Consider the following 72,089-nt stretch of genomic DNA (forward strand, 5'->3'; position numbering starts at 1 on the left):
TGGCTTCTCACCTGTGTGACTTCTGTGATGTATAACAAGTTGTGATTTCTGTGTAAAACATTTCCCGCACTGTGAGCAAGAAAAATAAGATTTTACTCACCGGTAAATCTATTTCTCGTAGTCCGTAGTGGATACTGGGGACTCCGTAAGGACCATGGGGAATAGACGGGCTCCGCAGGAGATCGGGCACTCTAGAAAAGAATTAGGACTACTGGTGTGCACTGGCTCCTCCCTCTATGTCCCTCCTCCAGACCTCAGTTAAGGAAACTGTGCCCGGACGAGCCAACATTACAAGGAAAGGATTTTGGAATCCAGGGCAAGACTCATACCAGCCACACCAATCATACCGTATAACTCGTGATACTCAAACCCAGTTAACAGTATGAACAATTACAACCATCAGACAACCTGATGCAACCATAACATAACCCTTTATTAAGCAATAACTATATACACGTATTGCAGAAGAAGTCCGCACTAGGGATGGGCGCCCAGCATCCACTGCGGACTAGGAGAAATAGATTTACCGGTGAGTAAAATCTTATTTTCTCTAACGTCCTAGTGGATGCTGGGGACTCCGTAAGGACCATGGTGATTATACCAAAGCACCCAAACGGGTGGGAGAGTGCGGATGACTCTGCAGCACCAAATGAGCAAACTCAAGGTCCCCTCAGCTAGGGTATCAAACTTGTAGAACTTTGCAAATGTGTTTGCCCCCGACCAAGTAGCTGCTCGGCAAAGTTGTAAAGCCGAGACCCCTCAGGCAGCCGCCCAAGAACAGCCCACCTTCCTCGTGGAGTGGGCCTTTACTGATTTTGGCAGCGGCAATCCAGCCGCAGAATGAGCCTGCTGAATCGTGTTACAGATCCAGCGAGCAATAGTTTGCTTTGAAGCAGGAGCACCCAGCTTGTTGGATGCATACAGGATAAACAGCGACTCCGTTTTCCTGACCTTAGCCGTTCTGGCCACATAAATCTTCAAAGCCCGCACTACATCTAGTAACTCGGAATCCTCCAAGTCCCTTGTAGCCGCCGGCACCACAATGGGTTGGTTCATATGAAAAGATGACACCACCTTGGGCAGAAATTGTGGACGCGTCCGCAATTCTGCCCTGTCCATATGAAAAACCAGATAGGGGCTTTTATGTGACAAAGCCGCCAATTCCGATACACGCCTGGCTGAAGCCAGAGCTAGCAGCATAACCACGTTCCACGTGAGATATTTTAACTCCACTGTTCTTAGTGGTTCAAACCAGTGTGATTTTAGGAAACTCAACACCACGTTAAGATCCCAAAGTGCCACTGGAGGCACAAACGGGGGCTGTATATGCAAGCACTCCCTTCACAAAGGTCTGAACTTCAGGAAGAGCTGCCAGTTCTTTTTGAAAGAAAATGGATAGGGCCGAAATCTGGACCTTAATGGATCCCAATTTTAGGCCCAAAGACACTCCCGATTGTAGGAAGTGAAGGAATCGGCCCAGCTGGAATTCCTCTGTAGGAGCCTTCCGGGCTTCACACCAAGCAACATATTTTCGCCATATACGGTGATAATGCTTAGATGTTACATCCTTCCTAGCCTTAATAAGCGTAGGAATAACCTCATCCGGAATCCCCTTTTCTGCTAGGATCCGGCGTTCAACCGCCATGCCGTCAAACGCAGCCTCGGTAAGTCTTGGAACAAACAGGGCCCCTGTTGTAACAGATCCTGTCTTAAGGGCAGAGGCCATGGGTCCTCTGTGAGCATTTCTTGCAGATCCGGATACCAAACCCTTCTTGGCCAATCCAGAACAATGAGTATTGTTCTCACTCCTCTTTTTCTTACTATTCTCAGTACTTTGGGTATGAGAGGAAGAGGGGGAAACACATAAACCGACTGGAACACCCACGGTGTTACTAGTGCGTCCACAGCAATCGCCTGAGGGTCTCTTGACCTGGCGCAGTACCGCTGTAGTTTTTTGTTCAGTCGGGATGCCATCATGTCCACTTGTGGCAGTTCCCACCGGTCTGTGACCTGTGTGAAGACTTCTGGATGAAGTCCCCATTCTCCCGGGTGGAGGTCGTGTCTGCTGAGGAAGTCTGCCTCCAAGTTGTCCACTCCCGGGATGAACACTGCTGATAGTGCTTTTACGCGATTCTCCGCCCAACGAAGAATCCTGGTGGCTTCTGTCATCGCCACCCTGCTCCTTGTGCCGCCTTGACGGTTTCCATGAGCCACTGCGGTGATGTTGTCTGATTGAATCAGCACCGATTTGTCTTGAAGCAGGTTTACTGCTTGACTTAGGGCGTTGTATATGGCCCTTATTTGTAGAATGTTTATGTGCAGACAAGTCTCCTGACTTGACCACAGGCCTTGGAAATTTCTTCCCTGTGTGACTGCTCCCTACCCCCGGAGGCTCGCATCCGTGGTCACCAGGAACCAGTCCTGAATGCCGAATCTTCGGCCCTCGAGAAGGTGAGCACTCTGCAGCCACCACAGCAGAGACACCCTTGCCCTGGGGGATAGGGTGATCAGCCGATGCATCTGTAGATGTGATCCGGACCACTTGTCCAACAGATCCCATTGAAAGGTCCTTGCATGGAACCTTCCAAAGGGAATGGCCTCGTATGATGCCACCATCTTTCCTAGGACTCGCGTGCACTGATGCACCGACACCTGTCTTGTCTTCAATAATTCTCTGACCAGGGTCATGAGTTCCTGTGCCTTCTCCGTTGGGAGATACACCCTCTTCTGGTCTGTGTCCAGAATCATGCCCAGGAAAGGCAGACAAGTCATAGGGATCAACTGCGACTTTGGGAGATTTAGAACCCAGCCGTGTTGCTGCAACACTTCCTGAGAGCGTGCTACACTGATCAGCAACTGTTCCCTGGACCTCGCCTTTATAAGGAGATCGTCCAAGTATGGGATAATTGTGATTCCCTGCTTCCGCAGGATCACCATCATTTTTGCCATTACCTTGGTAAATATCCTCGGTGCCGTCGAGAGACCAAACGGCAACGTCTGGAATTGGTAGTGACAATCTTGTACCACAAATCTGAGGTACTCTTGATGAGGTGGATAAATCGGGACATGCAGGTAAGCATCCTTTATGTCCAGCGACACCATAAAATCCCCTTCTTCCAGGCTCGCAATGACCGCTCTTAGCGATTCCATCTTGAACTTGAACCGTTTCAGGTAAACGTTCAGGGATTTTAAGTTCAGAATGGGCCTGACCGAACCGTCCGGTTTCGGTACCACAAATAACGTGGAATAATACCCTCTCCCCCGTTGCAGGGGGGGGGGGACCTCCACCACCACCTGCTGGATGTACAATTTCTGGATCGCCGCTAGTACCAACTCCCTTTCTATGGGGGATGTCGGCAGAGCCGATTTTAGGAAGCGGTGAGGAGGCGTCTCCTCGAATTCCAGCCTGTACCCCTGAGATACTATCTGCAAAACCCAGGGATCTGCTTGTGAGCGAACCCACTGGTGGCTGAAACTTCAGATATGCGCCCCAACTGACCCTGGCTCCACCTGTGGAGCCCCAGCGTCATGCGGTGGACTTAGTTGAAGCCGGGGAGGACTTCTGTTCCTGGGAACTAGCTGTGTTATGCAGCTTCCTTCCTCTACCCTTGCCTCTGGCAAGAAAGGACGCACCTCGGACTTTCTTACCCTCCTGTGAACGAAAGGACTGCATCTGAGAATACGGTGCTTTCTTAGGTTGTGATGGAATAAACGGTAAAAAATTTAACTTCCCAGCCGTAGCTGTGGCCACTAGGTCCGACAGACCTTCCCCAAATAATTCCACACCCTTGTAAGGTAAAACCTCCATGTGCCGCTTAGAGTCGGCATCACCTGTCCACTGTCGAGTCCATAGGCCCCTTCTCGCTGAAATCGACATAGCATTTATTCTAGAGCTCAGCATGGCAATATTCCTCTGAGCATCTCTCATATAGAGGACAGTGTCTTTTATATGCCCCAATGTCAGTACTATAGTATCCTTGTCCAGTGTATCAATCTCTTCAGATAACATATCAGCCCATGCTGCTACTGCACTACACATCCATGCCAACGCAATGGCCGGTCTAAGAATGGTACCAGAATGTGTGTATATGGACCTAAGGATAGCTTCCTGCTTTCTATCTGCAGGATCTTTTAAGGCTGCCGTATCCTGTGACGTTAGGGCCCCCTTTTTTGACAAGCATGTCAGCGCTTTGTCTACCCTTGGAGCGGATTCCCAGCGTAACCTGTCCGTTGGCGGGAAGGGGTACGCCATTAGCATCCTTTTAGGGATCAGCAGTTTCTTATCTGGTGATTCCCAGGCTTTCTCACATAACTCATTTAATTCATGAGACGGGGGAAAGGTCACCACTTGTCTCTTTTCCCCAAACATATTAACCCTCTTGTCAGGGACAGGGCTTTGCGCGGAGATGTGTAACACCTCCTTCATAGCTATAATCATATAACGTATAGCTTTGGCCATTTTAGGTTGTAACCTGGCCTCCTCATCATCGACGCTGGAGTCGGACTCCGTGTCGATATCTGTGTCAACAACCTGGGATAGTGGACGCTTTTGAGACCCTGACGGCCCCTGCGTAGCAGGATCAGGCATGGGCTGAGACCCAGACTGTCCCAAGGCTTCTGCTTTATCCAGCCTTTTATGTAAGGAATTAACATTCTCATTTAAAAACCTTCCACATATCCATCCAATCCGGTGTCGGCGACACCACAATTGTTTCCTCTCGCTCCGCCTCCACATAGCCTTCCTCGTCAAATATGTCGACACACGCGTACCGACACACCATACACACAGCTAAAGCTCTTTTGAAGACAATTCCCCCACCAGGCCTTTTGGGGAAACCGAGAGAGAGTTTGCCAGTACACACCCCAGCGCTATATAACCCAGGAACAAACACAGTACCTCAGTGTTTACCCAGTAGCTGCTGTAATATCTGTTTTGCGCCTAAATTTGTGTGCCCCCCCTCTTTTTTCACCCCCCTACCGTGATTCTGCAGGGGAGAGTCTGGGGAGCTTCCTTCCAGCGGAGCTTTGAAGAGAAAATGGCGCTGGTGAGTACTGAGGAAGAAGCCCCGCCACTTTCTGGCGGCTTTCTGTCCCGCGTTTTTGTGTGTAAAAAATGGCGGGGGCTCATGCAGACATACAGTGCCTACCTGTACGTCTGCAAAACTTTTGCCAAAGGTACCTTATTGCTGCCCAGGGCGCCCGCCCTGCACCCTACAGTGACAGGAGTGTGTAGTGTGCTGTGGGAGCAATGGCGCACAGCTGCAGTGCTGTGCGCTACCTTATCTGAAGACAGGAGTCTTCTGCCGCCAATTTCAACTCCACGCCGTGCTTCTTGCTTCTGGCTCTGCGAGGGGGACGGCGGCGCGGCTCCGGGATCGGACCGCCAATGGTCAGTACCTGTGTTCGATCCCTCTGGAGCTAATGGTGTCCAGTAGCCTAAGAAGCGCAATCTATCCAGCAGTTGGTAAGGTTTGTTTCTCTCCCCTCAGTCCCACGTAGCAGAGAGTCTGTTGCCAGCAGAATGCTCTCTGAAAATAATAAAACCTAACAAAATACTTTTCTTCTCAGCAAGCTCAGGAGAGCCCACTAAGTTGGACCCTTCTCGTTCGGGCACAGATTCTAACTGAGGTCTGGAGGAGGGACATAGGAGGGAGGAGCCAGTGCACACCAGTAGTCCTAATTCTTTTCTAGAGTGCCCTATCTCCTGCGGAGCCCGTCTATTCCCCATGGTCATTACGGAGTCCCCAGCATCCACTTAGGACGTTAGAGAAATGGCTTCTCACCTGTGTGACTTCTCTCATGGTTTCTAAGATCTGATTTGTGTGCAGAACATTTCCCACACTCAGAACATGGAAATATATTCTCACCTGTGTGACTTCTGTAATGAGTAACAAGTTGTGATTTCCATCTAACACATTTCCCACACTCAGAGCAAGAAAATGGCTTCTCACCTGTGTGACTTCTCTGATGTAGAACAAGATGTGATTTCTGGGGAAAACATTTCCCACACTCAGAGCAAGTAAACGGCCTCTCACCTGTGTGACTTCTCTGATGTAGAACAAGATGTGATTTCTGGGAAAAACATTTCCCACACTCAGAACATGGAAATATATTCTCACCTGTGTGACTTCTGTAATGAGTAACAAGTTGTGATTTCCATCTAACACATTTCCCACACTCAGAGCAAGAAAATGGCTTCTCACCTGTGTGACTTCGCTGATGTGTAACAAGTGGTGATTTCTGGGAAAAACATTTCCCGCACTCAGAGCAAGAAAATGGCTTCTCACCTGTGTGACTTCTCCGATGTAGAACAAGATGTGATTTCTGGGAAAAACATTTCCCACACTCAGAGCAAGAAAACGGCCTCTCACCTGTGTGACTTCTCTGATGTAGAACAAGATGTGATTTCTGGGAAAAACATTTCCCACACTCAGAGCAAGAATATGGCCTCTCACCTGTATGACTTCTCTGATGTATAACAAGATGCGATTTCCGTGCAAAACATTTCCCACACTCAGAACATGGAAATGGCCTCTCACCTGCCTTAGCTGCCTGATGGGTAATAAGCTTTGTTTTCTGTGTAAAACATTTGGTATCTATAGAACAGGGAAACACTGTATCTACTCTCTGAGCTGTAACAGATGCACCAATATCAGAGTTATCAGCAGAACATTTCCCAGGATCAGAGGGATCAGCTGATAGAGCTGGATGTATAATTGGGGTAATGGCGTTATCTCCTGGAGAATCCTGTCTACTGTCATTATCATTTATGTCACAATCCGGGGATAACATTAGATGTCCTTCTGAGATATTCCTGCTTGTGTGTCCATCTGCTGGAAATAAAATACATTATGGAAATGTGACATTTTCTGGAACAATATTAATCTTGTAAACAATAGGAGAAGACGACTCTCTGGGACACTTAATTGTAAATGTGTGTGTATAATAAAACATAACTTTTAATGAAGGCTTTATAATATTGTGTCTCAGACTATCATTGTATCCACCCTCCTGAGAACACTCACAATAACAAATGTAATATTATAATAAGACTTAGATATATCTCTCTCTTGTACTGGTAACTAACCATGAAGTATAAATGGAGATGTAGTCACTCGCCAAGTCCTACGTCAGCAGCAATGTAAAACAATGGATGGGGAACATATCGTATGAATTGGAGATTCTAGCTGAACAATAACATCAGTCATATGAGCTGATGGATCAGAGAAATGTCTTCTAACGTTACTCCTGGAAGCATTGGTAAGGTAGCATTCCTTTATGTGTGTGCCCATATGCTGGTAAGCCTGTACATTTGTTACTCACCCTTATATAAGGTATATTGCTACAGCAGAGTAGGTGTGGCACAAGGTACTTTACATGCAATACACCATATAATACCCTGTAATCATCATCTGCTAGGTTATAATCCAGTCTTACACCCCCATCATCAGTGTCTTACCTCTATTCTCTCAATAGTAATAAGGATGATGTGTGTATTTACCATACATATGATATAGAGAATTACATATCAGGATCTATACAGCTGCCGCCATACTTCTGCTTCTCATACGTGTGCTACTGGCAGCAGTGAACATCTGAGTGAGAGTGCAGGGAAGACAGCAGAGTCTGATGAGAAAGAGATTGGATCTGCCTTTGCAGGGATGTACCACACCTGTCACCCCTGTTAGTATATAAAATAATAAATAAGAGCGGCGTGGCCTGAGTCCATCCAGACGTGCTTTCTGGAGCTCTCCTCAGTAAGTGGCTTCTTATCTACCTGATAGCTCTCGGCCACCGCTGGGACCAAGACCCACTCTATTAAGTCCCCCACTCCTTCTGCCCTAAAGCCGCTCGCTCTGCTCACTCCGAGCACTGTTCACTGTCGCAGCCTAGCGACGCCGCTGAAGCCACTGGCTGAATTTTGGGGATAAGTGCGCCCAGTCTTTCCTGCACGCTCCAAACACCTGACTTGGGAGCAATTTTTCCTCAGGTGGGAGCAAATGCTCTCCCACTCACATGGGAGCGCAGCTCCCACTATTACTGGGGACAGAACGGTCTGCCCACAGTCACCGAGCCCGGCAATCATATTGGGAAGTGAGGTGGCTGCCATTTTGAATCCTGGCACCCGCCCATCGCATGCTTTGCCTTCAATAAGGTTTAAAATTGATATAAGCTGCTAAATAAGTGTCCTGATGGCTGGACCGGGGTCACTACACTAAATTGAAGCATTTGCCTGGAGGTGACACTACCTTCTATTTATATGGTTCCATTATAATCTACTTCCTCTCAGTCTACAAGCAGAGCCCAGTATCAAGTATCGTCTGAGTACAGCACATTACACTGATTACAACCTCACAGTATATTATTTTGTGGATTTATTCACTGAATATATTTTGCCATTTGTGTCTCTCTGTGCTGAGTACTGTACGTCTGTGATCACGCTGACCTCTAATGGAATATCTCGCTCATTACTGTGTTATTTGAGTTGCATTACATCATGTTTACTTGAAATTTTGGCTCAAAAACCCCCGTCTCCCCAAGAATGTCATTGTGAACAGAGTCATCTTGATGTAACCTCCTGACAGCGTACTACTGCTCCTTTTATTTATAGATTGTTTGTATTTTTCTATCTCCGAGAGGTCAGTCTCTTTGTAGCCGGCTTTCCATACCTCCAAGAAAGGTTAAAAGATACCCAATCGGCCCCACCTGTCCATCTCTTTGGGGGTGTAGTATGGCTGACCGGCGGTCTCCTGACCGCCGGTCAGCTTACCGACGCCGGGAACCCGGCAGCATACCGACACCAGAATCCCGGTGGGGAGGGGCGAGTGCAGCAAGCCCATTGCGGGCTCGGTGGCGACCTGCGATCGCCACGGGTTCTATTTCCACTCTATGGGTGTCGTGGACACCCACGAGTGGAAATAGTCCCTGTTGGAAGGTATGCCGACCATCGGGAAAGTGAGCCGTCGGGCTCGTGGAGGAGGTCATGTGACTGTCGGTCAGCTGACCGGCGGTCACATGAATACCACCCCTCTTTGGTATCTCGAATTCAGGTGGTCCATCTGAGACCGCTAAAACATCATCTGCTTCTTCTTGTCAGATGCACAGCCCAGCTGTAATGGCTGAAGACATCTTAAGACACACTAGATGGTCCTGTTACTCTACGCTCTATACATTCTGTGTTATCTACATTTAGGGACTGAAATATATTCAGAACTTAGCTCTAATATTCAAGCTTTAAGGTCCAGTATAAGTGAGATTGGCACTCGTACAGACTAAAATGAAAGAGATTGTTGTGTCTCATAAAGATCTGATTTCAGCACATGACACCCTTCAGGAAGACACGGTCTCTATTCGTGATAAAGTCATTGATTTAGAAGACAGGTCTCGGAGAAATAATATCAGAATAATGGGCATTCTGATTTTCTGTTACAAATGCTGAGCTTTATGATTATGCCACGGCTCTCTTTTCAGAAGCTTCCAAAGGTTTCTGCCACTGACCTTCTTACTGATATGATCCATAGGCTCCCAAAGTCCAAACAGGCCCCTATCCAGGAACCAAGGGACACTCTGCTCAGGGTCCATTTTTCATATTAAAGAATGCATTCTACAAGTCGCTTTGTCTTCCTCATCCACGGCTGAGTGCCTGGATAATGTGCAGCTATATCTGGATATTTCTCCTGTGACGATGGCCAAAAGACGTCTATTCCACCCAAGGAAATGTGCAATACATATGGGGCTTTCTTACTAAGATTATTGTGATGCGAAACAATGCCTTCACAGTGATACCTTCACCCGAGGATGGCCCTGCTATTCTGAAAAAGTGGGATATTCCTGTTGACAGTCCTTCATGACACTTTACCTAAACCAATCCCGGAGGAGTTGTCACCTAAACCAATCCCGGAGGAGTTGTCTTCCGTCTCAAAGTAATATGCTAAAGGAGTAAGACTGCTGCAGACACTCTGAGGGTTTGTTTCCCATTGTAACATGTGCCAACTGGGACTAAGTTACTGGGCATGGATCTATTTTTGGGCCAGATTTATTTGTTCTTGTTATGGGTATAAAGCACACAGTATATTTTTTGATTTATTTCCTTTGCTATTTAATTGCTATGTGGTATATGGCCTGACATTCTTTCCACTGTTACGTTTCATTATACCTTTCTAGAATGTTTGGGTGTTCAGGCAAAGCATGACTGATTTGTCTAAGATCCTGCTGCCCTTAGAGTGTGGAGTTGGGACTGGTCAGACGTCTGGGCTGGTAAAACACACAAAGACATGATGTAAGGAGAAGAGCAGGAGTATAATAGGGGCTGATGTCTCCTGACTCCCCAACGGGGAAAATACATATTCCTCATTAGTTTGTACTAACAGAGGCTGTAGTATAAGAGATTGCTGTAGTGACTGAGCAAGGAGAATATGTCACCATGTGACTCTGTTCTGTAATAAGTGTTTATTACTCACCTGTGCTGATATCTGTAGGGATCTCCTCCTCCTTACACTGCTGATCACCCCTCACATACGTCTCTTCTTCTCCCTCTGTATCTTCTGCCTTTATATCGGTCACATACGTCTCTTCTTCTCCCGCTGTATCTTCTGCCTTTATATCAGTCACATACGTCTCTTCTTCTCCTTCTATATCTTCTGTTTTAATATTAAACAGACGTTCTACCTAAAAAAAAAAAAAAAGATTTTACTCACCGGTAAATCTATTTCTCGTAGTCCGTAGTGGATGCTGGGGACTCCGTAAGGACCATGGGGAATAGACGGGCTCCGCAGGAGACTGGGCACTTTAAAAAAGATTTGATACTATATCTGGTGTGCACTGGCCCCTCCCTCTATGCCCCTCCTCCAGACCTCAGTTACGGAAACTGTGCCCGGAAGAGCTGACATTATAAGGAAAGGATTTGGAACCCAGGATAAGACTCATTCCAGCCACACTGTACAACTTGTGATAAACTTACCCAGTTAACAGTATGAACATAAACTGAGCCTAACTGAACAGATGGCTCATAACCAAAAACCCTGTATTACGCAATAACTATATACACGTATTGCAGAAAGTCCGCACTTGGGACGGGCGCCCAGCATCCACTACGGACTACGAGAAATAGAATTACCGGTGAGTAAAATCTTATTTTCTCTAACGTCCTAAGTGGATGCTGGGGACTCCGTAAGGACCATGGGGATTATACCAAAGCTCCCAAACGGGCGGGAGAGTGCGGATGACTCTGCAGCACCAAATGAGCAAACTCAAGGTCCTCCTCAGCCAGGGTATCAAACTTGTAAAACTTAGCAAAAGTGTTTGAACCCGACCAAGTAGCTGCTCGGCAAAGTTGTAATGCCGAGACCCCTCGGGCAGCCGCCCAAGAAGAGCCCACCTTCCTTGTGGAATGGGCCTTTACTGATCTTGGATGCGGCAATCCTGCCGCAGAATGAGCTTGCTGAATCGTGTTACAGATCCAGCGAGCAATAGTTTGCTTTGAAGCAGGTGCACCCAGTTTGTTGGGTGCATACAGAATGAACAGCGCATCAGTTTTTCTGACTCCAGCCGTTCTAGAAACATACATCTTCAAAGCCCGGACTACGTCGAGTAACTTGGAGTACTCCAGGTCACGAGTAGCCGCAGGTACCACAATAGGTTGGTTTAGGTGAAAAGAAACTGCGGGCGGGTACGCAATTCTGCCCTATCTTCATGGAAAATCAGGTAGGGGCTTTTACAGGACAAAGCCGCCAATTCTGACACACGCCTAGCCGAAGCCAAAGCCAACAGCATGACCACCTTCCAAGTGAGATACTTCAGCTCCACAGTCTTAAGAGGCTCAAACCAGTGGGATTTCAGAAAATCCAAAACTACATTGAGATCCCACGGTGCCACTGGTGGCACAAAAGGGGGCTGAATATGCAGCACTCCTTTAACAAATGTCTGATCCCCAGGCAGTGCAGTGAAGCAAGTTCTTTTTGAAAGAAAATGGATAGGGCCGAAATCTGGACCTTTATGGATCCCAGTTTAAGGCCCATAGTTACATCTGCCTGCAGAAAATGTAGGAATCTCCCAAGCTGGCATTCCTCTGTAGGGGCCTTCCTGCCCTACACCAAGCAACATATTTTCGCCATATCCGGTGATAATGCTTTGCTGTCACGTCCTTCCTAGCCTTTATTAGCGTAGGGATAACTTCCTCCGGAATTCCCTTTTCTGCTAGGATCCGGCATTCAACCGTCATGCCGTCAAACGCAGCCGCGGTAAGTCTTGGAACAGACAGGGCCCCTGTTGCAACAGGTCCTGTCTGAGAGGCAGAGGCCACGGGTCCTCTGAGAGCAACTCTTGCAGTTCTGGGTACCAAGTTCTTCTTGGCCAATCCGGAACAATGAGTATTGTTCTTACTCCTCTTTTCCTTATGATCCTCAACACCTTGGGTATGAGAGGAAGAGGAGGGAATACATAAACCAACTGGAGGAAACACAGACTAACTGGAACACCCACGGTGTTATCAGAGCGTCCACAGCTATTGCCTGAGGGTCCCTTGACCTGGCGCAATACCTTTTTAGCTTTTTGTTGAGACGGGACGCCATCATGTCCACCTGTGGCAGTTCCCATCGATTTACAATCTGCGAGAAGACTTCTGGATGAAGTCCCCACTCTCTCGGGTGTAGGTCGTGTCTGCTGAGGAAATCGGCTTCCTAGTTGTCCACTCCCGGAATGAACACTGCTGACAGTGCTTGTACGTGATTCTCCGCCCAACGAAGAATCCTGGTGGCTTCCGCCATTGCCACCCTGCTTCTTTAGGTTTACATGAGCGACTGCAGTGATGTTGTCTGACTGGATCAGCACTGGTTTGTCTCGGAGTAGAGGCTCCGCTTCAGTCAGGGCGTTGTATATTGCCCTTCGTTCCAGGATATTGATGTGCAGACAAGTCTCTTGACTTGACCACAGTCCTTGGAAGTTTTTTCCCTGAGTGACTGCCCCCCACCCTCGGAGGCTTGCATCCGTGGTCACCAGGACCCAATCCTGTATGCCGAAACTGCGACCCTCTAGTAGGTGAGCACTCTGCAGCCACCACAGAAGAGACACCCTGGTCCTGGAGGACAGGGAGATTAGCCGGTGCATCTGAAGATGCGATCCGGACCACTTGTCCAACAGGTCCCACTGAAATATCCTTGCATGGAACCTGCCGAATAGAATGGCCTCGTAAGACGCCACCATCTTTCCCAGTACTCGCGTGCAATGATGCACCAATACCTGTTTTGGTTTTAGGAGCCCTCTGACCAGAGAGTCACAAGCTCCTGAGCCTTCTCCTCCGGGAGAAACACTTTCTTCTGGTCTATGTCCAGAATCATGCCCAGGAAGGGCAGACGTGTCGTAGGAATCAGCTGCGACTTTGGAATATTCAGGATCCAGCCGTGCTGTCTCAACACTTCCTGAGAGTGTGCCACGTTGATCAGCAACTGCTCTCTGGACCTCGCCTTTATGAGGAGATCGTCCAAGTATGGGATAATTGTAACTCCTTGCTTCCGAAGGAGTATCATCATCTCCGCCATCACCTTGGTAAATATTCTCGGTGCCGTGGACAGGCCAAACGGCAACGTCTGGAATTGGTAATGACAGTCCTGTACCACAAACCTGAGGTACTCCTGATGAGGAGGAAAAATGGGGCTATGCAAGTAAGCATCCTTGATGTCCAGCGACACCATGTAATCCCCCTCTTCCAGGCTTGCAATGACCGCTCTGTGCGATTCCATTTTGAATTTCTTTAGATATATGTTCAGGGACTTTAAATTCAAAAAGGGCCTGACCGAACCGTCTGTTTTCAGTACCACAAACGTGGTGGAGTAGTAACCCCTTCCCTGCTGAAGTAGGGGAACCTTCACCACCACCTGCTGGAGATATAGTTTCTGAATTGCCGCCAGCACTACTTCCCTCTCCATGGGGGAAGCGGCAAGGCAGATTTTAGGAAACGTAGAGGGGGCGTCTCTTCGAATTCCAGCTTGTATCCCTGAGACACAATTTGTATCGCCCAAGGATCCACCTGTGAACACACCCACTGGTGGCTGAAATTCTTGAGACGTGCCCCCACCGCTCCTGGCTCTGCCTGTGGAGCCCCAGCGTCATACGGCAGATTTAGAGGAGGCCGGGGAGGACTTCTGCTCCTGGGAACTGGCTGCCTGATGCAGCTTTTTTCCTTTTCCCTTACCTCTGGCAAGGAAAGATGCACCTCTGACCTTTTTGGTCTTTGGGGGACGAAAGGACTGCATTTGATAATACGGTGCTTTCTTAGGCTGTGAGGAAACATACGGCAAGAATTTTGACTTCCCATCGGTCGCCGTGGAAATCAGGTCTGAGAGACAGTCCCCAAATAATTCTTCACCCTTATATGGTAAAACTTCCATATGTCTTTTCGAATCAGCATTCCCTGTCCACTGCCTAGTCCATAAGACCCTTCTGGCAGAGATGGACATTGGATTTACTTTAGAGCTGAGAGAACAAATGTCCCTCTGAGCATCCCGCATATACAGAACCGCCTCTTTGATATGCCCCAGGGTCAGTAAGATATTATCTCTATCCAGGGTGTCTAACTCCTCAGACAGAGAATCTGTCCAGGCTGCTACTGCGTTGCACATCCATGCCGACGCAATGGCAGGCATCAGGATAGTACCTGAATGTGTATACACAGCTTTCAGGATTGATTCCTGCTTTCTTTCCTTTTTTTTTTTTAAGTACTGTTTATTGAAAGTTTTTACTAAAGTACAAAACGCAATGTACATAAGGGTGGGCGGAGGGGAAGACAGAAGGAAAAATGGGAGGGGAGGGAAAGAGAATGGGGTACAGCAATGCAAACATATGATATCAAATAGACAAATATATCAAAAACCGTATGTCAAGGGAGGGGGGCATTTGTAGTACGCCAGCCATGGGGACCAAATCTCAGAAAATGTAACTGCATCGCTCTCGATCACACTAGAGAGGAACTCCATATGGTATGTATCCCAGACAGCAGCAATCACAGCCGCTATGGATGGGAGTGTGTGCGATTTCCAGTGGAAAGCGATTTTACATCTCAGTGCGGTCGCGATGTGCCAGATGAGCTTTTGTGAGGGTTTCGGTGTTCCGATATAGGTCTCGGGAAAAGGAAGGACGGGGAAAAGGGCATATTCACTCCGGTGATTCGCAAGATCAATCTCCGGGTGACCTTCCAGAGTGATGCTATCCCGGGACAATCCCAAAATATATGGAGCAGGGTACCCTCCGATCCGCAGCCCCTCCAACATCTATCTGATGCGGAAGGGAATATTCTACTCAGTCACGTCGGGACCAGGTACCAACGGACATATAATTTAAACGAGTTCTCTCTGTGTCTAATAGAGGTCGCAGAGGAAACCAGATTCTGCTTAATCTGCTCCCAGGTGTCCGTCTCTATGTGTTCCTGTAAGTCAGCTTCCCAAGCTATTTTGTGAGAGGCCAATGTGGGTAGGTTATGTGTAAGCATGAGGCGATATATTGATGACAGTAGGCCCTTAGAGGGAGAGCGCAGTAGCATAACGATCCCAGAGGGGATCGGGACAGAGAGTGTGTGATTGGAGAAATGCTATGTGAAAGCTACGTAACTGCAGGTATTGGAAGAAGCATTGCGGAGGGAGTCCATATCAATTCTGTAAATCTGCGAATGCTGGGAAAGAGCGAGACAGTGCAATATCGTTGATAAACAGAAGGTTATGAGCCGACCAGTGCTGGAAGGCATGTGAGGACCGTCCTTCGGCGAACAGTGGATTGTCCCAAAGGGGGGCAATAGCAGGAGGGGAGGATAATAGAGCAAAGGTCTTAGTGAGCCTATCCCATAGTGAGATGGTGAATGTTATGGATGGGAAATTAGTATAATCAGGGGGTCTGTGAGAACGTGGGATCCATAGAAGGGTGGAGACGGAGCGCACACGAACAAGTTCGGATTCCAATTGAACACATCTACGAGAAGATATGTGCGAGTGCCAGAGAACGGCCTGTGATAGATGGGCCGCATAATAGTACAATTTAATGTTGGGCACTCCAAGTCCACCCTCCCTGGCCCTGTTATAGAGCGTCTTGAATCTAACTCGGGGCCTTTTGCCTGACCATAGAAAGTGTGAGAATTTCTTCTGTAAATCTAACACTTGTGAGGGAATCCGCACCGGAAGCGACTGAAAGAGGTACAAGAGGCAAGGTAGGATATTCATTTTCAGAGCGTTAGCTCGGCCAGACCCAGAAATGAATTGGCCAGACCATCTCTGGAGATCACCAGTAATACTGTGAATCAACTCAGGGTAGTTAGCTGCATATAGTTGGGAATATTGTCTGGTGAGATATACGCCCAGGTATTTCAGTCGGGATTTTTTCCAGTCAAATTTGAAATTGTTACATAGGGTGGCTTTCAACGGGGTTTGTAGGTGGAAGTCTAATACCTCTGTCTTAGATGCGTTAACTTTGAAATTGGAAATAACACCAAACTCCTGTATCATTTTGAAAAGGTTTGGGAGAGAGATATGTGGATTCGAGAGAGTAAGCAAAATATCATCCGCATATAGAGAGATCTTGAACTGAGAAGAGCCCACTGTGATCCCCGAGATATCCGGGCAGCTGTGGATTCTTGACGCCAGAGGCTCCATCATTAGAGCGAAAATTAAGGGTGACAAAGGACAGCCCTGTCTCGTGCCATTCGCAATTGAGAATGGAGGGGATAGTAGACCGTTCACTAGGACACAAGCTGACGGGGAGGCGTAGAGAGATTCAATGCCCTTGAGGAAACAGCCCGAAAGACCAAAGCGTTGAAGGGTGCAATCCATGTATATCCATGATATGCGGTCGAACGCTTTTTCAGCGTCCAACCCCATCACCAGGGAGGGGATCCCAGAAGAGTCAGCAAAGTGCAGGGTATCGATTGCCCTTCTAATGTTGTCAAAGGCCTGTCTGCCGGGGATGAAACCGACCTGGTCCGGGTGACCAGGGAAGCGATCATACCCGCAAGCCGGTTAGCAAGTATTTTCGCAAATAATTTCAGGTCAGAATTTAGCAGGGATATTGGGCGATAGCTGCTACAGTCTGTGGGATCACGTCCGGGTTTAGGTATGATGACTATTTCTGCTCTAGTAGTGGAGCTATCGAAGGGAGTACCAGCTAGAATCGCATTGAACAATACAGTCAGGGCCGGGGTCAGCGTACCATTAAATTTCTTATAGTATAAAGCCGGCAGTCCATCCGGACCCGGAGCGGAGGCATTCCTCAATGATTTGATTGCGATATCCACTTCCTCTGCGGATATCTCTGTGTTGAGTAAGTCCATCTGTTGTTTAGAGAGTGTCGGAAGGGGGCAGGAAGAGAGGAAGTGGTCTATGCGCTCTTGCAAACTAACAAGGTCATCAAGAGTGGGTAGGTTATACAAGGACTGGTAGTATTCCTTGAAACAGTGGGCAATTTGTTGAGGATCATAGGTCAGCTTGTGGCGTTGGTCCTTCAGTGAGAGGATTCTATTCCTCTGTTTACGGGCGCGTAGGCGGGAGGCTAAGAGGGAGTCAGCTTTGTCACCCTTGGAATAGAACTTATGTTGTAACCATCGCATGGGCTTAGCTGCTTTGGCCGATAATATTTGGTATAATTGGCCTTTGAGAGCCAGGAGTTTGCTATATATAGAGCGTCTGGGCATCTGTTGGTGTCGGGTCGTTAGCTCTTTGATTTGGCTCTCAAGATCCGCAACTGCCCTGCGATCCTTTAATTTTTGGGCTTTAGTTAAAGAAATAAAGTGTCCCCGGATGGTAGCTTTGTGTGCTTCCCAGACTATTGCGGGAGATATCTCGTCCGTGGCATTCAAGGAGAAGAATTCCCTCAGGACTTCAGTAGTCTGTACGATATAATCTTTTTTCAGAAGGAGAGCAGAGTTTAATCTCCAACGGAAGGTTGTGGGGGGTGTAGGGGAGGAATCAATAGTCAAGAAAACTGCCAGATGATCTGACCACACTACAGGGGAGACCGTGGCCTTAATCAGGCCTTGTACAGTGGAAGAGTCTACTAGGAAAAGGTCAAGTCTAAAGTGGAGGTCATGGGGGACAGAGTAATGAGTGTACGTTCATTCACATGGGTATAGTACCCTCCAAGCGTCGTAATACCCCGAGGACGTTATGTATTCAGCTAATCGTCTGGATTCCCTAACTGTCGACGGACTAGGGTTACGAGACTGAGTACGGTCCCACACTAGATCTGGTACGGCATTAAAGTCTCCACCAATGATCACCCGTCCCCTCGATAGTATATCGAGTTGGCTACGGAAATCGTTGTGGAAGGCACCCGGCTCCATATTAGGGGAATAAATCTAGGCTATAGTTAAAAAGGAGCCTCCAAGCTGTAGGACAACAATAGTAAAACGACCCTTGGGATCCGAGAAGGAGCTCTCAATAGTGTACTGAAGGGAGGCATGAAGCAGGATAGCAGTACCTTTACGTTTTTGGGGGGTTGTGGAGTAGAAGGCCTGAGGGTAAGCCTTCGAGGCCAAGGATGGGTGTTCAGTTTTAAAGTGAGTTTCTTGTAAAAGAATTATGTCCGCTTTCTGTTTTTTAAAAAATTGAATGGCCATAGTACGTTTTTGGGGGGAGTTGAGTCCGTTGACATTCAGTGATATAATGTTAAGAGTCATGGGGGGTTCCAGGGCGAAACACCGCGCGAGGGGGGTCTAACCACCCAGGGTGTAGTGCAAAGCTGCGTAGGGAGGGTATAAGGGGGACGGGAGAAATTAGGGACAAGAAACAAGGGGATTGGAGGCCATGCGGCCAACCGAGTATCCAGAAAAAGTCGCAGTCTGAAGGACACGACGTACAACACCACTATAGGGCCCGATCCGCACAGGAGGGGGACCTGGTGTTGTGGGGGTGAGGCCGGGAGGAGAACAGAGGCATACCAACTGTCCACCAACCAGAGTAACAGTAGAACGTGGACCATTAACGAGGGCATGGGGGGAGGGTGGTCTGCAAGGCAAAAAAGGGGGAGGGGGATACCCCAGTAACTTGTTGACAGGTTCTGAGTGTACTCCAACTAGGGAGGGTCCATTCCAGTGATGGAATGATCCTAGCAGAGGGGCAGACTATACCCTATTGTGTCAGGTTAGAGTATCACATTATAACATACGAATATAATAGGATTTAAACGTATAACAGCTAAGAGAGATAGGTAATTATCATCAACAAAGACAATCATAACATCACCGATCAGCGGCATGGGGCGACCCCGGGGTTGTCATATGGTAATATCACAGAGTCAGTTTGATAGTGGGCCGGGGAGGCAGGATGTGAGGGTGTATAAGGGGAGCCACATGCCGCTGCGCAGGAAGGATGGGCCCTAGGCACAAATGCAGTATAAACAAAGACATAAACAACATCTCTACAACCTTAGATTAGAAAAAATAAGAATTTACTTACCGATAATTCTATTTCTCGTAGTCCGTAGTGGATGCTGGGGACTCCGTAAGGACCATGGGGAATAGCGGCTCCGCAGGAGACTGGGCACAAAAGTAAAGCTTTAGAACTACCTGGTGTGCACTGGCTCCTCCCCCTATGACCCTCCTCCAAGCCTCAGTTAGGATACTGTGCCCGGACGAGCGTACACAATAAGGAAGGATTTTGAATCCCGTGTAAGACTCATACCAGCCACACCAATCACACCATATAACTTGTGATCTAAACCCAGTTAACAGCATGATAACAGAGGAGCCTCTGAAAAGATGGCTCACAACAATAATAACCCGAATTTTTGGTAACAATAACTATGTACCAGTATTGCAGACAATCCGCACTTGGGATGGGCGCCCAGCATCCACTACGGACTACGAGAAATAGAATTATCGGTAAGTAAATTCTTATTTTCTCTAACGTCCTAGTGGATGCTGGGGACTCCGTAAGGACCATGGGGATTATACCAAAGCTCCCAAACGGGCGGGAGAGTGCGGATGACTCTGCAGCACCAATGAGAGAACTCCAGGTCCTCCTCAGCCAGGGTATCAAATTTGTAGAATTTTACAAACGTATTTGCTCCTGACCAAGTAGCTGCTCGGCAAAGTTGTAAAGCTGAGACCCCTCGGGCAGCCGCCCAAGATGAGCCCACCTTCCTAGTGGAGTGGGCATTTACAGATTTTTGGCTGTGGCAGGCCTGCCACAGAATGTGCAAGCTGAATTGTACTACAAATCCAACGAGCAATAGTCTGCATAGAAGCAGGAGCACCCAGCTTGTTGGGTGCATACAGAATAAACAACGAGTCAGATTTTTCTGACTCCAGCCGTCCTGGAAACCTATATTTCCAGGGCCCTGACAACGTCTAGCAACTTGGAGTCCTCCAAGTCCCTAGTAGCCGCAGGCACCACAATAGGTTGATTCAGGTGAAAACGCTGAAAACCACCTTAGGGAGAAACTGAGGACGAGTCCTCAATTCCGCCCTGTCCGAATGGAAAATCAGATGAGGGCTTTTACAGGATAAAGCCGCCAATTCTGACACGCACCTGGCCCAGGCCAGGGCCAACAGCATGACCACTTTCCATGTGAGATATTTTAACTCCACATATTTAAGTGGTTCAAACCAATGTGACTTTTGGAACCCAAAAACTACATTGAGATCCCAAGGTGCCACTGGAGGCACAAAAGGAGGCTGTATATACAGTACCCCTTTTACAAACGTCTGAACTTCAGGGACTGAAGCTAGTTCTTTTTGGAAGAAAATAGACAGGGCCGAAATTTGTACCTTAATGGACCCCAATTTCAGGCCCATAGACACTCCTGTTTGCAGGAAATGTAGGAATCGACCTAGTTGAAAATTCCTCCGTCGGGGCCTTACTGGCCTCGCACCACGCAACATATTTTCGCCAAATGCGGTGATAATGTTTTGCGGTCAAACGCAGCCGCGGTAAATCTTGGAACAGACAGGGTCCTTGCTGGAGCAGGTCCCTTCTTAGAGGTAGAGGCCACGGATCCTCCGTGAGCATCTCTTGAAGTTCCGGTTACCAAGTCCTTCTTGGCCAATCCGGAGCCACGAATATAGTGCTTACTCCTCTCCATCTTATAATTCTCAGTACCTTGGGTATGAGAGGCAGAGGAGGGAACACATACACTGACCGGTACACCCACTGTGTTACCAGAGCGTCTACAGCTATTGCCTGAGGGTCCCTTGACCTGGCGCAATACTTGTCGAGTTTTATAAACATGTGGAAGACTTCTGGGTGAAGTCCCCACTCTCCCGGGTGGAGGTCGTGTCTGCTGAGGAAGTCTGCTTCCCAGTTGTCCACTCCCGGAATGAATACTGCTGACAGTGCTATCACATGATTTTCCGCCCAGCGAAGAATCCTTGCAGCTTCTGCCATTGCCCTCCTGCTTCTTGTGCCACCCTGTCTGTTTACGTGGGTGACTGCCGTGATGTTGTCCGAATGGATCAACTCCGGGTGACCTTGAAGCAGAGGTCTTGCTGAGCTTAGAGCATTGTAAATGGCCCTTAGCTTCAGGATATTTATGTGAAGTGATGTCTCCAGGCTTGACCATAAGCTCTGGAAATTCCTTCCCTGTGTGACTGCTCCCCAGCCTCGCAGGCTGGCATCCGTGGTCACCAGGACCCAGTCCTGAATGTCGAATCTGCGGCCCTCTAGAAGATGAGCACTCTGCAACCACCACAGGAGAGACACCCTTGTCCTTGGTGACAGGGTTATCCGCTGATGCATCTGAAGATGCGACCTGGACCATTTGTCTAGCAGGTCCCACTGGAAAGTTCTTGCGTGGAATCTGCCCAATGGGATTGCTTCGTAGGAAGCCACCATTTTTCCCAGAACCCTTTCATTGATGTACTGAGACTTGGCTCGGTTATAGGAGGTTCCCGACTAGCTCGGATAACTCCCTGACTTTTTCCTCCGGGAGAAACACCTTTTTCTGGACTGTGTCCAGGATCATCCCTAGGAACAGAAGACGAGTCGTCGGAATCAGCTGCGATTTTTGGAATATTGAGAATCCAATCGTGCTGCCGCAACACTACCTGAGATAGTGCTACACCGACCTCCAACTGTTCCCTGGATCTTACCCTTATCAGGGAATCGTCCAAGTAAGGGATAACTAAAATTCCCTTCCTTCGAAGGAGTATCATAATTTCGGCCATTACCTTGGTAAAGACCCGGGGTGCCGTGGACCATCCATACGGCAGCGTCTGAAACTGATAGTGACAGTTCTGTACCACAAACCTGAGGTACCCTTGGTGAGAAGGGTAAATTGGGACATGAAGGTAAGCATCCTTGATGTCCCGAGGCATCATGTAGTCCCCTTCTTCCAGGTTCGCAATCACTGCTCTGAGTGACTCAATCTTGAATTTGAACCTCCGTATGTAAGTGTTCAAGATTTTAGATTTAGAATCGGTCTCACCGAGCCGTCCGGCTTCGGTACCACAACAGTGTGGAATAATACCCCGTTCCCTGTTGCAGGAGGGGTACCTTGATTATCACCTGCTGGGAATACAGCTTGTGAATGGCTTCCAAAACTGCCTCCCTGTCAGAGGGAGACATCGGTAAAGCCGACTTTAGGAAACGGCGAGGGGGAGACGTCTCGAATTCCAATTTGTACCCCTGAGTTATCACCTGAAGGATCCAGGGGTCTACTTGCGAGTGAGCCCACTGCGCGCTGAAATTCATTGAGACGGGCCCCCACCGTGCCCGATTCTGCTTGTAAAGCCCCAGCGTCATACTGAGGGCTTGGCAGAGGCGGGAGAGGGCTTTTGTTCCTGGGAACTGGCTGATTTCTGCAGCCTTTTTCCTCTCCCTCTGTCACGGGGCAGAAATGAGGAACCTTTTGCCCGCTTGCCCACGAAAGGACTACGCCTGATAATACGGCGTCTTCTTATGTTGAGAGGCGACCTGGGGTACAAACGTGGATTTCCCAGCTGTTGCCGTGGCCACCAGGTCTGAAAGACCGACCCCAAATAACTCCTCCCCTTAATAAGGCAATACTTCCAAATGCCGTTTGGAATCCGCATCACCTGACCACTGTCGTGTCCATAACCCTCTACTGGCAGAAATGGACAACGCACTTAGACTTGATGCCAGTCGGCAAATATTCCGCTGTGCATCACGCATATATAGAAATGCATTTTTTAAATGCTCTATAGGCAATAATATACTGTCCCTATCTAGGGTATCAATATTTTCAGTCAGGGAATCCGACCACGCCCACCCAGCACTGCACATCCAGGCTGAGGCGATTGCTGGTCGCAGTATAACACCAGTATGTGTGTAAATACATTTTCGGATACCCTCCTGCTTTCTATCAGCAGGATCCGTAAGGGCGGCCATCTCAGGAGAGGGTAGAGCCCTTGTTCTTACAAGTGTGTGAGCGGTTTATCCACCCTAGGGGGTGTTTCCCAACGCACCCTAACCTCTGGCGGGAAAGGATATAATGCCAATAACATTTTAGAAATTATCAGTTGTTATCGGGGGAAACCCACGCATCATCACACCCTCATTTAATTTCTCAGATTCAGGAAAACTACAGGTAGTTTTTCCTCACCAAACATAATACCCCTTTTTGGTGGTACTCGTATTATCAGAAATGTGTAAAAGATTTTTCATTGCCTCAATCATGTAATGTGTGGCCCTACTGGAAGTCACATTTGTCTCTTCACCGTCGACACTGGAGTCAGTATCCGCGTCGGCGTCTATATCTGCCATCTGAGGTAACGGGCGCTTTAGAGCCCCTGACGAGACGTCTGGACAGGCACAAGCTGAGTAGCCGGCTGTCTCATGTCAACCACTGTCTATTATACAGAGCTGACACTGTCACGTAATTCCTTCCATAAGTTCATCCACTCAGGTGTCGACCCCCTAGGGGGTGACATCACTATTACAGGCAATCTGCTCCGTCTCCACATCATTTTTCTACTCATACATGTCGACACAAACGTACCGACACACAGGGAATGCTCTGATAGAGGACAGGACCCCACTAGCCCTTTGGGGAGACAGAGGGAGAGTTTGCCAGCACACACCAGAGCGCTATATATATATATATATATATATATATATATACATACATATACATACAGGGATAACCTTATATAAGTGTTTTTCCCCTTATAGCTGCTGTATTTTTAATACTGCGCGTAATTAGTGCCCCCCCTCTCTTTTTTAACCCTTTCTGTAGTGTAGTGACTGCAGGGGAGAGCCAGGGAGCTTTCCTCCAATGGAGCTGTGAGGGAAAATGGCGCCGGTGTGCTGAGGAGATAAGGCCGCCGAGAAGGGGGCGGAGCCTATCTCCCATTTTTCTGTGTATTCTGGCAGGGGTTAAATTCATCCATATAGCCCAGGGGCTATATGTGATGCATTTTTTGCCATCCAAGGTGTTTCTATTGCGTCTCAGGGCCCCCCCCCCCAGCGCCCTGCACCCTCAGTGACCGGAGTGTGAAGTGTGTATGAGGAGCAATGGCGCACAGCTGCAGTGCTGTGCGCTACCTTATGAAGACAGGAAAGTCTTCTGCCGCCGATTTATGGATTCTGGCAGGGGTAATTATCACATATATAGCCTCTGGGGCTATATATTGTGATTGTTTAGCCATCCAAGGTGTTTCTATTGCTGCTCAGGGCGCCCCCCCCCAGCGCCCTGCACCCTCAGTGACCGGAGTGTGAAGTGTGCCTGAGGAGCAATGGCGCACAGCTGCAGCTCTGTGCGCTACCTTGGTGAAGACTGATGTCTTCTGCCGCCGATTTGCCGGACCTCTTCTTGCTTCTGGCTCTGTAAGGGGGCCGGCGGCGCGGCTCTGGGACCGGACTCCATGGCTGGGCCTGTGTTCGGTCCCTCTGGAGCTAATGGTGTCCAGTAGCCTAAGAAGCCCAAGCTGGCTGCACGCAGGTGAGTTCGCTTCTTCTCCCCTTAGTCCCTCGATGCAGTGAGCCTGTTGCCAGCAGGTCTCACTGAAAATAAAAAACCTAAAACTAAACTTTCACTAAGAAGCTCAGGAGAGCCCCTAGTGTGCACCCTTCTCGTTCGGGCACAAAAATCTAACTGAGGCTTGGAGGAGGGTCATAGGGGGAGGAGCCAGTGCACACCAGCTAGTCCTAAAGCTTTACTTTTGTGCACAGTCTCCTGCGGAGCCGCTATTCCCCATGGTCCTTACGGAGTCCCCAGCATCCACTAGGACGTCAGAGAAAGATATTTTGAAAGTCCATGTAACAAAAACCTGAGAGTCCTGAGGTCGAGTAGTGTACTCAGCGGGCGGTCGACCATTCAGCACGCGGAGGGGATCTCGACCTCGGGTTCCCAGGAGAATCTGAGGATGGTGCAGGAGGAGACGTCTAGAAGAGCCCCAGTCTCCACAGGACCGACAAGCCATCGTCAGGGTTCTTCACCGAGTGATTCCGACCGTTGAAGGTGAACTGAAGAGCAAACGGAAATCCCCATCTATATAGGATCTGACGGTTGCGTAGGGCCTTAGTGACGGGTAACACCTCTCTTCGCTTTTTGAGCGTGGAGGGGGCCAGTTCCTGGTAAATGAGGAGGTTAGATCCCTGGTATGGGATAGCAGGAGTGCCTCGGCAGGCGTTGAGTACCTTAGTTTTGATGTGAAAATAGTGCATGCGGAGGACAATATCTCTCGGAGGTTGGTCCGGGGGGGTTGTGCACGGAGAGATCTTTGTGCTCTATCCGGCAGAAATTGTTCCTCCGAGTGATCCGGGAGTAGTTGTTGAAAGAGACCTAGGAGATACTCAGGTAGCGCAGGTGTATCTATCGACTCTGGCACGTTGCGTATTCGCAAATTGTTTCTGCGCGAGCGATTCTCCAGGTCCTCGACTTGTTCGCGCATGAGGTCAACTTCCGACCGCAGTTCCGAGACTTCCTGAGTGACCACATCTTGGTAGTTGCAGATATCATCAGTCTTACGTTCTAAAGCGTCAGTACGCGAGCCCAGGGAGGATATCTCCGTTTTAAGTTCCTGAATGGCCGCACGTAGTTCAACTCTGAATGTGGTCGCAATCCTCTGTACCAAGGAATCATAGGGGTCAGAGTCAACAGTGAGAGCTGAGTCGGATCTGGACGGAGAGGATCCCGCATCCTGTAGAGTCCCAGGCGAAGCCGGGTGTTGATTCGCATTTTTGCCCCTTTTAGGGCCAAAGAAAGACGATGAGTCTCCAGGAGGAGCTTTACGGTTTCTGTTAGACATGACCACAATATTTCAGGGCGGTAATGTATAGATGTATAGAGAAAACTGTGAGAGGAGTGGGGTAGAGCCCAGTGCCTTGCAGAGAGGTGTTTCACATGGACATCACGGAGGGGCTACACAGAGTGAGCCTGAGCCCCGGCCAGCGGCGACTCCTTCTCTTCGATGATCCAGGGGTGTTCAGAGCCCAGGATGTTACTATGTGTGGAGTTGTTGCCACCTCCAAGAATCCTGTGGGGGTGGAAACAGGGGTAGTCGGCAAGATAGGAGGTAGAAAGGGAGCTCCAGCCGTTTGTCTCAGAGCCAGGGGGAGTGGAATAGCAGGTTCAGGGTGGAGTTATGAGAGCGTCAATAGAGAGCTGAGGGAGAGACAGCATCAGAGAGCCACGATACTGTTAGGGTCTTGGATGGTATAAAGAGGCATGCAGGTGGGAGTTTTAATGGCGTGCACCCAATTTCATGCAATGAGACCTAATCTCCACCAGGGGGAGCCAGACAAGCAGGGACGACAGGTGCTAAGAATACAGTGTGGTGCCTGGCTTGCTTATCCCCCTCCAGGATCGATACCGGGAGCCCACCCGCAAGGTGAGGTCCGGCCAAGGTCTAGCCGGCGACCAGGGCACCCCCAGGGCCAGGTGGCAGTGAGGGAGGATCGATGGGCACCGGAGTACTGGTCACAGTAGAAGCAGAGGGGGCCTCCTGAGAGCACTAGGGAAGGTAGGAGCGTGCAGGAGGGACGGTGCAGGAGATTCAGAGAGAGGGGTGCACCACAGCGCTGGGGCTCACCTGCTGGCTTTAGGTCCCGGCTTCCGGACGGAGGGTAGGCTCAGGGCAGCGGGGTGATCTTCCAGGAGACGATTTCCCGCCGGGCGGCACAGCTCCGTGCCGTGTGCGCGATCCGTCTCCTCAGCGGTGCGCGGGTCTAAGCTCTAGGCCTGGAGCGGTGTCCTCCTCCCGTCCGGCCGCACAGCTCCGGCTCTCCTCCGATGTCTCCAGCCGACCGGGTCCAGGGCTCAGCCGCAGTGTTCCGGTGTCTGCCTCAGGCTGTGTTCGGCGTCAGCTCCGTTCCTCAGCTGTAGGGGAAGGATCTGGGGTAAAGTCACTCCGGTCCCGGGAGGCCCTCCAGGCCTGTGCGGAAATTGAGGCCCCGGTCTGAGAGGTGCCTGTAGGCCGCAATCCGCGGGAGCTCTGAAAGGTGCTCCCCGGTTCCGCGGTTCTAACAGGGGTGCACCAGCGGAGATATAAGGGGCTTAGGTTCTTTTTATTTAGTAGAGGTGGCAGGAAAGAACCTTATGATAGTATTTTTAAGCTTTCAGCAGCAGGAGCCCATGTGCAGCACGTCTGCTGCTCTCTGCATCCAGGCCACGCCTCTGATTCCTGCTTTCTATCTGCAGGATCCTTGAGGGCGGCCGCATCCGGAGACGGTAGGGCCACCTTCTTGGATAAGCGTGTCAACGCCTTGTCTACCCTGGGAGGAGATTCCCAGCGTGACCTATCCGTTGTCGGGAAAGGATACGCCATAAGTAGCCTCCTGGGAATTATGACCTTCTTTTCAGGGGATTCCCAGGCTTTTTCACATAATTCATTTAACTCATGTGAAGGGGGGAAAGTTACCTCTTGTTTTTTCTCCCCAAACATATAAACCCTCTTGTCAGGGACAGGGTTTTCCTCAGCAATGTGCAACACATCTTTCATTGCTATAATCATGTAGCGGATGGCTTTAGTCATTTTAGGCTGCAATTTAGCCTCATCGTCATCGACACTGGAGTCAGACTCCGTGTCGATTAACAGACAGTGGACGCTTGTGAGACCCTGACGGCCCCTGCACTGTGGGATCAGGCACTGGGTGAGACCCTGACTGTCCCAAGGCTTCAGCTTTGTCCAACCGCTTATGTAAGGAGTTCACATTATCATTTAACACCTTCCACATATCCAACCAACTTTGTGTCGGCACCGGCAGTGTCGACACCACATCCATCTGCACCGCCTCCACATACCCTTCCTCATCAAACATGTCGACACTGACGTACCGACACACCGCACACACACAGGGAATGCTCTGACTGAGGACAGGACCCCACTAAAGCTTTTGGAGAGACAGAGAGAGAGTATGCCAGCACACACCACAGCGTTATATAACACAGGGATGTACACTATAATATGTGTTTACCCAGTAGCTGCTGATTTATACCGTTTTGCGCCTAAATTTGTGTGCCCCCCCCCCCCCCCCCCCCTCTCTCTTTTTGCCCTTGGAGTACCTGGATACTGCAGGGGAGAGCCTGGGGAGCTGCTTCCTGCTTGTGAAGGAATAATGGCGCTGGTGTGCTGAGGAAGAAGGCCACGCCCCCTCAGCGGCGGGCTTCTGTCCCACTTAAACTGTGAGGGAAAATGGCGGGGGTATCCCTATATACAGTCTAGGACTGTATATATGGGTGCTTTTTGCCAAAAGGTACATTATTGCTGCCCAGGGCGCCCCCCCCAGCGCCTTGCACCCTACAGTGACCGGAGTGTGTAAGTGTGCTGGGGAGCAATGGCGCACAGCTGCGGTGCTGTGCGCTACGTTAGTGAAGACAGAAGTCTTCATGCTGCCGATTTCGAAGTCTTCTTGCTTCTCCTGGACTTCAGTGCTTCTGGCTCTGTGAGTGGGACGGCGGCGCGGCTCTGGGAACGGACCGCCTGTGTTCGATCCCTCTGGAGCTAATGGTGTCCAGTAGCCTAGAAGCGCAACCCGGCTGCAAGCAGGCAGGTTTGCTTCTCTCCCCTCAGTCCCTCGTAGCAGTGAGTCTGTTGCCAGCAGATCTCACTGAAAATAAAAAAACCTTACAAATACTTTCTTTATCTAGGAAGCTCAGGAGACCCCCTAGAGTGCAACCAGCTCTGGCCGGGCACAGATTCTAACTGAGGTCTGGAGGAGGGGCATAGAGGGAGGAGCCAGTGCACACCAGATGTAGTACTAAATCTTTCTTAAAGTGCCCAGTCTCCTGCAGAGCCCGTCTATTCCCCATGGTCCTTACGGAGTCCCCAGCATCCACTTAGGACGTTCGAGAAAAACAAAAAACACTATACAGGTTGAGTATCCCTTATCCAAAATGCTTGGGACCAGAGGTATTTTGCATATGGGATTTTTCTGTATTTTGGAATAATTGCATACCATAATGAGATATCATGGCGATGGGACCTAAATCTAAGCACAGAATGCATTTATGTTACATATACACCTTATACACACAGCCTGAAGGTCATTTAATACAATATGTTTAATAACTCTGTGCATTAAACAAAGTTTGCGTACATTGAGCCATCAAAAAACAAAGGTTTCACTATCTCACTCAAAAAAGTCCGTATTTCGGAATATTTGGATATGGGATACTCAACATGTATCATACATGATATTTCAATACAGTCAGATTAAACTGAGGTGAAACAGTATAATATCAGTGTATAAGACACACAGCTTCTCTACATATCATATACTGACAGTCACTTTGGTATATTGGATGAGACCCTAAATCCCACCTACCTGATCCTCCTGTGGGATCCTGTGGTTCTCCTCTGTACAATCCTGGGAATACAGAGGACGGGGACATCTCTCTGGGGTATCTCCGTTACTGGGCCCATCTGTAGGAGACACACAGTGACTGAGTACAGTGTATATATGTGATTATCAGATGATGTGTGTATATAGGGGCCCCCATACCTGCTCTCCCCTGTACAATACACGACAGTCTCCTCTTACCCAGTGATGTGAGGGGCCGGTGATTCTCCATCATCACGTCCTTGTACAGACGCCTGTGTTCCTCTATATACTCCACCTCCTGCATGGAGACATAGACAGTGACATCCTGACACCTTATAGGCACCTGACACACACAGTGATACAGTCATCACCCAGACACATCCCCTGGTGTTACTGTATAATGTGTCCCATTCCCAGCAGTCACCTCTCCAGTCATCACCCAGACACGTCCCCTGGTGTTACTGTATAATGCCCCATTCCCAGCAGTCACCTCTCCAGTCATCACCCTGACACATCCCCTGGTGTTACTGTATAATGCCCCATTCCCAGCAGTCACCTCTCCAGTCATCACCCAGACACATCCCCCGGTGTTACTGTATAATGCCCCATTCCCAGCAGTCACCTCTCCAGTCATCACCCAGACACATCCCCTGGTGTTACTGTATAATGTCCCATTCCCAACAGTCACCTCTCCAGTCATCACACAGACACATCCCCCGGTGTTACTGTATAATGCCCCATTCCCAGCAGTCACCTCTCCAGTCATCACCCAGACACTTCCCCTGGTGTTACTGTATAATGTCCCATTCCCAGCAGTCACCTCTCCAGTCATCACCCAGACACATCCCCTGGTGTTACTGTATAATGCCCCATTCCCAGCAGTCACCTCTCCAGTCATCACCCAGACACATCCCCCGGTGTTACTGTATAATGTCACATTCCCAGCAATCACCTCTCCAGTCATTACTCAGACACATCCCCCGGGGTTACTGTATAATGTCCCATTCCCAGCAGTCACCTCTCCAGTCATCACCCAGACACATCCCCCGGTGTTACTGTATAATGTCCCATTCCCAGCAGTCCCCTCTGCAGTCATCACCCAGACACATCCCCCGGTGTTACTGTATAATGTCCCATTCCCAGCAGTCACCTCTCCAGTCATCACCCAGACATGTTCCCTGGTGTTACTGTATAATGTCCCATTCCCAGCAGTCACCTCTCCAGTCAGCAGCTGAATGATCTTTTTAGGGAGTTCCAGGATCTTCTGGTCAATGTGTCTCATGTGTCAGTGAGTGAGGTGGAGGCACCGTGTTGGGGCTCTGGGTCCTGCGCAGTCCTCCTGACACACGGGGATGGCTGCTCGGTGTCTCACACTCACCGGATGTCTTCTTCACTACTGTGTAACCCTGCGAAATGGGGGAGACATCACTGTAAATACTCACAGATCCCCTCACCTCCCCAGTCATGTCCCTGTATTATTAATATAGATATGTGATGTCACTGTGCCACTCCCAGTTCCCCTCACGTCCCCAGTCATGTCCCTGTATTACTACTGTGCCAATAGACACACTCATCCCAACCCACACAGTGCACCTGTCTGTAACGGGCACACTTACCTCTGCATTATGGTTACCTCCTTTCTACTCAATGTACCTACCAGACATACACACCAGGGATGTGCGATGAGGTACATTTATCAGGAGGCAATGGCTAGTACCAGAGCCAGATTTCCACACAATATATGAGCCCAAGGATTACACACAGGGGCAGCGGTACGCACACGTGGGCGTTACACACAGGGGCAGCGGTACGCACACGTGGGCGTTACACACAGGGGCAGCGGTACGCACACGTGGGCGTTACACACAGGGGCAGCGGTACGCACACGTGGGCGTTACACACAGGGGCAGCGGTACGCACACGTGGGCGTTACACACAGGGGCAGCGGTACGCACACGTGGGCGTTACACACAGGGGCAGCGGTACGCACACGTGGGCGTTACACACAGGGGCAGCGGTACGCACACGTGGGCGTTACACACAGGGGCAGCGGTACGCACACGTGGGCGTTACACACAGGGGCAGCGGTACGCACACGTGGGCGTTACACACAGGGGCAGCGGTACGCACACGTGGGCGTTACACACAGGGGCAGCGGTACGCACACGTGGGCGTTACACACAGGGGCAGCGGTACATACACGTGGGCATTATACACAGGGGCAGCGGTACATACACGTGGGCATTATACACAGGTGCAGCGGTACATACACGTGGGCATTATACACAGGTGCAGCGGTACATACACGTGGGCATTATACACAGATGCAGCAGTATATACACATTTGGGCATTATATACAGGTGCAGCTGTATATACATGTGGACATTATACACAGGTGCAGCGGTATATACACGTGGGCACTATACACAGGTGCAGCGGTATATACATGTGGGCATTATACACAGGTGCAGCAGTATATACACATGTGGACATTATACACAGGAGGTGTAGTATAAATTTGGTGAGTGCGGGTAAGGTAGGTGGAGATGGGGGGGGGGGGGGGGGGGGGGCACTGCCTCACCTACCATAGAATTTTTACTTCAGACTTTTGACTACAGAAATGATTAGAATAATACAAATAATAAGATTTTACTTACCGATAAATCTATTTCTCGTAGTCCGTAGTGGATGCTGGGACTCCGTAAGGACCATGGGGAATAGCGGCTCCGCAGGAGACAGGGCACAAAATAAAAGCTTGAGTATCAGGTGGTGTGCACTGGCTCCTCCCCCTATGACCCTCCTCCAAGCCAGTTAGGATACTGTGCCCGGACGAGCGTACATAATAAGGAAGGATATTGAATCCCGGGTAAGACTCATACCAGCCACACCAATCACACCGTACAACTCGTGATCTGAACCCAGTTAACAGTATGATAAATGCAAAGGAGCCTCTGAAAAGATGGCTCAACAATAATAACCCGAATTTTTTTGTAACAATAACTATATACAAGTATTGCAGACAATCCGCACTAGGGATGGGCGCCCAGCATCCACTACGGACTACGAGAAATAGATTTATCGGTAAGTAAAATCTTATTTTCTCTAACGTCCTAAGTGGATGCTGGGACTCCGTAAGGACCATGGGGATTATACCAAAGCTCCCAAACGGGCGGGAGAGTGCGGATGACTCTGCAGCACCGAGTGAGAGAACTCCAGGTCCTCCTCAGCCAGGGTATCAAATTTGTAGAATTTTGCAAACGTGTTTGCCCCTGACCAAGTAGCTGCTCGGCAAAGTTGTAAAGCCGAGACCCCTCGGGCAGCCGCCCAAGATGAGCCCACCTTCCTTGTGGAATGGGCTTTTACTGATTTTGGCTGTGGCAATCCTGCCACGGAATGTGCAAGCTGAATTGTACTACAAATCCAACGAGCAATCGTCTGCTTTGAAGCAGGAGCACCCAGCTTGTTGGGTGCATACAGGATAAACAGCGAGTCAGATTTCCTGACTCCAGCCGTCCTGGAAACATATATTTTCAAGGCCCTGACAACGTCCAGCAACTTAGAGTCCTCTAAGTCCCTAGTAGCCGCAGGTACCACAATAGGTTGGTTCATGTGAAATGCAGAAACCACCTTAGGTAGAAATTGAGGACAAGTCCTCAATTCCGCCCTGTCAGAATGAAAAATTAGGTAAGGGCTTTTACATGATAAAGCCGCCAATTCTGACACACGCCTGGCTGAAGCCAAGGCCAACAACATCGACACCTTCCACGTGAGATATTTTAATTCTACCGTAGACAATGGTTCAAACCAATGTGATTTTAGAAATCTCAACACAACATTGAGATCCCAAGGTGCCACTGGAGGCACAAAAGGAGGCTGTATGTGCAGCACCCCTTTCACAAATGTCTGAACTTCAGGTACTGAAGCCAGTTCTTTCTGGAAGAATATCGACAAGGCCGAAATTTGAACCTTAATGGACCCTAATTTTAGGCCCATAGACAGTCCTGTTTGCAGGAAATGCAAGAAACGACCCAGTTGAAATTCCTCTGTAGGGGCCTTCTTGGCCTCACACCACGCAACATATTTACGCCAAATGCGGTGATAATGTTTTGCGGTTACTTCCTTTCTGGCTTTTACCAGAGTAGGGATGACTTCCTCTGGAATGCCCTTGTCCTGTAGGATCCGGCGTTCAACCGCCATGCCGTCAAACGCAGCCGCGGTAAGTCTTGGAACAGACAAGGCCCTTGCAGTAGCAGGTCCTTTCTTAGAGGTAGAGGCCACGGTTCGTCCGTGAGCATCTCTTGAAGTTCCGGGTACCAAGATCTTCTTGGCCAATCCGGAACCACGAGTATAGTTCTTACTCCTCTCCTTCTTATGATTCTCAATACTTTTGGTATGAGGGGCAGAGGAGGGAACACATACACTGACTGGTACACCCACGGCGTTACCAGAGCGTCCACTGCTATTGCCTGAGGGTCCCTTGACCTGGCGCAATATCTGTCCAGTTTTTTGTTTAGACGTGACGCCATCATGTCCACCTTTGGTTTTTCCCAACGGTTTACAATTTGGTGGAAGACTTCTGGGTGAAGTCCCCACTCTCCCGGGTGAAGGTCGTGTCTGCTGAGGAAGTCTGCTTCCCAGTTGTCCACTCCCGGAATGAACACTGCTGACAGTGCTATCACATGATTTTCCGCCCAGCGAAGAATCCTTGCAGTTTCTGCCATTGCCCTCCTGCTTCTCGTGCCGCCCTGTCTGTTTACGTGGGCGACTGACGTGATGTTGTCCGATTGGATCAACACCGCCAGACCCTGAAGCAGAGGTTTTGCTTGAATTAAGGCATTGTAAATGGCCCTTAGTTCCAGAATGTTTATATGAAGAGATGTTTCCATGCTTGACCACAAGCCCTGAAAATTCCTTCCCTGTGTGACTGCTCCCCAGCCTCTCAGGCTGGCATCCGTGGTTACCAGGATCCAATCCTGAATGCCAAATCTGCGGCCCTCTAGTAGATGAGCACTCTGAAGCCACCACAGGAGAGACACCCTTGTCCTTGGCGACAGGGTTATCCGTTGATGCATCTGAAGATGCGATCCGGACCATTTTCCCAGTAGATCCCACTGAAATGTTCTTGCATGGAATCTTCCGAATGGAATCGCTTCGTAAGAAGCCACCATTTTTCCCAGGACCCTCGTGCACTGATGCACTGAGACCTGTCCTGGTTTTAGGAGGTTCCTGACTAGCTCGGATAACTCCCTGGCCTTCTCCTCCGGGAGAAACACCTTCTTCTGGACTGTGTCCAGAATCATTCCTAAGAACAGTAGACGTGTCGTTGGAATCAGCTGCGATTTTGGGATATTTAGAATCCATCCGTGCTGACTTAGCACTACCTGAGATAGTGCTACTCCGACTTCTAACTGTTCCTTGGTTCTTGCCCTTATCAGGAGATCGTCCAAGTAAGGGATAATTAAGATGCCTTTTCTTCGTAGAAGAATCATCATTTCGGCCATTACCTTGGTAAAGACCCGAGGCGCCGTGGACAATCCAAACGGCAGCGTCTGAAACTGATAATGACAGTTTTGTACTACAAACCTGAGGTACCCTTGGTGAGAAGGGTATATTGGGACGTGTAGATAAGCATCTTTGATGTCCAGCGACACCATATAGTCCCCCTCTTCCAGGTTCGCTATCACCGCTCTGAGTGACTCCATCTTGAATTTGAACCTTTTTATGTAAGTGTTCAAAGATTTTAGATTTAAGATTGGTCTCACCGAGCCGTCCGGCTTCGGTACCACAAATAGTGTGGAATAATACCCCTTCCCTTGTTGTAAGAGGGGTACCTTGATTATCACCTGCTGGGAGTACAGCTTGTGAATGGCTTCCAGAACTGCCTCCCTGTCGGAGGGAGACTTTGGTAAAGCAGACTTCAGGAACCGATGAGGAGGAAACGCCTCGAATTCCAGTTTGTACCCCTGTGATACTACCTGTAGAATCCAGGGATCCACTTGCGAGTGAGCCCACTGCGCGTTGAAATTCTTGAGACGGGCCCCCACCGTGTCCGAGTCTGCTTGTAAAGCCCCAGCGTCATGCTGAAGACTTGGCAGAAGCAGGGGAGGGCTTCTGCTCCTGGGAAGCGGCTGCATGGTGCAGTCTTTTTCCTCTTCCTCTGCCCTTGGGCAGAAAAGAGTGGCCTTTTGCTCGCTTGTACTTATGGGAACGAAAGGACTGAGTTTGAAAAGACTGTCTTTTTCTGTTGATGTGAAGTAACCTGGGGTAAAAAGGTGGATTTTCCAGCCGTTGCCGTGGCCACCAGGTCTGTTAGACCAGCCCCAAATAACTCCTCCCCCTTATACGGCAATACTTCCATGTGCCGTTTGGAATCTGCGTCCCCTGACCACTGTCGGGTCCATAATGCTCTTCTGGCAGAGATGGACATTGCACTTACTCTTGATGCCAGGGTACAAATATCCATCTGCGCATCACGCATATATAGCAATGCATCCTTTAAATGTTCTATAGTTAACAAAATATTGTCCCTATCCAGGGTATCAATATTCTCAGTCAGGGAATCCGCCCATGCGACTCCAGCACTGCACATCCAGGCTGATGCGATTGCTGGTCGCAGTATAACACCAGTATGTGTGTATATACTTTTCAGGATATTTTCCAGCCTTCTATCAGCTGGTTCTTTGAGGGTGGCCGTATCCGGGGACGGTAACGCTACTTGTTTAGATAAACGTGTGAGCGCCTTATCTACCCTAGGGGGTGTTTCCCACCGCGCCCTAACCTCTGGCGGGAAAGGGTATAGTGCTAATAATTTATTAGAAATTAGCTGTTTTTTTATCGGGGGAAACCCACGCTTTATCACACACCTCATTAATTTCATCAGACTCAGGAAAAACTATTGGCAGTTTTTTCACACCCCACATAATACCCGCCTTTGTGGTACTTGTAGTGTCAGAGAGGTTCAGTGCCTCTTTCATTGCCGTGATCATGTAACGTGTGGCCCTACTGGACATTACGTTTGTCTCGTCACCGTCGACACTAGACTCAGTATCTGTATCTGGATCCGTGTCGACCCACTGAGGTAGCGGCCGTTTTAGGGCCCCTGACGGTGTCTGAGACGCCTGAACAGGCACTAATTGATTTGCCGGCTTTCTCATGTCGTCAACAGTCTTTTGCAAATTGCTGACATTATCACTTAATTGCTTAAACACAATCATCCAGTCAGGTGTCGACTCCCTAGGGGGTGACATCACTAACACAGGCAACTGCTCCGCCTCCACCTCATTTTCCTCCTCATACATGTCGACACACGCGTACCGACACACAGCCCACACACCGGGAATGCTCTGATAGAGGACAGGACCCCACTTAGCCCTTTGGAGAGACAGAGGGAGAGTCTGCCAGCACACACCCAGCGCTATATATATACAGGGATAACCTTATATAAGTGTTAATCCCTTCTAGCTGCTGTTTTGTTATTATCTGCTGCCAAAATGCCCCCCCTTCTCTTTTTTTACCCTGAATCAGAAGCAGGACTGCAGGGGAGAGTCAGGGAGCCGTCCTTCCAGCGGAGCTGTGAGGGAAAAATGGCGCCAGTGTGCTGAGGAGATAGGCCCCGCCCCTTCACGACGTCCTTATCTCCCGCTTTTTCTGTGTAAAAATGGCAGGGGAAAAAATACATCCATATTGCCCTGGAGCTATATGTGATGTATTCCTTTAGCCAGCTAAGGTATCTGAGTTATATTGCGTCTCAGGGCGCTCCCCCCCCAGCGCCCTGCACCCTCAGTGACCGGAGTGTGAAGTGTGCTGAGAGCAATGGCGCACAGCTGCGGTGCTGTGCGCTACCTTAGTCTTGAAGACAGGATGTCTTCTGCCGCCGCTTTCACCGGACCTCTTCGTCTCTTCTGGCTCTGTAAGGGGGACGGCGGCGCGGCTCCGGTGACCCATCCAGGCTGAACCTGTGATCGTCCCTCTGGAGCTAACGTCCAGTAGCCTAAGAAGCCCAATCCACTCTGCACTCAGGTGAGTTCGCTTCTTCTCCCCTTAGTCCCACGGTGCAGTGAGCCTGTTGCCAGCAGGACTCACTGAAAAAAAAAAAAAAAAAAAACTTACTAAACTTTTATTCTAAGCAGCTCAGGAGAGCCACCTAGATTGCACCCTTCTCGGCCGGGCACAAAAATCTAACTGGCTTGGAGGAGGGTCATAGGGGGAGGAGCCAGTGCACACCACCTGATACTCAAGCTTTTATTTTGTGCCCTGTCTCCTGCGGAGCCGCTATTCCCCATGGTCCTTACGGAGTCCCAGCATCCACTTAGGACGTTAGAGAAATGATATTTATATGTTCTTTGTATTTTTTATATACTGGATACAGTCAAAACTGTGGCGTATATGTTAGTATGACAGGAAAAGCTCCGTCTCCCCGCACGTCACTGATGCACAGGTACACCCAACCCCATGTGTGCGGAGCGTTCTACCCTCACTTCTGCTGTGCACACTTCTCCCACCACAACCTAACTGTGATGTGTGCGCATCCTACCCTCACTGATGTGCCTACTGGTCACCTACCCCGCACCCATGTAGCCACCTGACACGCACCCCTCCCCCATGCAGCCACCGGTCACACATCCCACCCTCACTGATGTGCCTACTGGTCACCTACCCGGCACCCATGTAGCCACCTGACACGCACCCCTCCCCCATGCAGCCACCGGTCACACATCCCACCCTCACTGATGTGCCTACTGGTCACCTACCCCGCACCCATGTAGCCACCTGACACGCACCCCTCCCCCATGCAGCCACCGGTCACACATCTCACCCTCACTGATGTGCCTACTGGTCACCTACCCGGCACCCATGTAGCCACCTGACACGCACCCCTCCCCCATGCAGCCACCGGTCACACATCCCACCCTCACTGATGTGCCTACTGGTCACCTACCCCGCACCCATGTAGCCACCTGACACGCACCCCTCCCCCATGCAGCCACCGGTCACACATCTCACCCTCACTGATGTGCCTACTGGTCACCTACCCGGCACCCATGTAGCCACCTGACACGCACCCCTCCCCCATGCAGCCACCGGTCACACATCCTACCCTCACTGATGTGCCTACTGGTCACCTACCCCGCACCCATGCAGCCACCTGACACGCACCCCTCCCCCATGCAACCACCGGTCACACATCCCACCCTCACTGATGTGCCTACTGGTCACCTACCCGGCACCCATGTAGCCACCTGACACGCACCCCTCCCCCATGCAGCCACCGGTCACACATCCCACCCTCACTGATGTGCCTACTGGTCACCTACCCCGCACCCATGTAGCCACCTGACACGCACCCCTCCCCCATGCAGCCACCGGTCACACATCCCACCCTCACTGATGTGCCTACTGGTCACCTACCCGGGAACCCATGTAGCCACCTGACACGCACCCCTCCCCCATGCAGCCACCGGTCACACATCTCACCCTCACTGATGTGCCTACTGGTCACCTACCCGGCACCCATGTAGCTACCTGACACGCAACCCTCCCCCATGCAGCCACCGGTCACATATCTCACCCTCACTGATGTGCCTACTGGTCACCTACCCGGCACCCATGTAGCCACCTGACACGCACCCCTCCCCCATGCAGCCACCGGTCACACATCCCACCCTCACTGATGTGCCTACTGGTCACGCCCCCTCCCCATGCAGCCACCGGTCACGCCCCCTCCCCCATGCAGCCACCGGTCACGCCCCCTCCCCCATGCAGCCACCGGTCACGCCCCCCTCCCCCATGCAGCCACCGGCCACGCCCCCCTCCCCCATGCAGCCACCGGTCACACCCCCCTCCCCCATGCAGCCACCGGTCACACCCCCTCCCCCATGCAGCCACCGGTCACACATCCCACCCTCACTGATGTGCCCACTGGTCACACACCCCACCCCCATGCAGCTACAATCACACATCCCACCCTCACTATGCTGTGCCTGCTGGTTATACCCCAATGCAGCCACCGGTCACGCAACCTCACCCCCATGCAGCCACAGGTCACGCAACCTCACCCCCATGCAGCCACCGGTCACGCAACCTCACCCCCATGCAGCCACCGGTCACGCAACTCCTCCCCCATGCAGCCACCGGTCACGCAACTCCTCCCCCATGCAGCTGCCGGTCACGCCGACAGGTGACGGCCAGGGGAGGGGGGCGACAGGTGACGGCCAGGGGGGACAGACGACGACAGGTGACAGCTGGGGGGGGGGGGGGGCGGACGGACGACAGGTGACGGTCGGGGGGGGGGGGCGCCAGGTGACACGGCAGGTGATGAAAAGGGGGTGGCAGGAGAGGAAGATGTGTCAGGGTACAGCCAGGCAGATGCAGGAGAGGCAGGTGATGAGTAGGGGGCTGCAGGTGAGGCAGCAGGGTGCAAGCAGGAGAGCCAGGTGACGGACATGTGGGTGGCAGGAGATGCAGGTGGTGGAGGATGATGGGCAGGGGGTGGTAGAAGAGGCAATGGAGGAAAGGTACAGGCAGAGAGGTACAGGTAAGACAGGCGGTGGCAGGTGAAAGACAGCGGGTGGTAGTAGAGGCAGGTTACAGGCAGGAAAGTGGCAGGTGATGGGCAGGGGGGTGGTAGGAGAGGCAGGTGGTGGCAGGTGATGGGCAGGGGGTGGTAGGAGAGGCAGGTGGTGGCAGGTGACAGACAGGGGGTGGTAGGAGAGGCAGGTGATGGGCAGGGGGTGGTAGGAGAGGCAGGTGGTGGCAGGTGACAGACAGGGGGTGGTAGGAGAGGCAGGGGGCAGCAGGAGTGTCAGGCAACTGGCAAGCGGCTGCAGACGACTGGCAGGGTACAGGACAGGGTGGTATGTGGTGGCAAGAGAGGTGGGTGATAGACGGGGTGGCAGGGGTGTGGTAGAGGCAGGTGGTGGCAGGTGACAGACAGGGGGTGGTAGTAGAGGCAGGTTACAGGCAGGTCGTGGCAGGTGACCGACAGGGTGGTAGGAGAGGCAGGGGGCAGCAGGAGTGCCAGGCGACTGGCAGGGTACAGGAAGAGGGCGGCAGGGTTCAGGACAGGTTGGTAGGGTATAGACTGAGGACGGCAGGTGACAGACGGGGTGGCAGGAGCGGTGGGTGACAGGCAGTGGGTGGCAGGGTACAGGCAGTGGGTGGAAGGAGAGTGGGTGACAGGCAGCGGGTGGCAGGGTAGAGGCAAGGTGTGGCAGGAGAGGTGGGTGACATACAGGGAGTGGCAGATGACATGCAACGGATGGCATGAGAGGTGGGTGACATGCAGGGGGTTGCAGGAGAGGCAGGTGACATACAGGGAGTGGCAGATGACAGGCAGTGGATGGCATGAGAAGTGGGTGACAGACAGGGGGTGGTAAGGTACAGGACGGGGTGGTAGGGTATAGACTGGGGGCAGCAGGAGAGGCAGGTGACATACAGGGAGTGGCAGATGACAGGCAGTGGATAGCATGAGAAGTGGGTGACAGACAGGGGGTGGTAAGGTACAGGACGGGGTGGTAGGGTATAGACTGGGGGCAGCAGAAGAGGCAGGTGACATACAGGGAGTGGCAGATGACAGGCAGTGGATGGCATGAGAAGTGGGTGACAGACAGGGGGTGGTAAGGTACAGGACGGGGTGGTAGGGTATAAACTGGGGGCAGCAAGAGAGGCAGGTGGCAGGGTATGGCAGGAGCGGTGGGTGACAGGCAGTGGGTGGCAGGGGGAGGCAGATGACATGCAGGGGGTGGCATGAGAGGTGGGTGACAGGCAGGGGCTGGCAGGGGTGGCAGCAGAGGGGAGTGACATACAGGGAGTAACAGATGACAGGCAGGGGATGGCATGAGAGGTGGGTGACAGGCAGGAGTGGCAGGGTAGAGGCAGGGGGTGGCAGGAGAGGCGGGTGACAGACGGGGTGGTAAGGTACAGGCAGTCGGTAGCAGGTGACAAGCAGGGGGCAGCAGGTGAGAGGGCATTAGGAGAATGTGAGGGGCAGCAGGTGAGGGGGCATTAGGAGAATGTGAGGGGCAGCAGGTGAGGGGGCATTAGGAGAATGCAGGGGTAGCAGCTGAGGGGGCATTAGGAGAATGCGAGGGGCAGCAGCTGAGGGGGCATTAGGAGAATGCGAGGGGCAGCAGCTGAGGGGGCATTAGGAGAATGCGAGGGGCAGCAGCTGAGGGGGCATTAGGAGAATGCGAGGGGCAGCAGCTGAGGGGGCATTAGGAGAATGCGAGGGGCAGCAGCTGAGGGGGCATTAGGAGAATGCGAGGGGCAGCAGCTGAGGGGGCATTAGGAGAATGCGAGGGGCAGCAGCTGAGGGGGCATTAGGAGAATGCGAGGGGCAGCAGCTGAGGGGGCATTAGGAGAATGCGAGGGGCAGCAGCTGAGGGGGCATTAGGAGAATGCAGGGGCAGCAGCTGAGGGGGCATTAGGAGAATGCAGGGGCAGCAGCTGAGGGGGCATTAGGAGGATGCAGGGGCAGCAGCTGAGGGGGCATTAGGAGAATGCAGGGGCAGCAGCTGAGGGGTATTAGGAAAGGATGGGGCAGGATAGGGGGTATTAGGAGAGGATGGGGCAGGATAGGGGGCATTAGGAGAGGATGGGGCAGGATAGGGGGTATTAGGAGAGGTGGGGCAGGATAGGGGGTATTAGGAGAGGTTGGGGGCATTAGGAGAGGATGGGGCAGGATAGGGGGTATTAGGAGAGGTTGGGGGCAGGAGAGGGGGTATTAGGAGAGGTTGGGGGCAGGAGAGGGGGTATTAGGAAAGGTTGGGGGCAGGAGAGGGGGTATTAGGAGAGGTTGGGGCAGGAGAGGGGGTATTAGGAGAGGTTGGGGCAGGAGAGGGGTATTAGGAGAGGTTGGGGGCAGGAGAGGGGGTATTAGGAGAGGTTGGGGGCAGGAGAGGAGGTATTAGGAGAGGTTGGGGGCAGGAGAGGGGGTATTAGGAGAGGTTGGGGCAGGAGAGGGGGTATTAGGAGAGGTTGGGGCAGGAGAGGGGGTATTAGGAGAGGTTGGGGCAGGAGACGGGGTATTAGGAGAGGTGGGGGCAGGAGAGGGGGTATTAGGAGAGGTGGGGGCAGGAGAGGGGGTATTAGGAGAGGATGGGGCAGGAGAGGGGGTATTAGGAGAGGTGGGGGCAGGAGAGGGGGTATTAGGAGAGGTGGGGGCAGGAGAGGGGGTAATAGGAGAGGATGGGGCAGGAGAGGGGGTAATAGGAGAGGATGGGGGCAGGAGAGGGGGTATTAGGAGAGGTTTGGGGCAGGAGAGGGGGTATTAGGAGAGGTAGGGGCAGGAGAGGGGGTATTAGGAGAGGATGGGGGCAGGAGAGGGGGTATTAGGAGAGGATGGGGCAGGAGAGGGGGTATTAGGAGAGGATGGGGCAGGAGAGGGGGTATTAGGAGAGGATGGGGCAGGAGAGGTGGTATTAGGAGAGATTGGGGGCAGGAGAGGGGGTATTAGGAGAGGATGGGGGCAGGAGAGGGGGTATTAGGAGAGGATGGGGGCAGGAGAGGGGGTATTAGGAGAGGATGGGGGCAGGAGAGGGGGTATTAGGAGAGGATGGGGGCAGGAGAGGGGGTATTAGGAGAGGTTGGGGCAGGAGAGGGGGTATTAGGAGAGGTGGGGGCAGGAGAGGGGGTATTAGGAGAGGATGGGGCAGGAGAGGGGGTATTAGGAGAGGTGGGGGCAGGAGAGGGGGTATTAGGAGAGGATGGGGCAGGAGAGGTGGTATTAGGAGAGGATGGGGCAGGAGAGGTGGTATTAGGAGAGATTGGGGGCAGGAGAGGGGGTATTAGGAGAGGATGGGGGCAGGAGAGGGGGTATTAGGAGAGGATGGGGCAGGAGAGGGGGTATTAGGAGAGGATGGGGGCAGGAGAGGGGGTATTAGGAGAGGTTGGGGCAGGAGAGGGGGTATTAGGAGAGGTGGGGGCAGGAGACAGGTGGGATGAGGGAACAGTACCTGGAGGATGAGGCGGAAGCAGCAGCTCACACCGTCACCCTGGCCTGGACGGAGGAATGTGTACCGGAAGTGGGCGGGACAGAATTTTCGTGGGATCGTCAGCATAACGCATGGGACCACGGTAACTCGGCAACCAGGAGCAGCCCCGCCTACTCACTGCTCATAGGCCGCAGCTTCCAGTCACAGTTAAACACAGCCCCGCCCTTACTCCCTCTTCTTATAGGTCGCAATACTCCGTCGCTCATTTACCTCTAGCCCCGCCCACTCCCTGCCCATTGGACGCAGCGGCTCGTCACACAAGAACCGCACCCTGCCCGTCCACTCTCCTGTCCATTGGCCGCGGCCACTCTCATCATGGAACGCACAATCCGGAAGGTGGAACGCACAGGCAGGAAGTAGGGCATGATTGACAAAGGCTGCTTACTGGTTACTGGCCTCTCCCCTCCTTCACCCCGCCTACAGCCCCGCCCTCTGTATTTACAATTGCCACACATGTCCTCAATGCAGGATGCCGGCGGCCATTTTCTTGTAGACCAGACCGGCAGCAGCAATAGGTTCCCTGGCCGTGTAGTGACGTCAGGAGCGGCGGCCATTTTCCCCTGGTCTGAGCTCCGCCTTCCTTCTATCATTCCCACAAGGCAGCAGGAGCAGAGAGCAGCCATTGCTGTGTCTGGCAGCAGGTAATGATATTATTATTATTATTCTATAGGCTGAGCAGCTCTGGTGTCAGGTTCTGTACTACAGGGGGAGCAGCCTCTGGTGCCTTGTTATAGTGCAGCTGGAGCAGCCTCTGGTGCTGCATTATCCCTGTACAGGTGGCTGACACTCTAGTGTCCTATTACTGTAATACAGGTGGCGCAGACCCCGCCGTTACCGTAATACAGGTGGCGCAGACCCCGCCGTTACCGTAACGCAGGTAACGCAGGTGGCGCAGACCCCGCCGTTACCGTAATACAGGTGGCGCAGACCCCGCCGTTACCGTAACGCAGGTGGTGTAGACCCCGCCGTTACCGCAATACCCCCTGCCGTTACCGTAATACAGGTGGCGCAGACTCCACCGTTACCATAATACAGGGGGCGCAGACCCCGCCATTACCGTAATAAATGTGGCGCAAAACCCGCCATTACCGTAATGTAGGTGGAGCAGGCCCCGCCGTTACCGTGATACAGGTGGTGCAGTCCCCGCCGTTACCGTAATACAGGTGATGTTGACCCCGCCATTACGGTAATACAGATGGCGCAGACCTCGCCGTTGCCGTAATGCAGGGGGTGCACACCCCACCGTTACCGTAATACAGGGGGAGCAGACCCCACCGTTACCGTAATACAGGGGGAGCAGACCCCGCCGTTACCGTAATACAGGTGGCGCAGACTCCACCGTTACCATAATACAGGGGGCGCAGACCCCGCCATTACCGTAATACAGGTGGAGCAAACCCCGCCGTTACCGTAATACAGGTGGCGCAGACTCTGCCGTTACCGTAATACAGGTGGCACAGGCACCGCTATTACCGTAATAATGGTGGAGCAGACCCCGCCGTTACTGTAATACAGGTGACGCAGACCCCGCCGTTACCGTAATACAGGTGGCGCAGACCCCGCCGTTACCGTAATACAGGTGGCGCAGACCCCGCTGTTACCGTAATACAGGTGGCGCAGACCCCGCCGTTACCGTGATACAGGTGGCACAGACCCCGCCTTTACCGTTATACAGGTGGGACAAACCCCGCCGTTACCGTTATACAGGTGGGGCAGACCCCGCCGTTACTTTAATACAGGTGGCGCAGACCCCACTGTTACCGTAACGCAGGTGGTGCAGACCCCACCGTTACCGCAATACCCCCTGCCGTTACCGTTATACAGGTGGCGCAGACTCTACCGTTACCATAATACAGGGGGTGCAGACCCCGCCATTACTGTAATAAATGTGGCGCAAAACCCGCCATTACCGTAATACAGGTGGAGCAGGCCCCGCCGTTACCGTGATACAGGTGGTGCAGTCCCCGTCGTTACCGTGATACAGGTGGCGCAGACACCGTTATACAGGTGGTGCAGTCTCCGCCGTTACCGTAATACAGGTGGCGCAGACCTCGCCATTACCGTAATACAGGTGGCGCACATTCCGCCGTTACCGTGATACAGGTGGCGCAGAACTCGCCGTTACTGTAATTCTATGGGACATTACAGGTGTTGTGTCCTGTGGCATTGTACTATACAGGTGGAGCGGCATATGTTGTATTAATATTCAGTAGAGCTGTATATATATATATATATATACAGGGGAGCGGCAGGTGTTGTCCTACTCAACAGGGGGAGCGACCTGGGGCATCCTCCTATACAGGGGTAGTGGATTATGACATCCTACTATACAGGGGCAGCAGCCGGTGTTTCCTTTTTATACAGGGAAAGTGGCCTGTGGTGTCTTGTTACTATTATTATATAGGGTGAACGACATGTATTGTCTTTCTATACAGGAGGAGTGGCCTATGTTGTCATAATACAGGGGTATCATCCTGTACTGTCATAGTATACAGGGGGAGTGGCCTGTGTTGTCATAATATACAGGCGGAAGGGGCCTTTGGTGTCTTGTTATTATTATTATATAGGGTGATCGGAATGTATTTTCTTTCTATACAGAAGGAGTGGCCTGTGTTGTCATAATATACAGGGGTAGCATCCTGTACTGTCATAGTATACAGGGGGAGCAGCCTGTATTGTCATAATATACAGGGGTAGCATCCTGTGCCGTCATAGTATACAGGGGTAGCTTTCTGCAGAGGCGGAACTCCGGGAGGCAGCGGAGTCGGCTGCCGCCGGGCTCCTGACCTGAAGAGGGCGCCTCGCAGTGGCGCCACTGACTTTACACAGATTGACATGCGGACAAGCGTCCGCATGTGTGACAGGACGATACCGTACGGAAGCACTCGCCGCTTGCCGCGTCCCGTCGACTGCGCACAGAATGGAAGGTCAAGCCGCACGAGGCCTGACCACATAGGGGATTCCCGCTTACCGTCAGTAACCGCCTGTTACTGACTCCACCCACTGCGTTGTGGGCGGGTTCTTGCTGCCACCACCAAACTCCTAACCTGCCGTGGCGTTTGGAACCACGGTTCTGCTCTGTATGTGCCGACGCACTGCTTTACCACACCTGTGTGGTGTCGACGAATCCCCACTAGCCACTTGCTAGGCCTCTACCGGTAGCTGGCGGAAGGCGGAGCTTGGAGACGTCAGGTGCTTCCCTGGACAGCCGGAGAACGGGGCTAGGTTTGTCCTAACCCTGTAGGTCACAAGATGAAGCAGTCTTCTTGAGGCAAAGATGTTTATTTGCTCAAATAACCTTTAAAAAGGCTCCTCCCTATTGCTAGGGGCAACAGCATACAATCAAGATGTTTTCAGCAGAAGAAGATGTTACAATACCCTGGAGGCTCACAGGCATCCTCTTTTTATCTCAGTTCTACACACAGTACCACAGGGGGGTAAGCCCTCCCTGTCTTCTCCAACCAATCAGGTTATCGCAGAAAATATAAAGAAATACAAGTTTACATTTCAAAAGTTAAGACTTAGATAAAGCACATTCCTGCTCCTCTTCATATATAACCAAACCAGTGGCTTTCCCAAACACAATCTGATTATCATGTTCCTGTCTCTTTCACAAATGTAAATGTAACTTGCATTTCAATTGCATTCACCCTCTCACACATAGACAACGTTCTTATACTGTAAATTAAACATAATCTGCATCACACATAATGCAGCCTAAGAAATCTTACATCAAACTGTTGTTACACAAAACCCACTAGTTTGCATTTGTAAAACAATCTGATCAACATGTTCCTGTCTCCTCTAACATCTCCATGCAAACCCAGTTCACACAATATTCAGAGAAGACAGCAACAAATCCTTTCACCTGCATGTGTCTATAAAGTTACAGACGCATCTCAATCTCAAACAAATGGCTTGTCCATACACCCCTTTCCAGGTGCCAGGGTCATCAGCATCTCAATTCCTAGGTGAGAAGCTTCCAAGCCATTTGTCCACAAACGTAAATGCATTTTAAAACCAACACAGCTTACACATTCCTTCTAAGTGCTGGCATTTGCTGCAATGTAAATGTGCAGTCTTACAACTGTGCCTATTGCCTTAAATATAACATTGGTGAAAACACAGTATTAAATATATTTTTAAATACCCGGTGCCTAGCACCCACACTACATTTAAAGATGGCGCTTAGCACCAGTGCACAATTTTAAAGTGGCGCCAAGCGCCCATTGTCCCTTAATATGGCGCCAGGCACGAGGATTAACACCTTCAGTGCCACAGCCGCCATTACACGTGTGGCTGGTTGGTCTCTCCGGCCACACTCCCCCCCCCCCCCCCCATTCAAGCGGGTCAACCAGGGACCCATGTCCCAACGATTTGGGACCTGGTCCCGCAGTCCGTTGGGGTAAAGGGGACGCTACCTAGGATGTGTAGGCTCCGGCCTAGACAGTTCATCCATAGTGCAGTGGGCCTCTCTTCGTATGTGCACAATGTTCAAATAGTCTACCTGAAGTCCAAGTACAAGGCTCCACCACAAAAGTCTGTCAAATTTCCTCAAGGTAGGTTGCAGCCACCTAACAGGTGGGTGGTAAGTCACCACGGCGGGGGGCTGGTTACAAACAAGTGCCACCCACGGTGTCCCAACTGAGGCATACCCCACCTCCCACAATAGCAGTTTCCTGCTCAAACAGGCCACATGGTGCTCCTGCCCATATGGCTCTTTCTGGCTCGGTACTGCTCCCAGTCCGTGCAGTGGCGCAATAGTTCGTAACACACAGTCCTGGTCAAGAATGTGCGCCATCAGCACTGGAGCGGGTACCCGAGCCTCCTTCAATGACTGGAATGCCAACTCGCAAGCAGGTGCAAAGTCCACTGACTTGGGAATGCCCTTCCTAGCCATCTCTGTCAAGGGGTTCACTACAGGACTAAAGTCAATGACAACATGTCCGTAGGTCCTTACAGGTTCTAAGGTCAGTACCGGTCTGGGTGATGTGGGTCGGGGACAGCCTCTGGTTGCCTCCACCTCCTCTGGGTTGGGCCTACCCCTGTCTCCTCCCACATGGTGCCCCAGGCACTGCACCTCCGTCATACCTATCTGGCAACTGTCTGCCCGAACTGTCAGACCTGCCCTCCAATCCTCCTCCGTCGACCTATGACTCGGGGAACCTACCCTGTCACCTAGGCCTACTCCTTCCTCCTCGTCCGCTACCTGTGCCACAGTGATGGCGGCCAGACCACCAGCCTCTGGATCCTGTGTGGCATCCACTACAGGGAGGCTGCGTGTCTTCCCCGATCTACTGCGCACAGGCAGGGGACCTGCTATGTCCACAGCAACTTGCTGCAAGGGTTCTCCTATGGGCAGAGGCCCAGAGACAGCACAAACGCTGGAGTGCCCCGGCTGCCAACGCATGGCACCAGCCTTACATGTGGTCTGGGCGTCATCCGACATTCCAGACCAGGGTAAGCTCTGTGTCAGGCACTTCAGGGTACGGTCTGTCTCCGGGTTACTGTCCAAAGGGGTTTCGCTGGCAACCGACATCGGTTGCGCAGGAACGTTCCCTGAGGGGACCAGTTGGACACATTCCCTATCTGGTCTATCCCCTCCCACTTTCCTGGCTACCCTGTACCTTAACCCTTCCCGCAAGGTCAAACTCCCCACCCCAACCCTGTCAAGGCCGCTGCCAGAGTGGCACCTCATGCCTTTCGGGGATGGGTCAGAGAGTTGCGCCTCCCTAAACTCCTGCCTGTGGCCCTCAATCTCTCCTAAATTGGGACACTCTACAGGGGGATCTAGGTGGGGCTACTAGGGTCAGTCTGGTAGGGGTCAGTCATGGAAAAATCAGTGTGGTTTCTCATACTCACCGCCGGAGTTGGCAAACCACTTGGGTCAGGAGCATCATTGGGCACCCCCACAGGATCACACGAGCTGGAACCGACATCCTCTGCGTTGCTAGGGGACGCAGGCATACCAGAGGCAAAAGGCATGCGGGGTCGATGTACTGATCTAGCCGCTGTGATCTTTTCCTCTGGGCTGGTTGATGCTGTGGTTGGCTGTGCTGGCAGTTGTCTAGCAGCTGTAGTCTTTTCCTTTGGGCTGGGCTGTGCTGGAGTAGCTGATGTCAACGGTGGTTTTGGAACTTGACTCCGGGGAATGGCGCCAACAAACATAGTGACGATCCCACCACCCAGATCATTTCCTAGGACCACATCAGTTGGGAGACCATCCATGACGGCAACTTCTCGCAACTCTGGTCCAGCTCCCCAGTCCAGGTAGACTCTTGCCATGGGAACTGCTTTTTCTGTTCCTTCTGCCAGGGTGACCGTGGCAGTGCGACCCTGCAATACTGCAGCAGGATCTATAAGGTGGGGGCTCACCACAGTGATTGAAGCCCCAGAGTCTCTTAGGCCTTCTCCCTGCAGGGGTCCCACGTGGACTGGCTGCAGGTGCCTCCACATGTTGTGTAGGGGCTGTTTGGCCATGCAGGTGACTCTCTCTGCAGAGTGCACCTGTCTCTCGCCACACTCCATCGGACTGACTGGAGGGGGAACAGTCTCTGTAGGCTCATCTCCTCTTGTCAAACAAGCGATCCGGGCTCCAGCACTCGGATTTGGGGCACGAGTCTGGGGTGCTTGGGATGCAGGACAGTTCATCCTCAGATGTCCGATTTTCCCACAGCCGTAGCACTTCTTCTCCAGGCGTGGCACCGATGATCTCTGATCAGTTGCAGGGACGCTGCGGTGCGGTTGCTGGCCAAGAGCACCCGGGTTGGAAGATGCTTGTCTTTGGGGGTGATGAGCTGAAGAGGGTGGTCCCCTTGGTGGTACAGTCTGTTGGAGCTGGCTGCTGGCGGGGCGCTTCTGCCCCCGTGGCCGAATTGCCACATACTTGTCTGCTAACTGTGCAGCCATCTTTAAGCTGGGTGGCTCCCGATCTAGCAACCACTCCTTCACTTCTTGGGCGCACCTGCGGTAGAACTGCTCCCTGCAGATCAGGTCGATCAGTGCATCCCACGTAGTGGCTTCGGAATCCTTCACCCACTTCACCACGTACTGCCGCAGCTGGGTGGCGAACTGCTCATGGGTGCTGCTAGGATTCTTAGGCAAGTCTCTGAATTTCTTCCTGTAAGACTCTGGAGTGATGAAGAATCGCTGGAGGAGGGCCTTCGCGACTTCGTCGTAGTTCCCACAGTCCTCCGTCGCCACTCCTCGATAGGCCTCCAAGGCCTCTCCATGCAGAGTGGGCACAAGGTGTCTCACCCACTCTGACTTGGGTAGATCATGTAGTTTACAAGTCCTCTCAAAGACTTGCAAATGTCCATCAATGTCCCCATCACTGTCTGCAAACTTGGCAAACTGAACTCGTCCTGATCTGTGTACAACAGCTGACAACGGCTCCAGGGGTACCACGGCCTGTGATGCCCGCTCCGCATGCCACATCCGAATGACAAGCATGCGTTCTTGCTCCGTTGCCCTTTCCCCCAATTCCGCTAGCCGATCTGCTAGGGTATCCGGGTCGCCCCCCCCTGGGACGTTGGGATCCTGGCCCTGCTAGGGATTGCTGGGAAACATTGCTGCTGTGAGAGAGGGCGGGGCTTGTGGTTCTCACCGGTTCCTCATGAAGGTCCACTGTTGGGCCGTCCTCTGCGATGCTGACGCCGTCAGTGCTTTCCACCTCCGCCCGATGAGACTCCTCCCAGCTCCTGAGCGCCACCTGCATTACGCTCCTGGACGCGTTGGAAGGGATATCCACACCCTTCCCCTGGCATACGATCTCCTGATCCTCCTTGGACATTCCGCTGAATTCCGCCATCTTGTGCGTTCTCCTGCGCTGCAGTTACTCCTCTCCTGAGTAACTCGGCTTCTCCAATCAGGTGATAAAAAGCCGCCTGGGAATATCCCACCACTATGCCACCAATTTCTGTGACAGGACGATACCGTACGGAAGCACTCGCCGCTTGCCGCGTCCCGTCGACTGCACACAGAATGGAAGGTCAAGCCGCACGAGGCCTGACCACATAGGGGATTCCCGCTTACCGTCAGTAACCGCCTGTTACTGACTCCACCCACTGCGTTGTGGGCGGGTTCTTGCTGCCACCACCAAACTCCTAACCTGCCGTGGCGTTTTGGAACCACGGTTCTGCTCTGTATGTGCCGACGCACTGCTTTTACCACACCTGTGTGGTGTCGACGAATCCCCACTAGCCACTTGCTAGGCCTCTACCGGTAGCTGGCGGAAGGCGGAGCTTGGAGACGTCAGGTGCTTCCCTGGACAGCCGGAGAACGGGGCTAGGTTTGGCCTAACCCTGTAGGTCACAAGATGAAGCAGTCTTCTTGAGGCAAAGATGTTTATTTGCTCAAATAACCTTTAAAAAGGCTCCTCCCTATTGCTAGGAGCAACAGCATACAATCAAGATGTTTTCAGCAGAAGAAGATGTTACAATACCCTGGAGGCTCACAGGCATCCTCTTTTTATCTCAGTTCTACACACAGTACCACAGGGGGGTAAGCCCTCCCTGTCTTCTCCAACCAATCAGGTTATCGCAGAAAATATAAAGAAATACAAGTTTACATTTCAAAAGTTAAGACTTAGATAAAGCACATTCCTGCTCCTCTTCATATATAACCAAACCAGTGGCTTTCCCAAACACAATCTGATTATCATGTTCCTGTCTCTTTCACAAATGTAAATGTAACTTGCATTTCAATTGCATTCACCCTCTCACACATAGACAACGTTCTTATACTGTAAATTAAACATAATCTGCATCACACATAATGCAGCCTAAGAAATCTTACATCAAACTGTTGTTACACAAAACCCACTAGTTTGCATTTGTAAAACAATCTGATCAACATGTTCCTGTCTCCTCTAACATCTCCATGCAAACCCAGTTCACACAATATTCAGAGAAGACAGCAACAAATCCTTTCACCTGCATGTGTCTATAAAGTTACACAGACGCATCTCAATCTCAAACAAATGGCTTGTCCATACACCCCTTTCCAGGTGCCAGGGTCATCAGCATCTCAATTCCTAGGTGAGAAGCTTCCAAGCCATTTGTCCACAAACGTAAATGCATTTTAAAACCAACACAGCTTACACATTCCTTCTAAGTGCTGGCATTTGCTGCAATGTAAATGTGCAGTCTTACAACTGTGCCTATTGCCTTAAATATAACATTGGTGAAAACACAGTATTAAATATATTTTTAAATACCCGGTGCCTAGCACCCACACTACATTTAAAGATGGTGCTTAGCACCAGTGCACAGTTTTAAAGTGGCGCCAAGCGCCCATTGTCCCTTAATATGGCGCCGGGCACGAGGATTAACACCTTCAGTGCCGCAGCCGCCATTACACGTGTGGCTGGTTGGTCTCTCCGGCCACACTCAGTTACAGTAATAGCAGGAACAAATTAGAATACTCAGCTCTTATCTCAGATGTTTCATGATCTGTCCCAGATGATGGTCATCCATTAAGTAGTTTAAACAATATAGCTCAGTCGCCCTCAGGATCCCTCTTTAATAACTCTGTCTGAATGTATTAAACTGAGGTGGGTTTATAGAAGTCTATATCCGCTGCAGACAGAACTAGCTTCAATCAGAACTAACCTGCTATGTGTAAGTCTCTAGGCTTTATACCCTGCAAGGATACGCTAACATTGTCTTACCAGATATTACATTCAGGTCTGTGATGCTGGGTGCAGTAGTCATTCAGTATAACATAATGTATCTTATCCTGGACAACTGTCCCCTTTCACCTACTTATGAAAACAATACCCCAAACATCTTACTAGACAGTTTCCATCTGAGATGCTGATAACAGGAACATATATCTATTATAATCAGCCAGCCTAAAAGCTTCCCACTCACTATGTCCTTCACACTAGGTCAAAGGTAAGAGACAGCTGTGGATCTATATTTCTAACTGGTGTCTAAAGCATTAATCCTAATAAAATGTACATATATAGAGCAATGAGGTCATACATATACAAAATGGAGTTATACATGAACAAAATGGCATCTAAAAAGTAGTTACAAATATCACCCCATACAGAAATATATCAATGTAAGGGATCAATTGTAACGACCTAGAAGGTCTATTCTCTAATATGACCTGTGTACAGCAGAGTAATAAGTATAATCACGCACACCTGATGTCTAATTCTCCAAGTGTTATAGAGGTCAGATTCAGCTAATAAATGGGGGCATGAGGAAGCTGAGGAACGGGCGGCATTACTGGTCTGTTCATCAGTAGTGGAGGATCTATCAAGATGAGGGTCTGGAGAAGAGTAACATCTCCCATAAGTAGAAGTGCAATTAGTTGTAGCTTTTGAAAAAAAAAATATTTAATAAATTGGGGCTGTCTGGCATGAGGGGCATAGAGAGAAGTGAGGGGGACATATTTATAATGAATTTTCCCAACTAGAATCCAAAATCTACCACTGCATTCCACTCACTTGCTTTCCAGGTGAAATGGGCAGGATCTATGGGAAAGGATGGCTACACCACAGGAGATAGAGCAGGTTGGGTAGTTATTGGTAAACTGAGGGGGAGAGTGCAATGGAACATGAGATTCCTGAATGGCTACCACCGCCACCTTCTGGTCAGTGAAATATTTTAATGCAAGGCCTCCCTTACGGGGAGAATTGAGACCTTTTACATTAAGACTTAAAAACTTCACCGTGATAGAGATCAGATCATGGTATGAAACATCTAGGATCATCTGTGCAAAGTCCAACAGAGTCTGTAGGGCGTGTGCATACTTCAAACTATCAAATCACAGAAAATATAAAATAGGGAACAAATATGGGAGACAAACAGAAATAGCGTCCATAAAGGAGCTATAGAATCCGTCACTAGGGTACCGTGACAGAAAGGTAGAAAAAGGTGGCGGTCGGACCTAAAAGGGAAACCCACCGACTACCCCAAGTAGCCATACGAGAGGGCAAAATCTAGTCATCATAGTAACAATTGTAAAAAGAAATATCAAATCTCAATGTAACCAATGTATCCAAAGGAGGTAAAGGCCAGGAACATGGCCTGTTATCCAATTTAGGTTCTACCAACACAGTTATAAGGGCAACAGGATGTTACATGAATCAGTCATGCTTTACCTGAACACCCAAACATTCTAGAAAGGTATAACGAAACGTAAGAGTAGAAAGAATATCAGACCATATACCAATTAAATAGCACATAACAAGAACAAATAAATCTGGCCCAGTAACTTAGTCCCAGTTGGCACATGTTACAGTAGGAAACAAACTCTGAGTGTCTCTAACAGTCTTACTCCTTTATCATATTACTTGAAGACGGAAAACAACGCCTCCGGGATTGGTTTAGGTAAAGTGTCATGAAGGACTGTCAACAGGAATGTCCCACTTTTTCAGAATAGCAGGGCCATCCTCGGGTGAAGGTATCACTGTGAAGGCACCATTTCTCATTACAATAACCATAGTAGGAAAGCCCCATTTGTATTGCACATTTCCTTGGGTGGAACAGATGCCTTTTGCCCAGCGTCGCAGGAGAAGTTTCTGGAAATAGCGCAGATTATCCAGGCACTCAGCTGTGGATCAGGAAGACAGTGGCTCATAGAATGCGTTCTTTAAGGTGAAAAAGTGCACCCTGAGCAGAGTGTCCCTCGGTGCTTGGATAGGGGTCTGTTTGGACTTTGGGAGTCTATGGATCCTGTCAGTAATAAGAAAGTCCGCGGCAGAAGCCTTCGGTGGAAGTTTCTGAAAGAGGACCATGGCATAAACTTAAAGCTCAGCATTTGTAAAAGAATCCAGAATGCCCATTATTGATATTATTTCTCTGAGACCTGTCTTCTAAATCAATGACTTTATCATGAATAGAGACCATGGGGGAAATTTACTAAGCTCCCGATTTTGTCCGAGATGCCGTTTTTTCATCAAAGTGTCATCTCGGTAATTTACTAAGCACTAATCACGGCAGTGATGAGGGCATTCGTAATTTTTTGCAAGCCCAAGTAAAAAATTACAAATGAATACACCATCGGTCAAAACGCGGCTGTTTAAGTATGAATCTCGGTCATTTACTAAGAAGTGCAAAGCAAAAAAAGAACAAACACTGCCGTGAAAAATTACAACTCGTAAAAAAGTGCTAAAAAAAACCAGACCTTTTTTTTTTCCCCGTGATTAGATAGGCATGCACGGATCCATGAGATCCGTGCATGTATATCAATGGGAAGGGGTGGGAAAGTGCTTATTTTTTCAAAAAAAATTGCGTGGGGTCCCCCCTCCTAAGCATAACCAGCCTCGGGCTCTTTGAGCCGATCCTGGTTGCAAAAATATGGGGGAAAAAATGACAGGGGTTCCCCCATATTTAAGCAACCAGCATCGGGCTCTGCGCCTGGTCCTGGTCCCAAAAATACGGGGGACAAAAAGAGTAGGGGTCCCCCGTATTTTTAAAACCAGCACCGGGCTCCACTAGCTGGACAGATAATGCCACAGCCGGGGGTCACTTTTATATAGTGCCCTGCGGCCGTGGCATCAAAAATCCAACTAGTCACCCCTGGCCGGGGTACCCTGGGGGAGTGGGGACCCCTTCAATCAAGGGGTCCCCCCCCCCCCAGCCACCCAAGGGCCAGGGGTGAAGCCCGAGGCTGTCCCCCCCCATCCAATGGGCTGCGGATGGGGGGGCTGATAGCCTTTGTTGTAAAAGAAAAGATATTGTTTTTAGTAGCAGTACTACAAGTCCCAGCAAGCCTCCCCCGCATGCTGGTACTTGGAGAACCACAAGTACCAGCATACGGCGGAAAAACGGGCCTGCTGGTACCTGTAGTACTACTACTAAAAAAATACCCACACACACAGGGAACTTTCTGCTCAGCGGTGACGTCACTTTAGGTCAACCGCAGGGCAGAAAGTTCCCATCATTGGTTACAATGTAGCGCATAGGCGCTACATTGTAACACTGCCGTGTGCCGCCTGTCAGTGAGGACAGCAGCACACAGCTGATCAGGAGAGTGCTACAACGTGGCGCTCCCTGATTGGCTGAAGAAACCCACTTAGACAGAAGTCAAAGTGGGTTTCTGGCGTTCGTGGAAAGGTGACCCATGTGCAAACATGGGTCCCCTTTCAGTTCGTGGTCGGGACACCGTTTTGTTATTTTTGTCAAGTACGTGGATTAACCCTGGATTTCCCGAGGAGCCTGGACCCCTGGATCTCGTGAGTATAATTTCTTCAACAGGTACCCCTTGGATTCTACTGGAGAAGAGGACCGACCTGCGTGGGAACATAAGGTAAGTATGTATGTATGTGTGTATGTATGTAATAAAATTATACTTTCACGGTGTGTGTGTCTTGTGTTTTTTTGGGTATTTTTTTAGTAGTAGTACTACAGGTACCAGCGGGCCAGTTTTTCCGCCGCATGCTGGTACTTGTGGTTCTCCAAGTACCAGCATGCGGGGGAGGCTTGCTGGGACTTGTAGTACTGCTACTAAAAACAATATCTTTTCTTTGACAACAAAGGCTATCAGCCCCCCCATCCGCAGCCCATTGGATGGGGGGGACAGCCTCGGGCTTCACCCCTGGCCCTTGGGTGGCTGGGGGGGGGGGACCCCTTGATTGAAGGGGTCCCCACTCCCCCAGGGTACCCCGGCCAGGGGTGACTAGTTGGATTTTTGATGCCACGGCCGCAGGGCACTATATAAAAGTGACCCCCGGCTGTGGCATTATCTGTCCAGCTAGTGGAGCCCGGTGCTGGTTTTAAAAATACGGGGGACCCCTACTCTTTTTGTCCCCCGTATTTTTGGGACCAGGACCAGGCGCAGAGCCCGATGCTGGTTGCTTAAATATGGGGGAACCCCTGTCATTTTTTCCCCCATATTTTTGCAACCAGGATCGGCTCAAAGAGCCCGAGGCTGGTTATGCTTAGGAGGGGGGACCCCACGCATTTTTATTTTATTTTTTATTTTACAGTGTTTAATAAAAAAAAAAAAAAAAATGAACCCCAGCACGGATCACACAGATCCGGCCGAGATTGATTGTAAAAAAAGTCGGCAGTGTTTTGCTAATCACTGCCGTAAAAAACTAAAAAAAAAACACGAATGACATCGACATCGGAAGAAAAGAAAAACCCGAATACGACAGCTTAGTAAATTAGTCGTAATCAATTCAAAAAGTTGCAATTTTACACTGTCGATGTCATTCGTGATTGAACTTGGACATGATTCTGGAAAATACGAATCTTAGTAAATGTACCCCCATGTCTTCCTGAAGGGTGTCGTGCTGAAATCAGACCTTTGTGAGACGCAACAATCTCATCTTAGTCTGTACGAGTGCCAATCTCACTGATATCTGACCTCAAAGCTTGAATATTAGAGTTAAGTTCTGAGGTTATTTCAGTCCTTAAATGCAGATAACATAGAATGTATAGATCGTAGAGTAACAGGATCATCTAGAGAGTCTTAAGACGTCTTCAGCCGTTACAGCTGGGCTGTGCGTCTGACAAGAAGAAGCAGATGATATTGTAGTGGTCTCAGAAGGACCACCTGAATTCGAGGTACTAAAGAGATGGACAGGCGGGGCCAATTTGGTACCTTTTAACCTTTTTTGGAGGCATGGTATACCGGCTACAAAGAGACTGACCTCTCAGAGATAGGAAAATACAAACAATCTATAAATAAAAGGAGCAGTAGTACGCTGTCAGGAGGTTACATCAAGATGACTCCATTCAAAATGACATTCTTAGTCGGGGTGACAGGGGTATCTGAGCCAAAATTTCAAGTAAACATGATGTAATGCAACTCAAATAACACATTAATGACCGAGAAATTCCACTAGAGGTCAGCGTGATCACAGATGTGAGGTACTCAGCACAGAGAGACACAAATGGCAAAATATATTCAGTGGATAAATCCACAAAATAATATACTGTGAGGTTGTAATCAGAGTGTAATGAGCTGTACTCAGACGATACTTGATACTGGGCTCTGCATGTAGACTGAGAGGAAGTAGATGATAGTGGTACCATATAAATAGAGGGTAGTTTCACCTCCAGGCAAATGCTTCAATTTAGTGCAGTGACCCCAATCCAGCCATCAGGACACTTATTTAGTAGCTTATATCAATTTTACACCTTATTGAAGGCAAAGCATGTGATGGCCGAGTACCAGGATCCAAAATGGCAGCCATCTCACTTCCCAATACCACCGCCGGGCTCCGGTGACTGTGGGCAGCCCGTTCTGTCCCCATCAGTAGTGGAAGCTGTGCACCCATGTGAATGGGAGAACAAGTGATCCCGACTGAGCCAAAAGCGCCTCCAAGTCAGGTGTCCGGAGAATACAGCCCATGGCTTCAGCGGTGTCACTTGGCTGCGGCAGGGAACAGTGCCCGGAGTGAGCAGAGCGAGCGGCTATAAGGCAGGAGGAGTGGGGGACTTAATAGATTGTGTCTTGGTCCCAGCGGCGGCTGCGAGCTATCAGGTAGATAAGAAGCCACTTAGTGAGGAGATCTCCAGAAAGTACGTCTGGATGGACCACGCTCCTCTTATTTATTATTTTATATACTCCCAGGGGTGACAGGTGTGGTACATCCCTGCAAAGGCAGATCCAGTCTCTTTCTCATCAGACTCTGCTGTCTTCCCTGCACTCTCACTCAGATGTTCACTGCTGCCAGTAGCACACGTATGAGAAGCAGAAGTATGGCGGCAGCTGTATAGATTCTGATATGTAATTCTGTATATCATACCATACACACATCTTCCTTATTACTATTGAGGGTATAGATGTAAGACACTGATGATGGGGATGTAAAAATGGGATTTTAATTACCTACTGGTAAATCCTTTTCTCGTAGTGTGTAGAGGATGTAGGGGTCCAATTAGTACCATGGGGTATAGATTGGTCCTTTGGGAGCCACTGGCACTTTAAGAGTTTAATAGTGTAGGATGACCCTTCCCTCTATGTCCCTCCTACCAGACTCAGTCTAGAAACTGTGCCCAAGGAGATGGACATACTTCGAGAGAAGGAAATACACAGATAGTGGTGAGATTCACACCAGCTCACACATAAGAAAAAGGAAAGCCAAACCAACCAACTTGGAACAATTCAGCAACGGCTAAACCAACAATACTGAACCAAGTAACAATGCAGTAATACAAAGCACAGGGCGGGCACCCAGCATCCTCTACGGACTACGAGAAAAGGATTTACCGGTAGGTAATTAAAATCCTATTTTCTCTTTCGTCCTAGAGGATGCTGGGGTTCCATTTAGTACCATGGGGATGTAGCAAAGCTCTCAGTACGGGAGGGAGAGTGCTGAGGTTCCTGCAGAACTGATTGGCCTCTGAGGACCTCAAGTTTGGTCAAAGTATCGAACATGTAAAACTTAGCAAACGTGTTCGACCCTGACCAAGTAGCTGCTCGGCAAAGCTGAATAGACCAACACACTCCGGGCAGCTGCCCAGGAAGAACCCACTTTACATGTACAGTGGGCCTAAACAGATTTTGGAATTGGCAATCCTGCCATGGAATAAGCATGCTGGATAGTAACCCTGATCCAGCGTGAAATTGTTTGTTTAGAAGCAGGACACCCAATCTTGTTGGGATTATAAAGGACAAATAGTGCGTCTGACTTTCTGTGACGAGTAGTTCTCTTCACATAGATTTTCTCAGCCCGCACGACATCCAAGGACTTTGAGGTAATTGAGGAGTCACTAGCCACTGGCACCACAATAGGTTGGTTGATATGAAAAGCCGACACAACCTTAGGGAGAAATTGCTGACCATTCTGAGCTCAGCTCTATCCTCATAGAAAAATCAAGTAGGGGCTCTTGTGCGACAATGCTCCCAATTCTGACACACATCTGGCAGAAGCCAAGGCCAACAACATGACCACCTTCCAAGTAAGAAACTTTACGTCCACCTCCTGTAAAGGTTCGAACCAATCCGATTGCAGGAACTGCAGCACCACATTAAGATCCCAAGGTGCCATAGGAGGCACAAAGAGTGGTTGGATGTGCAGAACTCTTTTCAAGAAAGTCTGAACCTCAGGGATAGCAGCCAATTGTTTCTGGAAGAAAATAGGCCGAAATCTGGACCTTGATGGAGCCCAAGCGTAGGCCAACATCCACACCTGCTTGCAGAAAGAGGAGAAAATATCCCAGTTGAAACTCCACCGGTGGAAACTTCTTGTATTCACACCAAGACACATACTTTTTCCAAATCCGATGGTAATGCTTAGACGTTACCCCCTTCCTAGCTTGGATCAGAGTAGGAATAACCTTATTCAGAGTGCCCTTCCGAGGTAAGATCTGGCGTTCAACTTCCATGCCGTCAAACGTAGCCGCGGTAAATCTTGATAGGCGAACGGCCCCTGCAGTTGAAGTCCTCGCAAAGAGGAAGAGGCCTCGGATCCTCCAGCAGTAAAGCCAGAAGATCCACGTACCAAGCCAGCCTTGGCCAGTCCAGAGCAATGAGGATCGCCGGAACTCTTGATCTTTTTATTAGTTTTAGAATCCTTGGGATGAGTGGAAGTGAAGGGAACACATACACTGACTGGAACACCCACGGAGTCACCAGGGCGTACACCGCCACTGCCTGTGGGTCTAGTGACCTGGAACAGTACCTCCGAAGCTTCTTGTTGAGGCGAGAGGCCATCATGTGTATCTGAGGTACACCCCATCGGTGTGTTACCTCTGCGAATACCTCTGGGTGGAGGCCCCATTCTCCTGGATGGAGATCTTGTCTGCTGAGGAAGTCCACTTCCCAGTTGTCCACTCCCAGAATGAAGATCGCCGACAGCGCCAGCATGTGTCTTTCTGCCCAGAGGAGGATTATTGTTACCTCTGACATTGCAGCTCTACTCTTCGTTCCACCCTGCCTATTTATGTAGGACACCGCTGTGACGTTGTCCGACAACCTGAAGGCTCGATCTTGCAGAAGATGAGCCGCTTGTAGAAGGCCATTGTATATGGCCCTTAGTTCCAGAATGTTTATTGGAAGGACAGATTCCCGGCTTGACCACTTTCCCTGGAAGTTTTCCCCCTGGGTGACTACTCCCCAACCTTTGAGGCTTGCATCCGTGGTTAGAAGAATCCAATTCTGAATCCGGAACCTGCAACCCTCGAGCAGGTGAGAAGTTTGCAGCCACCAGAGTAGTGAAATTCTGGCTTTCGGCGACAGGCATATCCGCTGGTGCATGTGAAGATGCGATCCCGACCACTTGTCCATGAGATCCAGCTGGAAGAACCGTGCATGGAATCTTCTGTATTGTAGAGCCTCGTAGGAGGCTACCATCTTCCCCAGAAGGCAAATGCACCGATGAACCGATACCCGGGGAGGTTTCAAGACATCCTGGACCATTGATTGGATCACCAACGCTTTCTACACTGGTATAAACACCCTCTGCACTTCCATGTCGAGTATCATCCCCAGGAAGGGCAGTCTCCTTGTCTGTTCCAAATGTGACTTTGGAAGGTTCAGGATCCACCCATGATCCCAAAGTAGTTGAGTTGAGAGCGCAATACTCTGCATCAGCTTCTCCTTGGAAGATGCCTTTATCAGCAGATCATCCAGATATGGAATTATGTTCACTCCCTGTTTGCGTAGGAGGAGCATCATCACCGCCATGACCTTGGTGAACACCCTCGGTGCTGTGGAGAGGCCAAATGGCAACGTCTGGAACGGATAGTGACAGTCCTGTAGTGCAAACCGTAGATAGGCCTGGTGAGGCGGCCAGATCGGAATGTGAAGGTATGCATCATTGATATCCAGGGATACTAGGAATACCCCCTTCTCCAGACCTGAGATCACCGCTCTCAGAGACTCCATCTTGAATTGGAAAACCCTGAAGTAGGAGTTCAACGACTTCAGGTTCAATATAGGCCTTACCGAACTGTCTGGTTTCGGTACCACAAACAGGTTTGAGCAATAACCCTTGGTTTTTGGGTGAGGTGGAACTGGAACAATGACATTTGTTCGTACCAATTTTTGAATGGCTTCCTCTAGAATAGCACTTTCTGTCTGCGAAGCTGGTATGCCTGATTTGAAGAATCTGTGAGGTGGGAGTTCCTTAAACTCCAGTCTGTACCCCTGGATAACAATATGCGTCACCCAGGGGTCTAGGCATGATGACACCCAGACGTGACTGAAATCTTTTAGTCTCGCTCCCACCTGCGTGCTCTCCAGGCTGAGAGGTCCACCATCATGCTGAATATTTGGAGGAAGCAGTACCTGGTTTGTTCCTGGGAACCTGTTGGTGCAGGTTTTTTAGATCTTCCCCGACCTCCTCTAAAGAAGGTGGGAGGGGGTTTGTATTTTTTAGATTTTGCGGTTCGAAAGGACTGCAGTGTAGGTGTAGGATAAGATTTCCTAGCCGGGGCTGCTGCGGAGGTAAGAAATGTTGACTTACCCGCAGTCACCGTGGAAATCCACGCATCCAATGCGTCCCCAAATAGTGCCTAACCTGTGATTGGCAGGTTCTCCACAGTTTTCTTGGATTCTGCATCCGCAGTCCTCTGCATGCCGAGACAGCCATGGAAGTAGCAGGCCAATGTCCTTCATGGCCTCCACCATGAAACCTGCAGAATCCTGTATGTGACGTAAAAACAAGTCAATGTCACTCCTATCCATAGTATCTAAGCCCTCTAGTAAGGGGCCTGACCACTTTACTATGGCTTTAGAAATCCACGCACAAGCAATACTGGGCCTTAAAGCCACGCCTGTAGCAGTATATAGTGATTTGAGCGTAGTCTCAATCTTGCGATCAGCTGGCTCCATTAAGGCAGTTGAACCAGGGACAGGTAAAACCACCTTTGTAGACAGCCTAGATACAGAAGCGTCTACTATAGGTGGGTTTTCCCACTTCTTCCTATTCTCTTCAGGGAAAGGGAAAGCAATGAGAATTATTTTAGGGATCTGGAATTTTTTCTCTGGGTTTTCCCAGGATTTTTCAAACAAGGAGTTTAACTCCTTAGAATCAGGGAAGGTACACGAGGACTTCTTATTTACTGTAAAATAAGATTCCTCTACTTGTTCCGGAACCTTCTCAGAAATATGCAAAACATCCCTAATGGCTTCAATCATTAGCTGCACCCCTTTAGCAAGGGATGCATCCCCCCTACATATCCCCATCACATCCCCTGTATCAGAGTCGGTATCAGTGTAAGCTTGCATTATCTGGGCAAGTGTACATTTTTGGGGGTATGTAGGTGGGGTTTTAGATGAAGTAGTGAGAGCTCAATACTTCAAACCCACTACAGATTGTCTCAAAAACTGTCTCTTTCTCAGTATGTGACATCCTTGTTGAAATCTGGGATATCATTCCCCTTAAAGAATCCACCCATTGGGGTTTGGATTCAGAAGGCTGAGACAGCACATTGCAGTCCTGAGTACATGGAATAGACTCCTCAGGAGAAGATACACACTCTGCAGCACAGGACACAGAGTCCTTAGACATGGTAATGTGGATATACACATTTATATACACACACACAGGAAAATGTCAGACACAGTTTCCCCCAGAGTACCTTCAGAGAGTCACAGAGTATAAGGAGCCAGCCACACAGCGCCCCTGTAGACAGTTATTATGATAAAAGCCCGGTGCTGACTAACCTTAATAGGGAGGGCAGCGCTCCCTGTCAGTGTCCTAGTTCCTATGATCTGCAGGGAGAAAATGGCGCTGGTGAGTGCTGGATCCGCTCTGAGAGGAAGCACCGCCCCTTGTAATGGCGCCCGGCTTCCCGTACTAATTGTTTATACTGGCCTGAGGGTTTTAGTGATAACAGGGGGATTAGCCCCTGTTAGCTACGTGACCTGTGGAGGGTTTATCCGCGCTGGCTCAGGACGCCCCTCAAAGCGCCTACACTGTGTGTTGCTGAGCCTTCCTGGAGGGCAGCCAGTCAGAGCTGCGCTTCCACCTTTGTGCCGCCATACCCGCCGGCGACCTGCTAATCGGGCCACCGACGCTGTACTCACCACTTTTCTTTCTTCTGGCTCTGTTAGGGGGTGGCAGCCATGTTGCGTGAGTGAGCAGTCGCCTTGTGGGCTTGCGATCAGCACCCTTGGGAGCTCAGTGTCCTGTCAGCGGAGTAGAGAACCATTAACTCTTCAGGAAGTTGGTTCCTTCTCCCCCCCTAAGTCCCACAAAGCAGGGAGGCTGTTGCCAGCAGCCTTCCTGTAACCTAACTAACTCTAGAAATTAAAAAACTAAGAAAACTCCTAGCTGTGACCGGCTCCTCCGGGCACATTTTCTAAACTGAGTCTGGTAAGAGGGGCATAGGGGGAGGTGGCAGCCCACACTATTAAACTCTGGGAGTCACTGGCACTTTAAAAGGACCCGTCTATACCCCATGGTACTAAATGGATACCAGCATCCTCTAGTACGTAAGAGAAAGTAGATTATAACCTAGCAGATGATGATGATGATTACAGGGTATCATATGGTGTATTGCATGTAAAGTACCTTGTTCCACACCTAATCTGCTGTAGCAATATACCTTATATAAGGACGAGTAACACATGTACAGGCTTACCAGCGTATGAGCACACACATAAAGGAATGCTACCTTACCAATGCTTCCAGGAGTAACGTTAGGAGACATTTCTCTGATCCATCAGCTCATATGACTGATGTTATTGTTCATCTAGAATCTCCAATTCATACGATATGTTTCCCATCCATTGTTTTACATTGGTGCTGACATAGGACTTGCCGAGGGACTACATCTCCATTTATACTTCATGGTTAGTTACCAGTACAAGAGAGAGATATATTTAAGTCTTATTATAATATTACATTTGTTATTGTGAGTGTTCTCAGGAGGGTGGACACAACGATAGTCTGAGACACAATATTATAAAGCCTTCATAAAAAATATATACACACATTTACAATTAGAAAATCGTTTTCTCCTATTTTTTGCAAGATTAATATTGTTACAGAAAATGTCACATTTCCATAATGTATTTTATTTCCAGCAGATGGACACACAAGCAGGAATATCTCAGAAGGACATCTAATGTTATCCCCAGATTGTGAAATAAAAGAAAATGACAGTAGACCGGATTCTCCAGGAGCTAACCCCATTACCCCAATTATACATCCAGCTCTATCAGCTGATCCCTCTAATCCTGGGAAATGTTCTCCTGATCACTCTGATATTGGTGCATCTGTTACAGCTCTGACTGTAGACACAGTGTTTCTACGTTCTATAGATGCCAAATGTTTTACACAGAACTCAAAACCTAATAACCCACATACAGGTAAGGTAGGTGAGAGGCCACTGATATGTTCTGAGTGTGGGAAATGTTTTACATACAAATCGCATCTTGTTAGACATCAGAGAAGTCACACAGGTGAGAAGCCATTCTCTTGCTGTGAGTGCGGGAAATGTTTTACACAAAAATCACAACTTGTTACACATCAACAAAGTCACACCGGTGAGAAGCCATTTCCATGTTCTGAGTGTGGGAAATGTTTTGCACAAAAATCACAACTTGTTACACATCAACAAAGTCACACAGGTGAGAAGCCATTTCCATGTTCTGAGTGTGGGAAATGTTTTGCAAACAAATCAGATCTTGTTATACATCACAGAAGTCACACAGGTGAGAAGCTGTTTTCTTGCTCTGAGTGTGGGAAATGCTTTACACGGAAATCACATTTTGTTAGACATCAGCAAAGTCACACAGGTGAGAAGCCATTTCGATGTTCTGAGTGTGGGAAATGTTTTGCACGGAAATCAGATCTTGTTAAACATCAGAGAAGTCACACAGGTGAGAAGCCATTTTCATGTTCTGAGTGTGGGAAATGTTTTACACGGAAATCAGATCTTGTTATGCATCACAGAAGTCACACAGGTGAGAGGCCATTTCCATGTTCTGAGTGTGGGAAATGTTTTACAAAGAAATCAGATCTTGTTACACATCAGAGAATTCACACACGTGAGAAGCTATTTTCTTGCTCTGAGTGCGGGAAAAGTTTTACCTTGAAATCCCACCTTGTTATACATCAGAGAAGTCACACAGGTAAGAAGGCATTTCCATGTTCTGAGTGTGGGAAATGGTTTACACAGAAATCACATCTTGTTAGACATCAGCAAAGTCACACAGGTGAGAAGTAATTTCCGTGTTCTGAGTGTGGGAAATGTTTTACACGGAAATCAAATCTTGTTAGACATCAGCAAAGACACAGATGAGAAGTCATTTCCGTGTTCTGAGTGTGGGAAATGTTTTGCACACAAATCAGATCTTGTTATACATCACAGAAGTCACACAGGTCAGTAGCTGTTTTCTTGCTGAGTGTGGGAAATGTTGTTTAAGTAAATCACATCTTGGTATACATCACTGAAATCACACAGGTTCTTGTTGGACCTAATAGAATTCACACAGGTGAGAAGCTATTTCCATGTTCTGAGTGTGGAAAATGTTTTATACAAAAATCACATCTTGTTAAACATCAGCGAACTCACACAGGTGAGAAGCCATTTCTATACTCTGGGAAAAAAATCAGCGCTTGCTGCACACAATAGACATCACTCAGGTGAGGAACCATTTTAATCTTCTGGAGTATACTCATCATTGCCATGCGTTCTTATCCTATCTCCTATGCTTTTTGCAATATACATGTTACCACTGGGTGAAATAATCAGATGTCATGCCCTCATCTACCACTGCTATACAGATGACCTGTCTTTTGCTACAAGTCCTGATAACCCAGTACCAATCCTAAATGGTTGTCTAGCTGAGCTCCAGGTGTGGGTGATGCCAGTTGGCTGTGACTGTGTGTCAGTCCTGGCGAAACAGTTCCTTATGATAGAAGCTCACAAACAAAGGGCAAGGCTAAGCTTTGCAAACCACAGCTAAGCTTTACAAACCAACCAGACAGTTTGGGGTTCAGAGTTACAAAATGCTGATCCTGTGCGGAATCTTGGTGTCCTGGATGGTGGAGTGACACTTAGACACTAGTTGGAGATGTGGCAGTAGTGGGGGGAGTTAAGGCGGTGGCAGTAGTGGGGAGAGACAGGGTGTTGACAGTAGTGGGGAGGAGACAGGGTGGGTGGCAGTAGTGGGGGGAGACGGGGCGGGTGGCAGTTGTGTGGGGAGACGGTGGTAGCAGTAGTGGAAGGAGACAGGGCGAGTGGCAGGAGGGGGTGGGGGCTAGTTGGGGATATGTGGCAATAGTGGGGAGAGACATGGTGGTGACAGTAGTGGGGAGGAGATAGGGTGGGTGGCAGTAGTGGGGGGGAGACAGGGTGGTAGAAGTGGGGGAGACGGGGCGGGTGGCAGTTGTGTGGGGAGACGGTGGTAGCAGTAGTGGAAGGAGACAGGGTGGGTGGCAGTAGTGGAGGGAGACAGAGTGGGTGGTAGTAGTTGGGGAGACAGGGCGGTGGTAGTGGGGGAGATAAGGTAGGTGGCAGTAGTGGGGGAGACAGGGTGGTGGGAGATAGGGTGGATGGCCGCAGTACAGTACCAAGGGCTGCTGGAGGAAGTAAAGAGGTGTATGGGTCCCGCACAGAACCAGTTGATAATTAGACAATGATGATTATGCTTCCTTATTTCTAATGAATCCCTTGTATGTGTTACTGTTATTTGCTGTGTCAGCCTTTATGTGTGTTCTGTGTAATAATCCTGAAAGTAGTGCTGCTACCGATCTCATATCATTTGTAGTAACTTGGAAAAGATGAGATATGAGGTGCACTCTGGAAGCTTATAGGGGGTTAATCAGAGATGAACGCAGATGTGACATCATGCAGCCCCTGGAAAATGGTCCTGGCCCGCCTGCGTTCACCCCTCAGGGATGCGGCAACAATGAGTGTGTCTGCGCGGCCGCTGCGCATGTGCATTTTGTCACCACCAGCAAACTTCTGCGGGCCGCTATTGCAGCTGGTTCTGAATGACCCCCATAGGGTTTTGGCTCTCCTGATATGCATCTGTTTTACTTACCTGCAATACTATAATGTAACTTGAATTGTTTCTGTGCTTTAAAGGATATTTTATCCATGTTGTGCAGAGTAAAGTATTTTTTAAGTTTATAGAGAAAAATATGTGTATTAAAGATATTAAATAAAGTTGTTTAAAACAAAAATATTTCCATTGAGTCTTTTTATGTGTCTGTGTATTATCTTATTTCCAGATAATTGTCGCTATGATGACTGAAACAATTTCCTGTTAATGTGTCACTTGTATTGTTACCTTTGTGTCCAGTAGGTGGGCTCAGAAATGTTATCCTTTTCCTCGCAGCCCCAGTTGCTGGAGAAAATGAAGGAGGAGCTGTTGACGGGTCACGTTCCACTTGAGTTGACAATTTTCTCACCAGCAGGTCTTTCCACCTCTGCAGACTTGTGTCCGGAAAGAGGGATACAACCTAGGCTTTAAACCTAGAATCCAGCACGGTGGCCAAAATGTAGTGCTCTGATTTCAACAGAAAGTGTCAGTTTGGCGCTGGGTGTGTGCTGGCATACTCTCTCTCTGTCTCTCCAAAGGGCCTGCTTTAGGGAATTGTCCCCTTATAGTTATATCCCGGTGTGTGTGGGGTGTTGGAACGTGTGTGTCGGCATGTCTGAAGCGGAAGGCTTATCCAAAGAGGAGGTGGTGTGTCCCAGTCGGCGGTGCCGACTCAGGATTGGATGGATATGTGGCATATGTTAAATGCAAGTGTAGCTTCACTACGTAAGAGGCTGGACAAAGCAGAGTCCAGGGTGTCGACAGGAGGTCAATCTACGGATTGCACCGACACACAGGGCCCGTTGGGGTCGCAGAACGTCCCTTCTCAAATGGGGGACACAGATACCGACACGGACTCTGATTCCAGTGTCGACTATGATGAAGCAAGATTGCACCCTAGGGTGACAAAAAGTATTCAGTACATGATTATTACAATAAAAGATGTTTTGCATATCACTGATGAGCCCTCGGTGCCCGACACGAGGGTGCACATGTTTAAGGAGAAGAAACAGGTAGTAAACTTTCCCCCATTTCATGAACTTAATGAGTTATGTGAAAAAGCTTGGGAGACTTCAGATAAGAAGCTGCAGATTCCCAAAAGGATTCTTATGGCATACCCTTTCCCTACAAAGGACAGGGTGCGTTGGGAATCCCCTCCCAGAGTGGACAAGGCTTTAACACGCCTGTCCAAGAAGGTGGCGCTGCCGTCTCCTGATACGGCGGCCCTCAAGGATCCTGCGGACCGCAGGCAGGAGACTACATTAAAGTCTATTTACACACATACTGGTACTTTACTTAGACCGGCAATTGCATCGGTGTGGGTATGTAGTGCAGTCGCAGCTTGGACAGCTACCCTGTCAGCTGACCTTGATACCCTAGATAGGGATACCATTTTGTTAACATTAGCTCATATTAAGGACGCAGTCTTATATATGAGGGACGCTTAAAGAGACATTGGATTACTGGGTTTCAAGAGCCAATGCTATGGCTATTGCGGCGAGAAGAGCCTTATGGATCCGCCAATGGACGGGTGATGCGGACTCAAAAAAGCATGTGGAGGTTTTACCTTACAAGGGTGATGTATTGTTTGGGGATGGTCTCGCGGACCTGGATTCCACAGCTACCGCGGGTAAGTCTACCTTTTTATCTTTTGTTCCCCAACAGCAAAAGAAACCTCCACAATATCAGATGCAGTCCTTTCGGTCGCATAAGTCCAGAAGAGTTCGGGGCTCCTCTTTTCTCGCCAGAGGTAAGGGTAGAGGCAAGAGAACACCTGCTTCGGCTAGTTCCCAAGAGCAGAAGTCCTCCCCGGCTTCCGCTAAGTCCACTGCATGACGCTGGGGCTCCCCTGCGGGAGTCCGCACCGGTGGGGCACGCCTTCAAATCTTTAGCCAAGTCTGGGTTCAGTCAGACGTGGACCCTTGGGCGTTGGAAATAGTTTCCCAAGGCTACAAGCTGGAATTCGAAAAGGTGCCCCACGTTGATTTTTCAAGTCGGCCTTACCAGCTTCCACCCCAGAGCTGGATGTAGTGTTAGCTGCAATTCAAACTCTGTGTCAACAGCAGGTAATTATCAGGGTTCCCCTGAACCAACAGGGAAAAGGGTACTATTCGACCCTCTTTGTGGTCCCGAAGCCGGATGGTTCGGTCAGGCCCATTTTAAATCTAAAATCCCTAAACCTGTACTTGAAAAGATTCAAATTCAAGATGGAATCACTCCGAGCGATGATAGCCAGCCTGGAGGGGGGGGGGGGGGGATTTTATGGTGTCACTGGACATAAAGGATGCTTACCTTCATGTCCCCATATATCCCTCTCATCAGGAGTACCTGAGATTCGCTGTACAGGATTGTCATTACCAGTTTCAGACGTTGCTGTTTGGGCTTTCCACGGCCCCGAGGATTTTCACAAAGATAATGGTGGAAATGATGGTGGACCTGCGCAAGCAAGGAGTCACAATTATCCCATACTTGTACGATCTCCTGATAAAGGCGAGATCAATAGATCAATTACTGAAAAACGTGTCACTCTCTCTGAGAGTGCTCCAGCAACACGGTTGGATTCTCAATTTACCAAAGTCGCAGTTGGTTCCAACAAATCGACTAGCCTTCCTCGGTATGATACTGGACACGGAACAAATGAAGGTTTTTCTCCCCTTGGAGAAAGCCCAGGACCTCCAAAACATGGTCAGAGACCTGCTAAGGCCAAAAAGAGTTTCAGTTCATCAATGCACTCGTGTTCTGGGAAAAATGGTGGCAGCCTACGAGGCCATTCCCTTCGGCAAGTTCCATGCGAGGACGTTTCAATGGGACCTTCTGGACAAATGGTCCGGGTCCCATCTACAATTACTTCAAAAGATAATACTGTCCCCCAAGGCCAGGGGGTCTCTTCTATGGTGGCTGCAAAGTGCTCACCTTCTAGAGGGTCACAGATTCGGCTTTCAGGACTGGGTTCTGGTAACCACGGATGCTAGCCTCCGAGGATGGGGAGCAGTCACCCAAGGAAGAAATTTTCAAGGACTATGGTCGAGCCAGGAGTCCTGCCTGCACATCAACGTGTTGGAATTAAGGGCCATATACAATGGCCTTCGACAAGCGGAGAGTCTTCTTCGCAACCTACCGGTGCTGATTCAATCAGACAATGTCACAGCAGTGGCTCATGTGAACCGCCAAGGCGGGACAAGGAGCAGAGTCGCGATGGCAGAAACCACCAGGTTTCTTCGCTGGGCGGAAAATCACGTAAGCGCTCTGTCAGCTGTCTTCTTTCCGGGTGTGGACAAGTGAGAAGCAGACTTCCTCAGCAGACACGATCTCCATCCAGGAGAGTGGAAACTTCATCAAGAAGTCTTTGCAGAGATAACGGGTCTTTGGGGAGTTCCTCAAATAGACATGATGGCATCACGCCTCAACAATAAGCTTCGGAGGTATTGTGCCAGGTCCCGGGACCCTCAGGCAATAGCAGTAGACGCTCTGGTAACGCCATGGGTGTTACAA

General features: G+C 50.0%; 1 protein-coding gene across 1 annotated transcript; it reads right to left on the minus strand.

The window, feature by feature from the left end:
• Nucleotides 1-5,721: 5,721 nt before the first annotated feature.
• Nucleotides 5,722-43,755, minus strand: LOC134984409 (zinc finger protein 436-like). Its single transcript, XM_063949998.1, has 6 exons — nt 43,647-43,755; nt 30,910-31,099; nt 29,913-29,991; nt 29,693-29,794; nt 10,461-10,664; nt 5,722-6,833 (listed from the first exon to the last, which is right to left on the minus strand). Exons 2-6 carry the CDS (start codon nt 30,973-30,975, stop codon nt 5,764-5,766), a joined length of 1,521 nt encoding a protein of 506 aa, XP_063806068.1. The 5' UTR covers nt 30,976-31,099; nt 43,647-43,755; the 3' UTR covers nt 5,722-5,763.
• Nucleotides 43,756-72,089: the final 28,334 nt, after the last annotated feature.

This window comes from Pseudophryne corroboree, assembly GCF_028390025.1.
Source record: "Pseudophryne corroboree isolate aPseCor3 chromosome 3 unlocalized genomic scaffold, aPseCor3.hap2 SUPER_3_unloc_51, whole genome shotgun sequence".
NCBI classification, from domain to species: domain Eukaryota; kingdom Metazoa; phylum Chordata; class Amphibia; order Anura; family Myobatrachidae; genus Pseudophryne; species Pseudophryne corroboree.

What these genes read in the sequence shown, in the direction of transcription:
- LOC134984409 (XM_063949998.1), bottom strand. Translation starts at nt 30,975, where the DNA reads ATGAGACACATTGACCAGAAGATCCTGGAACTCCCTAAAAAGATCATT. An exon ending in TTCAGCTGCTGACTGGAGAG is followed by an intron (nt 29,992 to 30,909) that starts GTGACTGCTGGG and finishes GTCTCCATGCAG; the next exon opens with GAGGTGGAGTATATAGAGGA. An exon ending in CCGGCCCCTCACATCACTGG is followed by an intron (nt 29,795 to 29,912) that starts GTAAGAGGAGAC and finishes TGTCTCCTACAG; the next exon opens with ATGGGCCCAGTAACGGAGAT.